Here is a 72,089-nt window from a genome sequence, read left to right on the forward strand (position 1 = left end):
CCGGTATGCCCACAACACGAGGGGCAGGAGGTGATCCCAATCACGCTGGTGTTAGCTGATGAGGACAGCAAGCTGTGTAGCCGCAAGCTGGTTAAACGCTCCACCAGCCCAACACTGTGCCAGTGAAGGGGGCGGTCTGCATTTTGGTGATTCCCAGCCACCTGTAGGCCTCGCCAAACACCTGCACCTCAAAGTTAAACCCATGGTCACTGTGGAATTCCGCAGAGATGCCCAAATGGCAGAAGAACTCCTCCACGAGGCTGTCAGTGGTAGTGTTAGTGCTCTGGTCTGGGACTGCGTGTGCTTCTGGCCACTTTGTGAAGCAGTCCATGGCCACAAGAACATAACGGTTCCTGGAGTCAGTGCGAGAAATCCATCTCTGTGCGCTCCATTGGGGCCCCCACCTGGTACTGCTGCACTGGTGCCCTTGACTGGCAGCCCGGCCCCTTCGAGGACATGCGAGGGTCACAGCAGTGCGCGAACAGCTCCACATCCTGCCTGCACACAAGCCAGCAGAAGTATTTGTGCAGCTTGCCTGCACCAGCCCGTACACCGACGGCAGCACTGAGGCACGTGGCCAGCTGCAGGAGATGTCTGTCTCCTCCAGTGGAACAGCAACCCGTCGCACACCTCCAGCACGCTCCACTGAGGGTGTAGGGCTGAAGTCTCCGGATCCAGGGTGGAGGACTCCCCCACCCTGGCTGCTGTTGCATGCTCAGGGCAGCTGAGGATGCGGCTGAAGTAAACCACAACACGATCTCCTTGGCCCCCTCGCGGTGAGAGCATTGCTCGGAGCCCCCATTGCTGGCGTCTGTGTCAGCAATGAACGGGGCGTGCTGGATCGTGATACTGTGCTCTGTGCTAGCACAGCTTGGAGCTGATCCCAGCGCGGTTGTTAGTCTAGGCAATGGGCCTCCCCTTTTTGGTGAGCTGGAATAGGGAACTGGCGATGGTGGCAAGGTCTTTAATAAACCAGTTGTAGTAAGATGCCAGCTCCTGGAAGCTGTGAATCTCAGAGACATCCCTGACCACCACCACTCTTCGGGGTCTGTTACCACTCCTTCCGCACTCACCACGTGCCCCAGGAATTTTGTCTGGCGGCACAGCGGGTAGCATTTTGCAGGGCTGAGATGCAGGTTTGTTTGGCAGATAGTGGCAAAGACATCTTGCATTGGGCACCATCAAAAACAGAAGATTGTCCAAACAGATGACACAGCGACTCCACGGAATGTGAGCCAACACCCTCTCCATCAGTCTCTCGCATGTGGCAAGGACATTACATACGCAAACGACATTTCCTGGATGTGTCACAGCCCTTGACCAATAGTGAAGGCAGTTCGACCTGCCAGTAGTCGCTGTGGAAACCCAGAGAGCTGAACCAGGTCAAACCTGCAATACTGTACTGGGTATCATCAATTCAGGGCAGCAGGAAGGAGTCCTACTAGGTCATGACACTGAGACAGCGGTAGTCTACACAGAACCACCACAACCCGTCTTTCTTCCTGACCAACGCCGCTGGGACTGCCCATGGTCTGTCAGATGGGTTGATAATGCCAGCCGTTGCCACCGCTTTGATCTACTGCTCCTCTCCCTGGCGTTTGGCAAGGGACAGGCGATGGGGCCACAGGTAGAAGGGCTGGGTGTCCCCAGTGCTAACATGCTGTTGGACCAGCCCTCTGCATCTGCACTCCTCGTCTCTGGCTGCAGAGGTGTTGAGGAGCTGGTCCAAGAGGTCTTTTAGCGGCCGTCACTGGTCCTGATCTGAGCCCTGGCAGCTCCACCACCACAGCCCTCGCACTGCCTGGACAGTATCACTAAAGGACGGCGAGGTCGTGCTGGCGATGTCAGCACGTTGCGAAGATGTGATTGCTGATAACAGGGACGCGGTGAGCTGCACTTGGCTGGCCAGTTGTAGTTGTAGCCACACCAGCCTGGTCTGCTCCCTGGAGATGCCCGGCCAGGGAGCCACGGCTTCAGCGCCACGGTAGAGTGCTGCCCCCGGCACATCCTCAAGGGACCCCAACGGGACAGCAGGTCAAGGCCAACGATGCAGGACTCCCAGATGTCGGTTTGCCACACCTAATGCTCCACTGTGCTTATCCTCACTGTGATGCACAGTCTTCACTTCCTTCACATCGCCGGTGACTGTAGCCTGCTGGACCACCATCGCTGACCATCCAGGTGGAGGTGGCTGTCCGTGTTGGGGAGGACACCTGGACAGAGGATGGTGATGGTGTCCACCAACACACGCCATCTGATGCCCTCCGCCACTCAGTCCGTGTATTACCCTTGCTCTTCACCCAAACGGGTAGGCGACTACAGAGAGATTCCACTGGTGGTCTCAAGCAGCACCGCCCATTCAGCATCTCCTAATGGCTGTGGCATGGCACTGGTGCAGAGCAGTGCTGGGGCACATGGCCTGCCTCACCATACCAGTGGCAGTAATCGCTCCTTGGCTCACGGCGGGGTCAGCGTGACACTGGCCTTACGGGTCTCAAGGGGTCCTACTCGTCAGTTTCCTCCTCCGCCTCAATGACACAAACCCGGGCTCGCAGCTTGCGGGGCGACGCTGGAGTGCCTTGGGGGGCTAAAATTACTTCTGCCCTCTCCGCCTCAGCCAGCAAGGATGATACAAGCTTTTCCTGGGCAGCGGGAAGGAACTGGGGTAGCTATGCCAAGCACAGTGGCAGAGATCTGCTGCGACCGCCCATTATTCCTTCATGTCCTGACCAATCAAGAATCTATCAACCTTGGTCTTAAATATACGTAAAGACGCGGCCTCCACAGCAACGTGTGGCAAAGACTTCCACAGATTCACCACTCTCCGGCTAAAGAAATTCCTCCACATATCTATTTTAAAGGATGCCCCTCGATTCTGAGGCTCTGTACTCTGGTCTTAGACTCCCCCACCATTGGAAACGTTCTCTCCGCATGCACTGTTCCAAGGCCCTTCAACATTCTGTAGGTCTCAATGAGGTCGAGGTGCTGGATTCTTCTGAATCCTAGTGAATAAAAACCCACAGCCATCAAATGCTCTTCATACGACATGTCATTTAATCCTGGAGTCATTTTTGTGAATCTACTTTGAACCCTGTCCAGTTTCAGCATACCCTTTCTATGAAAAGGGGCCCAAACTGTTCACAGTTCTCCACGTAAGGCCTCACCACTGCTTTACAAAGCCTCAACATTACATCCTTGTTTTTATACTCTAGTCCTCTTGAAATGAATGCCAACATTGAATTTGCCTTCCTCACCACAGGCTCAACCTGCAAATTACCCTTTAGGGAATCCTGCACAAGGACTCCCAAGTCCCTTTGTGTTTGTCTTTTATGGTTTTTCTCAATTTAAGAAACAGTCAACCTTTTCATTTCTTCAACCAAAGTACACGACCATACTCTTCCTAACATTGTATTCCATCTGCCATTTCTTTGCCCATTGTCTTAATCTGCCTAAGTCTTTCTGAAGCAATTCTACTTCTTCAAAACTACCTGCACCTCCACTAAACTTCATGTTGTTTGCAAACTTTTCAACAAAGCCATCAATTCCATCCTTCGTATCATTGACATATAACATAAAAGAATCAGTCCCAACACAGAACCCTGTGGAACACCACTAGTCACTAGCAGCCAATTAGAAAAGTCTGCCTTTATTCCCTCTCTTTGCCTCCTGCCAATCAGCCATTGCTTTTTCCATGCTAGAATCTTTTATGTAATACCATGGGCTCGTAGCTTGTTAAGCAGTCTTATGTGTGGCGCCTTGTCAAAGGACTTCTGAAACTCCAAGTACTCAGCATCAACTGATTCTCATTTGTCTATCCTGCTTTTTATTTCTTCAATAAATTGCAATGTGTTTGTCAGGCAAGATTTTTCCTTGAAGAAACCATGCTGACTATGGTTTATTTTATCACGTTGTCCAAGCACCCCGCAATCCTAAATAATCAACTCCAACATCTTCCCAACCACTAAGGTTAGACTAACTGGCTTATGATTTCCTTTTTCTGCCTCTGTCCCTTCTTGAAGAGTAGAGTGACATTTGAAAATTTCAAGTCTTGCAGAACCATTCCAGATTCTTGAACAATCATTATTAATGCTTCCATAATCTCTTCATCCACCTCTTTCAGAACTCTGGGGTGTGCACCATCTGGCCCAGGTGACTTATCCACCTTCAGACCTTTCAGTTTCCCAAGAAACTTTTCTTTAGTTATGGTAGCTTCACACACTCCATGACCTTGAAACGTGGAACTTCCACAATACTGTCAGTGTCTTCCACAGCAAAATACTTATTTAGTTCATCTGCCTTTTTGTTGTTCCCATTACTACCTCTCCAGCATTATTTTCCAGTGGTCCAATATTCACTCTCTTTTACACTTTCAATGTCTTCTTTAATATTATTGGCTTGCTTCCTTTTGTATTCCATCTTTGCCTTCTTTAGTAACTTTTTAGTTGCCTTCTGTTAGTTTTTAAAAACTTCCCATTCCTCCAGCTTCCCACTAATTTTTGCTGTATTATATAAATATATAAATTGCATAGGTTATCGCTCCACTATGAGCGTGCCTCGCTTAAAGTAAACACCAAGTTAGGCTCACATTTCAGACTCCCGTGTCTTCCTTTGAATTAGTTTTGAAGTTACAGAACATAACAATGGAAATGAAGTATTTTTAAAAACTAATCCGAGATGGCTACCAACTTGATGAAGCGCAGCAAGAAATGGCGAGTGAAAAAGCAACTCAGCATGTGCAGAGTTAAAAAAAGGCAGTAAATGGAAGAATTCGGGGTTCATAAACAGTGAGTACCAGGTAATAATAATCACAAATAAAAGCGGAAATGGCTGGCTACAATGGAAAGACTGATATATCTGATCAACTACTGCACGGAGTCTTGTCATCTTCAGAAGTTTTCGGATGACTCTGCCATAGTTGGATGCATCAGCAAGGGAGATGAGGCTGAGTACTGGGCTATGGTAGGAAACTTTGTCACATGGTGTGAGCAGAATTATCTGCAGCTTAATGTGAAAAAGACTAAGGAGCTGGTGGTAGACCTGAGGAGAGCTAAGGCACCAGTGACCCCTGTTTCCATCCAGGGGGTCAGTGCAGACATGGTGGAGGATTACAAATACCTGGGGATACGAATTGATAATAAACTGGACTGGTCAAAGAACACTGAGGCTGTCTACAAGAAGGGTCAGAGCCGTCTCTATTTCCTGAGGAGACTGAGGTCCTTTAACATCTGTCGGATGATGCTAAGGATGTTCTATGAGTCTGTGGTGGCCAGTGTTATCATGCTTGCTGTTGTGTGCTGGGGCAGCAGGCTGAGGGTGGCAGACACCAACAGAATCAACAAACTCATTCGTAAGGACAGTGATGTTGTAGGGATGGAACTGAACTCTCTGACGGTGGTGTCTGAAAAGAGGATGCTGTCCAAGTTGCATGCCATCTTGGACAATGTCTGCCATCCACTACATAATGGACTGGTTGGGCACAGGAGTACATTCAGCCAGAGACTCATTCCACCGAGATGCAACATCGAGTGTCATAGGAAGTCATTCCTGCCTGTGGCCATCAAACTTCAACTCCTCCCTTGGAGGGTCAGACACCCTGAGCAAATAGGCAGGTCCTGGACTTATTTCCTGGCATAATTTACATATTACTACTTAATTATTTATGGTTTTATTACTATTTAATTATTTATGGTACAACTGTAACAAAAACCAATTTCCCTTGGGATCAATAAGGTATGACTATGACTATGACTACACAACAGATAGCTGGATTTTAGAAACTGAGCTAATGGAACAAATTGTGTTACTGTTGTGGCAGGGACTCACATAACCCAAACAAATGCAGGTTTAAACATGAAATTTGCAGAAAATGCAGCAAAGTAGGACACATGCAAAGAGCATGTCAGGCATACAAAAATAAATGGACTACTCAGGGAAGAGAAAAAACTAATAAGTCAAGTTGCAGTTTCAAAACAGTGCAATAATTTGCATGCTGCTGATGAAAAATCTGATAATGATGAGCGTGACACAGGAAAGGGTAGTTTTGAGATTTACAATGAGAAAACAAACAATAGACAAACAATCTAGCTTACACCAGAAGTGAATGGAAATTTAATCAAAATGGAATTGGGCACTTGCTTGGCTGTTTCAGTCATTCCACAAAATGAGCTACGGGTCTCCAATGCTCATTGTGATGGAGGTTGAGATTCACCACTCTCTGGCTAAAGAAATTCCTCCTTATTTCCATTCTAAAAGGATGCCCTTCTATTCTGAAGCTGTATCCTCTGGTTTCAGACCCATCCACAACAAGAAATCCTCTCCACATCCACTCTATCAGTACGTCTCGACATTCGATAGGTTTCAATGATGTCACCCCTATTTCTTTGAATTCGAGTGAGTACGGTCCCAGAGCCATCAAATGCTCCTCATATGACAAGCCTTTCAAACCCAGAATCATTTTTGTGAACCTCCTTTAAATCCCCCCCAATATCATCACATCCTTTCGAAAATAAGGGGCCCAAAACTGCTCACAATACTCCAAGTGAGGCCTCACCAATGCTTTACAATGCCTCAACACTACATCCTTGCTTTTATACTCTAGTCCTCTTGAAATAAATGTTAACCTCACATTTGCTTTCATCTCCACTGACTCAACTTGCAAATTAACCTTTAGGGAATTCAACACGAGGACTCCCAAGTCCCTCTGCTTCTCTCTATTTAGAAACTTCTATTTCTTTGATCAAAGTGCATGACCATACTATTCCTGAAATTATATTCCATCTGCCAATTCTTTGCCCATCTCCTAATCTGTCTAAATCTTTCTGTGGTCTCTCTTCTTCCTCAAATCTACCTACCCCTCCAACTATCTTCATATTTTATGCAAACTTAGCCAGAAAGCCATCAATTCCATATTCCAAATCTTTGACATGTAACGTTAAAAGAATCGGTCCCACACAGACTCCTGTGGAACACCACTAGTTATGGACAGCCAATGAGAAAAGACTCCTGTTATTCCTACTCTTTGCCTCCTGCCAATCAGCCAATACTCTATTCATGAAGTATCTTTCTTGTAACACCATTGGCTCTTAAATTGTTAAGCAGCCTCAAGGGTGGCACCTTGTCAAGAGACTTCTGAAAATCCAAGTAAGCAACATCCACGGATTCTACTTTGTCTATCTTGCCTGTTATTTCCTCAAAGCATTCCTAAAGATTTGTCAGCCAAGATATTCCCCTCAGGAAACAATATTGTCTACAGCCTATTTTATCATGTGCCTCCAAGTACACTGAAGCCACATTCTTAACAAATCAACTCCAACAGCTTCCCAACTGCTGAGGTCAGACTAATTCTTCTATATTTCCTTTCTTCTGCCCCTCTCCCATCTTGAAGAGTGAAGTGACGTTTGCAATTCCCCATTCTCTGGAACCATACCAGAATCAATTGATTCTTGAAAGCTCATACCAACGCCTCCAGAATCTCTTCAGCCACTTCTTTCAGAACCCTGGGACAGAGACACTCTAGAAACTCCCCTATTAGGATCTAACACCAACCTAACTGCATATTGAAGTCCCCCATACTATTGAAACATTGCCCTTTTGGCATGTATTTTCTATATCCTGTTGCGATTTGTAGACCACATCCTTACTACTGTTTGAGTCTGTATACAATTCCCATCAGGGTCTTTTTATCCTTGCAGTTCCTTAGCTCTATCCAAAACAATTCAACACCTTCCGATCCTATGTCACTTTTTTCTCATGATTTGATTTCATTTTTTATCAACAGAGCCATGCCACACCCTCTGCCTCCCTGCCTGTCTTGTTGATACAATGTGTCTGCTTGGATGTTAGGCTCCAGCTATAATCTTCTTTCACCCACGATTCAGTGATGCCCACGACGTCATAAATGTCAATCTGTAACTGTGCTACAAGTTCGTCTAACTTTTTCTGTCTACTGCGTGCAGTCAAATATAATACCTTCAGTCCTGTATTCACCTTTTTCAATTTTGTCCGGCTTTTGTGTTGCAACTCATCCTGTTGACTGTAATTTTGCCCTATCATCAGCCTCTCCTTGCTCGGAGTTTCAGTACACACTGCTTTTATTTGTAAACCAACAACCTCATACTCAGCATTATCACTCTGGTTCCCATCCCGCTGCCAAATTAGTTTAAACCTTCCCAAGCAACTCTAGCAAACCTGCCCGTAAGGATATTGGACCCCCTTTAATTCAGGTGCAATCCGTCCCTTGTATACAGTTCATACCTTCCTCAGAGAGATCCCAGTGATCCATAAATCTGAAACCCTGCTGCCCTGCACTAGTTCCTCATCTGCCAAATCATCCTATTCTTGCCCTCACTGGTGCGTGGCACAGGCAGCAATCCAGCAATTACTACCCTGAAGCTCCTGATTTTCACCTTTCTACCTAGCTCCCTAACATCTCTCTTCAGGACCTCCTCACCTTTCCTACCATGTCATTGGTGCCAATATGTACCAAGACTTCTGGCTGCTCATCCTCACACTTTAGACTGCTGCGGACCCAATCTGAGACATTCCTGACCCTGGCACCAGGGAGGCAACATACCATCCGAGTATCTCTGTCGCATCCACAGAACCTTGTCTCTGTTCCTCTGACTGTGGAATCTCCAATGAACACCGTAGTCCTCTTCACCACTCTTCATTTCTCAGTGACAACACCAGATTTAGTGCTGGAGGTCTGGTCACTGTAGCTATCCCCTGGTAGATTGTTCCCCCCCCCCCAATAGTATCTGAAATGGCATACTTATTATTGAGAAGAACGGCCACAGGGGTACTCACACTGCCTGTCCATTTCCCTTCCTTATTCTGACTGTCACCCAGTTATCTGCCTCCTGCAGCCTAGGGGTACCTCCCTGTCGCTCCTATAATCACCTCCTCATTCTCCCATATGAGTCGAAGGTCATTGAGTTGCAGCTCCAGATCCTTAACACATTCTCTGAGGAGCTGCAGCTCAGTGCACCTGGTACAGGTGTGGTTATCCGGGAGGCTGGAGGTTTCTCAGAATCCCCACATCTCACACACAGAACAAAACACTGCCCCTGCAGCCATTCTCACTGCACTAACTGTGCCCTTACAGGTAGGGAATGAAGAATAAAGAAGAGAAAAAGAAATTTACCAAATGCTGTACGTACCTCACCTAAGCCTGGTCTCACCTGAAGCCTGATGAGCCAAATCCACTTTAACACTGGCCACTCACACAATGGCCACTCCACTTGCACTTGCCTTAATTTTATTTGTCCTTTCTAATGAATCCCACTCGGTGATTCTTTGCATTACAACTCTGAATAACTGAATCAGAATCAGAATCAGGTTTATTATCACCAGCATGTGTCGTGAAATTTGTTAACTTAGCAGCAGCAGTTCAATGCAGTACATGGTAATATGGAAAGAAAAAATAAATAAATCAATTACAGTAAGTATATGTATGTATACTGAATAGATTAAAAATGGAAATAATATATATATATTTAAAACAGCGCTGTAGTGTTCATGGGTTCAATGACCATTTAGGAATCAGATGGCAGAGGGGAAGAAGCTGTTCCTGAATCGCTGAGTGTGTGCCTTCATGCTCCTGTACCTCCTACCTGATGGTGATAGTGAGAAAAGGGCATGCCCTGGGTGCTGGGGTGTTCCTAATACAATAAAGGATGTCGCCTTTCTGAGGCACCGCTCCTTGAAGATGTTTTGGATACTACAGAGGCTAGTATCAAAAATGGAGCTGACTGCAGCTTCTTTCAGTGCTGTCCAGTAGCCCCCACCCGCTTCCAGACAGTGATGCAGCCTGTCAGAATGCTCTCCATGGTACATCTATAGAAGTTTTCAAATGTTTTAGTTAACAAACCAATTTCTTCTTTATAGCTGCTTCGATATGTTGGGACCAGCTTAGATCCTCAGAGAACATGACACCCAGGAACTTGAAATCACTCTCTATCTCCACTTCTGATCCCTCTGTGAGGATTGGTTTGTGTTCCCTCATCTTACCCTTCCTGAAGTCCACAATCAGCTCTTTTGTCTTACTGACATTGAGTGCCAGGTTGTTGCTGCGACACCACTCTACTAGTTGGTATATCTCACTCCAACAATATTCTACCAATATTCTACCAACAATGGTTGTATCATCAGCAATTTTATAGATGGTATTTGAGCTATGCCTAGTCACACAGTCATGTGTATACAGAGAGTAGAGCAGTGGGCTAAGCACACACCCTAAGTTGCACCAGTGTTGATCGTCAGCGAGGAGGAGAGAATTAGGTGTAAAACTCTGAGCTATAGTCAATGAACAGCATGCCGACATAAGTGTTTGTATTGTCCAGGTGCCCTAAGGCCATGTGTGTAAATGCCCAAACAATAAAGACATGCTTTACTTTTGGTTAAACAACTTTCTTTCAATGTCTCAGTTCACCTTTTCATCCCACAAACCCCCCCCACCCCCAGTGCGCACTTGCATAACGGGGAAAGTGTACGTGCCTACTAAATGCTTACATAGTCCAAATGAAAAGAACTCAACAGTCTCCCATCCTTTTTTATGTATATATTTAAACATTTTTTTAAATTAAAGACAATTCAGATGCCCATTAGGACATGTGAATTAATTCTAACCCTTGATGTTAATGCATCCTTGAGGTACCAAATGCCTTTGCTAAACTGGTGCTCCCTTTGTGAGACAGTCAGCCAGGTGGTCCTTTCTAGTTGACCTAGTAGGTGATGGATTTTCTGTGCTTGGACAAGTGCTTTGATGCTGCTCATCTCTCTCTTTTCTGTAACTGACTTGGTGGATTGGATGCACCAACCAAAGAGTAGCTGGCTGTGACGCACGTTATATGCAGACTGTTCTTCTTTGGGTCCCATTGGAAAAGCACAGAATAGAGTGTGGCCAGAAAAACAGCATTGCCAATACCTTCAGACATTGCAAGGGTTTCTCCTGTCTGCGTACTCTGTACACCTCTTCGGATCTTTTTTTGATTGTCAATAGAGAGGTGAAAATCTTCCCTCTTCTCCCATCAGTACAATAAAATGTCCCCTTTGAGTCCTCCCCATCGGGGAGATTTCCAAGTGAGATTATTAGATTATTAGATTATGAGGACACGCAGTCCTCTTTTATTGTCATTTAGTAATGCATGCATTAAGAAATGATACAATATTCCTCTGGTGTGATATCACAGAAACACAGGACAGACCAAGACTGAAAAACTAACAAAAACCACATAATTATAACATATAGTTACAACAGTGCAACAATACCATAACTTGATGAAGAACAGGCTATGGCACAGTAAAGAAGTTCAAGGTGTCCTGAAAGTCCCACATCTCATGCAGACGGGAGAAGGAAGAAAACTCTCCCTGCCATGCCCGACCACAGTCCAACCCTGAGTCATCTGAAAACTTCGAGCTCTGATCAGCCCTCCGACACCAAGTACCTAGCACCATCTCTATCCGAAAGCTTCGACCTCAGCCTCGGTCACCAGCAGCAGGCAAAGCCAGGGATTTTGGGGCCTTCCCTCCGGGGATTCTCGACCACACAGTAGCAGCGGCAGCAAACAGGCATTTCAGAAATTTCTCCAGATATTCCTCTGTGCTTTCACGTCTGTCTTCATCAAATCAGAATTGTCCACGGCCCCTATTTGACAGAGGCATCACTGAAGACAACTAACCTCACCGAGCAGTCTTTCTCTTTCTGTTGAAACTTCAAGACTTCTTCTTCAGATTGAATTTTGCGCACCATCTTGTTTGTCTCATGTAAAGTTTATACTATTGGCATTTTTTGTGCTGGATGCCAAGTTGCAGGTCTGCTCGGCCTTGTCATCCATAGAATTTGACCTGTCTCTTACCCAAGTTTCTCAGCTTCAGCTTCACTGAGGGGTGCATGCCGTTGTGTGGCACGTGAATACATGCGTATTGTCTGAAGTTTCCTGATGCAGGTTTCTGGGTGCAGTTGTGCTGTTCCAGTTGTACTGAATCTGTCATATTCCCTGCACCCAGCCTGAACGGCTGACTTTAGCTGTTGTGGCAAAGTTTTGTAAGCATCCCCATATGAAGCCAAGCACTCCAATCACATGATATCCTGAATCTTGCCAGTAAAAAAAAACAGTTGGATCCACTTATGATATCTTTCCATCTGTTATCAACATTATTTCCTTGACCTTTTTATACCAGTAGTGTGATGCATCTGCTATCCCATACACACACTTCTGAGTTTCCACATTGTTCCTTCACTTCTGGCTTCAGGCAGGGGTTGAATGTCAATGTCCATTCCCTGTAAGAATGTCCATGCAATGGGGTTGCCAATGCCTTTGACCTATCACTGAGAGAAGTAGTTGTAGAGACTCTGATGCACATGTTGGTGAGGTTCTTTTTGGAGTTCTTTTATGTTCAGTTCCTCAAAACCTCTAGCCACAAGATGTGCTTTTGGTATAATTCCTTTCAGGGTGCACACCCATCTTGTAGACACTGTCTTTTGGCCAATGTCTCTGGCTTCCTCAAACACTCCATTATTTCTCCAACTTCTGATTTCATCCTGTTTTGCAGATTCAAATGACACCTCTTTAGTTACTAGGTCATCTTCATCTTGACATTTTCTCAGATGGTCCAGACTGGTCTATACTTGATTCAATATGAAGTCTGCCTACACATGACATAGCGACTGACCCTGCAGTGCCGGCGACCATGACTAGTTCTATGTAATTCAAGTTGTAACAACTTTTGTTCCTCCCAGTGGCTTTGCCTGCTCATCTTAAGACTTCAGCTTTGTGTGAGATACCTGTGTTTTGTCTACAAATCTCACAGTTTGTCCTCTTAAGACTGAAACTTCCATGTTATCTTTGCACTTGTGATCATTTCTGTTCAAGGAAGTCCGTTGAGTCTGCATCTGCACTCTCTTCCACATGTTCTGTGGCACTGTTGAACGACTCTGTTGGGCCCTTAGCTGCACTCCCCTCATCCCTGTCTGTGCTATGTGACAGTGTGCCAGGTAAATGCTTTCCAATTTTTGTATCATTCTCCATGGAGTTCCGGTGGTCTTCAATTTGTGCTCTACGTAGTCTGGAATGATGCTCTTTCACATATGTACCTCCATGTCTCATGAATACCACAACTCCATCCTGACCAATGGTGACTCCAGGACCCTTCCATTCTGTACAGTCCGCTCTTTTGTGATGCACTTTGTCCCCTGTGTCATATTTGTCATTTGGAGGATAGACCTGTGCTCTCAGTGCTCTTTGAATTCTCTCTGAACATTCTGCTTCAGTGACAGCCTTCCTTGATGCATGCAGTGCTGAAATATGTTTCCCTACCCACTCACTCCTTGTAGGGCCCTCTACAGCAGGTGGTCTGTCAACCAGTTCAGAGGGAAGGTTTGGATTCTGGCGGAACACCAATTGTTATGGGCTATAGCCATATACATTGTGCATGGTATTCCTCACCATAAAGGCCCAGTCCAGGGCTGTGTTCCAATCATAGCCATTGCTTTTCTTCACCTTCAGCATTATTTTAGAAAGCATTTGATTGTGTCACTCCAGAAGCCCATTACTCCGAGGACTACCTACCACTGTTGATTTTGTTCCAATGTTAAAGTTCTGCGCCATATCTCTAAATTCATCATTGTTAAATTCACCACCATTATCTCTGAATACTTTCAGAGGTGGGCCATGCACACAAATCCAGGAATGGGTGAAGTTTTTTTTGCTATCTCTTGGGGTCTCTGTATTTGTGCTGGTACCAGCACTGAAACGTGTGAACTTATCCAAGATGTGGAGATACCACACTCTTTGCTCCAGTTCAAGTAGGTCTATGGCTACTGTTTCATTGTATTCAGATGCTAGTGGCAGACCAACTGGAGGCTTGGGCTTGGACTTTCCAAATTTTTGTCATTTCTCACAGCTGTCAATTATCTGCTTTAGAATGGGAAAATAATCTGCATCTTCGTTTCCTCAAATCCTGAGCAGTTTCTGAAGTCTATCAACTGGAGTGTGTCCAAACTACTTTTAAAGTTTGAGCAACACTTTTTACTTTTTATCTATGGTCATGTTTCATGTGACAGCTAGTACTTCATTCTCACATTGGTTCTCGCTAATGTCTTTATCTAGGATGTTCACACAGCAGTGTCCAGAGCTGGTGAGCTCAAGAGAGATCATTGCTTGGTCATTCTCCATATCCAGTACTGCTCCTGCTTTCTTTAGGGAGGTTTTACTCAAGAGTAATGGAACGTTCACTGGTACCATCTCCACTTCAAGGTAACATTTTGTCTGCCCTATTTCTGCAGGAATTTTCACTCTTTTCGATGAAACGTACAATCTTTCCATCACCAAATTTGAATGCTTTGTTACTAGGCTTATCTGTGTTCACAGTTTCTACTCTTCATTTCGGTTTAGTTCACTTTTCATCACACACTGTGTGTGTGCGTGCTGTATCAATAGCAGCAGATCCCAGAGATTCTATCATCAAAACCTCTGCCTCAGATGTCTCGGCAATAGTAAGTGATTCCTTCGCAAACAATGTGATATGGCACTCTTCTACATCTGCAGATCTGTTATTTTCTTCAGTTCGTCTAACTTGTTCGGTTTAGTTCGGACAGTTTCTTGCCCAGTGGTAAATACTTCGACATAACACACACTTTGATCTCCTACTGTACTTGTTTATTGGATTTGTGCCTGATAATGTTACCCTTGTCTGGTCCTTCGTGGATCTACACTTGTTAAACTCTTTTTTCTGTTCAGTGAGGTATAAGAACATAAGAAATAGGAGCAGGAGTAGGCTATCCGGCCCATTGAGCCTGCTCTGCAATTCAATAAGATCATGCTGTTTCCTGACTCAAACTAATTCTGACATAGCAGTCTTCTCTCCAATAAGTCTCTTCAGTGTTGATTTCCTGGATGCAAACGTAAATTCTGTACATGCAGTCATTGCACGTGTCTGTCCTTTATGTCTAGACATGCAGTATCCAACAATTTAAAAGCTAATACAGCATCAGGAAGTTCCATTTAGTATTAACGCATGTGAGTGTACATTTGTTCAAAATCAATAACATAATCAACCATATTTTTAGAATTGTCTCTATAAATTTTGGCAAAGTCTGAATATGCCTCATTCATCCAATCATTTCCTTCCGTCAAAAACAACAAAGTCAAGTGTACAAGCAACGCACATAAAAGTTGCTGGTGAACACAGCAGGCCAGGCACCATCTCTAGGAAGAGATACGGTCGACGTTTCGGGCCGAGACCCTTCGTCAAGTGTTTTTATTAGCATATTCGTGCATTCATTTTTGTTCAAGACTTCCACCGAAATTCCCGTCGCGGTCTCTGTCGTTCTTCCTGAAAGTGACGCCACATCAGCCAAGGCTCGTTGCTTCCTCTCCAGTTGCGTAACATGAGTCTATATTCCAATTTCATTTTTCCAGCTTTCGTAAGGCTTGCTCCCATCAAGTGCCAGCAGGAACCTATAATTTGGACCTATCCTCTGCTTCCACTGTTAACGCCCAAACATTAGACACGGTTTTTTTTTGTTCAAACAACTTTTTTTTCAACGTCTCAGTTCAATACATGAGGTCCGCCACCTTTTGACCCCACAATTCCCCCTTTCCCCCTGGTGTGCACCTGCATTACAGGGAAAGTGGGCGTGCCCACTAAATACTTATACAGTCCAAATGAACAGAACTCAACAATGGGAAGAGCCATTGAGTTTGTGTCTGCCATAGACCTATTGTGGCGACAGGCAAATTGCAGTGGGATATTCCAGTGGTGCCGCCACAGAAAACTAGTGTGTCGTGGGAATACACGGAAGATCGAAAGCGGCGAGCTGGCTGCTGGCTGTGTGAACAGAGACCCAAGATCTTTAGCAACAGAGCTTGGAAAAAACAACACAACAGACTTTTAATACCATAAATCGGCGAGTTGTTTTGTTATGTCTCCCCTCTCGCTGTGAAATGGGGATACCTTTTTTGCCCTTATTAGGGAGAGAGCGAGCCTGTGGTATGTTGAATACCGGGTGAACAAGTAGTTTTTGGGGTACTGCAAGTCTTTGTCTTTATTGATGCTTTGCTGCACGCTTGAGTGCTCGGTGGAGGGTGTAGATGCTTTTTTGCTGGTGGGGGATGGGGGCCGTTGCTTTGCTGTTGCTTATGTGTGAAGGGGGAGTTGGGGGGCTTTGGGGTTCTAACATTTAACTGTCATTCATTCTAGATGTAAATTGTATACATTTCTCTGACATTAATTGTACCTATTGAAGCATCCTGGTTCATCCACGGCTTTTGGTTTGAGAATGTACAGCAAGTTTTTGTAGGCACACGCTCGTCCACACAGGTTTTGATGAAGTTGGTAACAACTGTAGTATACTCATCCAGATTTGAAGATGAATCCCTGAATACAGTCCAGTCCACCATAGAAACAAAGCTGTCCTAGAAACCATAGAAAACCTACAGCTCAATACAGGCCCATTGGCCCACAATGCTGTGCCAAACATGTACTGATCTTAGAAATTACCTAGGGTTACCCATAGCCCTCTATTTTTCTAAGCTCCATGTCCTGTAAGCACTCCTGTGCTTCCCTTGTCCATACCTTCTTGGTCCTCACTGCTGGGGCTGCTGTCTTTCAGTCTCTGGGAGTAGAAATACAGCCAGGTGATCAGACTTCCCGAAGTGAAGGTGTGGACTAGCACGGTAGGCATTCTTGATGGTGGTGTCACTCTAGTCCAGTGTGTTGTTTCCTCTGATACTGGAAGTGATTTGTTGTTGGCAATTATTTAGTGACTTTTTCCAGCTGGCCTGGTTAAAATCCCCCAAAACGATGATGAAGGCATCAGGGCGTGCTGTGTCATGCATGTGGATCCCGTTGCTTAGATCATCCAGAGCTTGTTTGACATTGGCCCGAAGTGGAATATACACCCCTACCAAAATGAGCGCAGAACTCCTCACAGCAGGTAAAATGGCTGGCACTTAATTGCGAGATATTCCTGGTCTGGTAAACAGAATTGGGACAACACTGATACATTTGCACACCAGGAGGTGTTGATCATGAATAAACACCTCCACCTCTGCTTTTGAGAGACTCAGCAGTCCTATCCTGACGGTGTATAGTGAACCCGTCAATCCGAATTGCTGTGTCCGGTACGGAAGGTGTTAAGACCATAGACCATAAGACATAGGAGCAGAATTAGGCCATTTGGCCCATCGAGACTGCTTCACCATTTAATCATGGCTGATCCTTTTTTCCTCTCCTCAGCTCCACTCCTGGGCCTTCTGGCCATAACCTTCAATGCCATGTCCAATCAAGAAGCTATTAATCTCTGCCTTAAGTACACCCAACGAGCTGACCTCCACAGTTTCCTGTGGCAACAAATTCCAGAAATTCACTACCCTCTAGCTGAAGAAATTTCTCCACATCTCTTTTTTAAATGGACACACCCTCTATTCTGAGGCTGTGCCCTCTTGTCCTAAACTCTTCCACAATGGGAAACATCTTTCTACATCTATTCTGTCTAGGCCTTTCAACATTCCAAAGTTTTCAATGAGATCCCCCCTTCATCCTTCTGAATTCCAGTGAGTACAGACCCAGAGCCATCAAACATTCCTCGTATGATAACCCTTTCATTCCTGGAATTATCTTTGTGAACCTGCTCTAGACCCTCTCCAATGCCAGCACATCTTTTCTCAGATGAAACGAAGCACGTTCACAGTCCTAATGTCCCTCAGGTACAGCTCCCTAGCTCTGAGATCTTTGATTTTATTTACTGGAGCCTGTATACTTACCAGCAAGGTAGTTGGTATTAGGGGTCTAACATTCTGTTTTCTTAAACACATGTATTCCTGACCTGCAGCCACGTTTCCTGCGAGGAATCTGGCAAGATGTATGGCCACATTCGGCATTGTTTCCATTGTTTTTAAGCAGTGATAGTTTATTCAATCACATTTAGTCATCTTTATTAACTGTACAGACCTTGGAAGTAGTTGTGATTCTAAGTTGCATGAGGCTGAAATGGGAATATTTAATCGTATCCATTGAGCTGTACTGTACAAGATCACCATTCCAAGTGCTGCCTTTTAACCTTGAGTACAAACCTAAGTGAAAAGGTAGCTCTCTTCTCGTGTCGCTGCTAGTGATTGGGCGCAGATTAACTCACAAATGCTCTGCCAGATTCCGCTCAAACCGTATCATCAAGTTCGCTGATGACACCACAGTGGTTGGCCTCATCAACAATGATGAGTCAGCGTGCGGAGAGGAGGTAGAGAGACTTGTCAAATGGTGTGAAAATAACAACCCGGGTCTCAACATGGACAAGACAGTAGAGATGATTATGGGCTTCAGGAGGGCGCAGGCTGACCACTCTCCAATGGCTCAGCCACTGGGCTCAGAGTGAAGAGCACAAAGCTCCTTGGTGTGAACGTAACAGACAATCTAACCTGGACCCACAATACCTCCTCACCAGTCAAGATGGCACAGCAGCATTTTCACTTTCTGAGGAGATTTGAACATGCAAGGCTCCCTGTCCCCGTTCTAATAGCTTTCTACAAATTGAGTTCCTTTTCCCAATCCTGTTTAATCTTAGATAAAGGACGCTTATCCCATTGTAATAATAAATTATAAATTCTTCCAATAGAACCCTTGATCGAAGGATTCATACTCATAATAGTATCTAACAGGTCAGCCTCCAATACGTAAGGAAAATTACTTAAATTTATTTTATATCCTGAAAAATCTCCAAATTCATTAAATAATTTTAGCAAGGCAGGAATAGATTCATCAGGATTAGATATATAAACCAATAAATCGTCAGCGTAAAGAGAGATCTTATGTGTGGTCTCATTCACAAAAATCCCATGGATCTTTTTAGTCTCACGAAGAGCAATAGCAACTCAATTTGACTTTTATGATGGAGGATTGGATGCGGATTTTAAAGTTGGTGAACTCTTCTTCAATTTGTGCTAGCCATTTGTACAATTTGAAATTGTGCATCGTTATCATTTGACAAAGGAGAGACTTTCTAAAATCTTTTCTAAGGTTGGTAGTTATTGTGATAGGTGTAAAACTGAGATAGCTACACTGACACATATGTTTTGGTCTTGTTCTGTATTGGAACAGTTCTAGAAGTCAGTTTTTTCAACGATTTCTAAAGCACGTAAAATTAATCTACAACCTAATAAATTAACTGTGCTTTTTGGAATAATTCCTCAAAATATTCATGGTATTTCTGTGTCTCACCAACATGTTATTGCATTTGTTACATTGATAGCCAGGAGGGTCATTTTGTTGAAGTGGAAGGATACATCAGCTCCCACTTTGTCACAACGGTTCTCTCAAATGATGCTATGTCTTAGTTTGGAGAAAATTAGAAGTCGAGCCTTTGAACCTTTATTTGATTTTGAGAAAAGATGGGGCTCATTTGCAGGTTATTATCATTTGAGCTAATTGATAGATTTTTTCCACGATCTAATTGTAAATTTTTTGGTATATTTTCTTTTCTTGCTGGCAGTTTGATGTTTATTTTTAGAAGATTTTTGTATGATGCACGGCTCTGGGGTTGTACACCTAACGGGTTTTTTTTCTTACTTTTTCTGCTTAGTAGGTTTTTTTTGTTATCACAAATTTTTTTTCAATCTTTAAGATAATGTCTTTTCTGAGAAATTGTAAGTGTTGTTACTTCAATGTACTCATTATTTCTTTTGTATAATATAACAATAAAAAGATTTGAAAAGAAAGCTTTCTACAACAGCACCTTCGAGAGTGTCCTCAAACACAAGAAAATCTGCAGATACTGGAAATTCAAGCAACACACACAAAATACTGCTGGAACGCAGCAGGCCAGGCAGCATCTATAGAAAGAAGTACAGTCACATTTCAGGTAGAGACCCTTCGTCAGGACTAACGGAGAAAAGAGATAGTAAGAGATTTGAAAGTGGGAGGGGAAGTGAGAGACCTGAAATGGTAGGAGAAGACAGGAGGGGGAGGGATGATGCTAAGAGCTGGGAAGTTGATTGGCATAAGGGATGCAAGGCTGGAGAAGGGGGAGTATCACAGGACAGAAGGCCTTGGAAGAAAGAAAGGGGGAGGGGAGCACCAGAGGAAGATGGAGAACAGGCAAGGAGTTATTGTGAGAGGGAAAGAGAGAAAAAAAATTAGGGATGGGGTAAGAAGGGGAGGAGGGGCATTAACAGAAGTTAGAGAAATCAATGTTCATGCCATCAGTTTGGAGGCTACTCAGATGGAATATAAGGTGTTGTTCCTCCAACCTGAGTGTGGCTTCATCTTTACAGTAGAGGAGGCCATGGATTGACATATCAGAATGGGAATAGGACGTGGAATTAAAATGTGTTCCAACCAGTTCCCCTCTACCACCACTCTCCTCCATCTAGTGGAATTGGTCCTTACTCTTAATAATTTCTCCTTTGGCTCCTCCTACTTTCTCCAAACTAAAGGTGTAGCCATGGGCATCCGTATGCGTCCCAGCTATGCCTGTCTTTTTGCTGGCTGTGTTCCAAACCTATTCTGGTATCTGTCCCCCACTTTTCCTTTGCTACATCGACGACTGCATTGGCGCTGCTTCCTGCACGTATGCTGAGCTTGTTGACTTAATTAACTTTGCCTCCAACTTCCACCCTGCCCTCAAATTTACCTGGTCCATTTCCGACACCTCCCTCCCCTTCCTTGATCTCTCTGTCTCGATCTCTGGAGACAGCTTATCTACTGATGTCTACTATAAACCCACGGACACTCACAGCTACCTGGACTATTCTTCTCCCCATTCTGTTACTTGTAAAAATGCTATACCCTTCTCTCAATTCCTCCGTCTCCACCGCATCTGCTCTCAGAATGAAGCTTTTCATTCCAGGATGAAGGAGATGTCTTCCTTTTTTAAAGAAAGGGGCTTCCCTTCCTCCACCATCAACTCTGCTCTCAGATGCATCTCTCCCATTTCACGCATATCTGCTCTCACCCCATCCTCCCGCCACCCCACTAGGAATAGGGTTCCCTTTGTCCTCACCTACCACCCCACCAGCCTCTGGGTCCAACATATAATTCTCCATAACTTCCGACATCTCCAACGGGATCCCACCAACAAGCACATCTTTCCCTCCTCCCCTCTTTCTGCAGGGATCGCTCCCTATGCGACTCCCTTGTCCATTTGTCCCCCCCCATCCCTTCCCACCGATCTCCCTCCCGGCACTTATCCTTGTAAGCAGAACAAATGCTACACATGCCCTTACACTTCCTCCCTTACCACCATTCAGGGCCCCAGACAGTCCTTCCAGGTGAGGCGACACTTCACCTGCGAGTCGGCTGGGGTGATATACTGCGTCCGTTGCTTCCGATGTGGCCTTCTATATATCGGTGAGACCCGACGCAGACTGGGAGACCGCTTTACTGAACACCTATGCTCTGTCCGCCAGAGAAAGCAGGATCTCCCAGTGGCCACACATTTTAATTCCATGTCCTATTCCCATTCCGATATGTCTATCCACGGCCTCCACTACTGTCAAGATGAAGGCACACTCAGGTTAGAGGAACAACACCTTATATTCCGTCTGGGTAGCCTCCAACCTGATGGCATGAACATTGATTTCTCTAACTTCCGTTAATGCCCCTCCTTCCCTTCTTACCCCATCCCTAATTTTTTTTCTCTCTGTCCCTCTCACAATAACTCCTTGCCTCTTCTCCATCTTCCTCTGGTGCTCCCCACCCTCTTTCTTTCTTCCAAGGCCTGCTGTCCTGTGATACTCCCCCTTCTCCAGCCTTGTATCCCCTTTGCCAATCAACTTCCCAGCTCTTGGCTTCATCCCTCCCCCTCCTGTCTTCTCCTATCATTTCGGGTCTCCCACTTTCAAATCTCTTACTATCTCTTTTTTCCGTTAGTCCTAACGAAGGGTCTTGACCCGAAACATCGACTGTACTTCTTCCTATAGATGCTGCCTGACCTGCTGTGTTCACCAGCAACTTTGACGTGTGTTGACTGAGAGTGTCCTGTCTGGCTGCATCATTGCGTGATAAGGAAGCTGCATGGCATCAGACTGCAAGATCCTACAGAGGACAGTAAAAACCGCTGAGAGGATCACCGGGGTCTCCCACCCCCACTATTTGTGACATTTACCAGGATATTTACAGACAAACAGCCCAAAGCATTGCTGAGGATCCCTACCACTTTGACTCACTACCATCAGGCGGGGGGTACAGGAGTATCAGGACTAGGACTGCCAGACTGGGTAACAGCTTCTTCTCTCAGACTGTGAGACTAATGAATCCCCTGTCAGCACTGAGGTCTTGTCACCAGGACAGCAAGCTGTTTGCTGTTTACCTAACCCTGATGTGCATTACATGCATTTTGAATTATATTTTAATAACTTACTTGTTGAGGTATTTTGTTTTATATGCTGTGTGTGATATATGTTTTGTGGGAGCACAGTGGTCTGGAGGAATGCTCTTTTGTTTGGTTGTATATACGTACAGTTAGATGACAATAAAGTTGACCTTGATATCCCTCCTTGTTACCCCAGTCAATGAAATCCTTCATGGAATTCTCTCCTGTAAGTAACACAACATCACACCAGCTCGGTGCAGATTAAGAGCCAGACGATGCTGAGGATGTTTTACGAGTCTGTGGTGGCCAGTGCTATCATGTTTGCTGTTGTGTGCTGGGGCAGCAGGCTGAGGGTAGCAGACACCAACAGAATCAACAAACTCATTCGTAAGGCCAGTGATGTTGTGGGGATGGAACTGGACTCTCTGACGGTGGTGTCTGAAAAGAGGATGCTGTCTAAGTTGCATGCCATCTTGGTCAATGTCTCCCATCCACTACACAATGTACTGGGTGGGCACAGGAGTACATTCAGCCAGGGACTCATTCCTCCAAGATGCAGCACAGAGCGTCATAGGAAGTCATTCCTGCCTGTGGCCATCAAACTTTACAACTCCTCCCTTGGAGGGTCAGACACCCTGAGCCGATAGGCTGGTCCTGGACTTATTTCATAATTTACTGGCATAATTTACATATTACTATTTAACTATTTATGGTTCTATTACTATTTATTATTTATGGTGCAACTGTAACGAAAACCAATTTCCCTCGGGATCAATAAAGTATGACTATGACTATGATGTTTTTCCCAGCAAACAAACACATGAACCCTCTTTAGCCTGTGAAGATCATACATAAGACACAGGAGCAGAATTAGGCCATTCGACCCATCGAGTCTGCTCTGCTATTCCATTAGCACTAATTCATTATCCTCTCAACCTCATTCTCCTGCCTTTTCCCCATAGCCTCTGATTCCCTGATAATCAAAAACCCATCACCTTTTGCTTTAAATATACCCAATGACTTGGACGCCACAGCCGTCCATAGCAATGACTTCCACAGATTCACTATCCTCTGGCTAAAGAAGTTCGTCCTCATCTCTGTTCCAAATGGACGTCCCCCTATTCTGAGGCCGTGCCCCCTGGTCCTGTGTGACAAGATGCAAAGCTTGTATCCCATCAGGATGCATCCAGTCATCCACACGTTGCCTCCAGTTTGAAGTTACTATTTATTATTCATACTTATGTCTGGTACTTTGATCAGATGGGAAAGATTCTGCCAGTGTTTATTTTATTGAGCACCAGTAAAGTGCAGTCCCAGAAAATATGAAGAGTTTAGAGTACTCTCATGTCCAAGAGAGTTGATAACATTCGACAGCATTGAAAATTATTTAATTAGGCTATGGCTGGATGGAAGTATTTATTGATTCCACTGAAGAAGAAGCAAATTCAACATCTTTTGGTCAATTATAATGATTAAATATTCATGTTAAACTCATTAAGTTTTCTCTCCCATCAAATGCAAAGGAGTTGCAGCAATAAAAGTTTGCTAGCATATTGCAGCCGATGTTATATTGCAGCAGTTAAGGGCATAAATGATCAATATTCCGCCTTACATAAATGAGAATTCAAACTGGAAGTAACATGTGGAAGAGTTAGTGCCTTCTGGTGTGTCAGTAACTTCTGACCTTGTCACTCTAGTATACTTACATAGAACATAAAACATCAAAACACAACATAAGTTCAAAGGACAGTTATTATCAAGGTATGTATACTCTATACAACCTTGAGATTCGTCTCCTTACAGGCAGCCAGAAAACAAAAAAAAACCAAAAGAAATTTTGAGAAAAGACCATCAAACACATGTTGCCCAAAGAGGGAAAAAAATTGTGCAAAGAATAAAAGTAAGCAAGTAACATTCAGAGCTGAAGTTTTATGAAAGGTGCGAAGCCAGAGTAAGCCATAGCCTCAGTTCAGCGCAGAGCCGAACTGAACCTCCAGTCCTGACATTCTAACCTTTTCAACCTGGCCTCGCGCTTACATCATCCAAACATCGAGTCGATCCTCGCCTCTCGCACCTCTCCGGGGTGGGGACCCCACTGTCACAATTCAGCCCATACCTGATCTTTCCAATTTAGCCCAGTGCTTACGTCGATCAGACATCAGGACTTTCCTCGTTCCCGTCTCCACTTGCCTCCACAATGCCTGGCCTTTCCTTGCTCTCGAACCCGGCATCAATTCAGCCCATTGCTGATTTTCCCAATCTCATAGTCATAGTCATACTTTATTGATCCCGAGGGAAATTGGTTTTCGTTACAGTTGCACCATAAATAATAAATAGTAATAAAACCATAAATAGTTAAATAGGAATATGTAAATTATGCCAGTAAATTATGAAATAAGTCCAGGGCCAGCCTATTGGCTCAGGATTTCTGACCCTCCAAGGGAGGAGTTGTAAAGTTTGATGGCCACAGGCAGGAATGACTTCCTATGACGCTCTGTGCTGCATCTCGGAGGAATGAGTCTCTGGCTGAATGTACTCTTGTGCCCACCCAGTACATTATGCAGTGGATGGCAGACATTGTCCAAGACGGCATGTAACTTGGACAGCATCCTCTTTTCAGACACCACTGTCAGAGAGTCCAGTTCCATCTCCACAACATCACTGGCCTTACGAATGAGTTTGCTGATTCTGTTGGTGTCTGCTACCCTCAGCCTGCTGCCCCAGCACACAACAGCAAACATGGCCCAGTGCTTAAACTGGCCAAGCTTCGGCTAGTTCCTCACTCCCGGACCCTGGCCCTGCTGCTTCGATTCAGCCCCAGGCTTTCTCCAGCAATGGCCAAATATCAGTTTGTTCCTCCCTCTCATGCCCAAGCCCCGCTGCCTTGATTCGGCCCTTACCCACTGCTCCGCTGCACTGCGCCTTCGAGATTCCGGTCACCGAATCCTCTGAACACCACAAAAATGCCAAGTCATACAGGTGGCTCAAAAGTACAACTTCAAAAAGGGAATTTACAGGCTGTTGATTGCAGTGATCATTGGCCAAAAATATATGATTAATAGCGTAGTCAGTAGATTTGTTTGTTGCCAGGAAAGTTTCACTGTGTCTCACCAGCACCATCTTAAACTGGAAGATTCTGCCATTTCACATCTTAACCCCCATTTTCCTGTCTTTTCTCCATAACATTTGATGCCCTTTGAAAACCAATAATGAATCCCCAATTATTGAAAAACAAAATACCAAGTCAAGTCAAGTCAAGTTTATTCGTCATTTTGATCATAAGCTGCTGGTACAGTACACAGTAAAAATGAAACAACGTTCCTCCAGGACCATGGTGCTACATGAAACACAAAATTACACTAGACTGTGTGAGACAGCACAAGGCTGCACTAGGCTACGTAAAACAACATAAAAACTGCACTAGACTACAGACCTGCACAGGATTGCTACCAGTGCCACGTGCAGGTGGGTTTAGAAATAGTAAGGTAGCGCAGATCAACACGTGGCTGAAGACATGGGGCAGGAGGGAGGGCTTCAGGTTTATAGATAATTGGGCAGTTTCCCAGGGAAGGTGGGACATGTTCCAGTGGGATGGTTTACATCTGAACTGGAGGGGGACAAATATTCTTGCAGGTAGGTTTGCGAGAGAGGCTCCAGTGGATTTAAACTAGATATAAGGGGGGAGGTGAACCAGAGTGTAAGAACAGATGTACGGGAGAAGGAAGAAAACAGAGATAGTAAAGTTGTTTGCACCGCTAGTGATAAACAGAGAGTAAGGTGGAAAATTTCTTAAATGCATTTATTTTAATGCTAGGAGCATTGTAAGAAAGGTGGATGAGCTTAGAGCATGGATTGATACCTGGAAGAATGATGTGGCAGCTATTAGTGAAACATGGTTGCAGGAGGGGTGTGATTGGCAACTAAATATTCCTGGATTTCATTGCTTCAGGTGTGATAGAATTGGAGGGACAAGTGTTGCATTGCTTGTTAGAGAAAATATTACAGTGGTCCTCTGACAGGATATATTAGAGGGCTCATCTAAGGAGGCTATGTGTGTGGAATTGAGAAATGGGAAAGGTGTGGTAACACCTATAGGGGTGTATTATAGACCAACTAATGGGGAGCGAAAATTGGAGGAGCAAATTTGTAAGGAGATAACAGATATTTGTAGTAAGCACAAGGTTGTGATTGTGGGAGATTTTAATTTTCCACACATAGATTGGGAAGGCCATACTGTAAAAGGGATGGATGGTTTGGAGTTTGTAAAATGTGTTCAGGATAGTTTTTTGCAGCAATATATAGAGGTACCAACTAGAGAAGGGACAGTGTTGGATCTCCTGTTAGGGAATGAGATAGGTCAGGTGACTGAGGTTTGTGTTGGGGAGCACTTCAGGTCCAGTGATCACTAATGATCACCATTAGTTCCAGTATAATTATGGAGAAGGATAGGATTGGACCCAGGGTTGAGATTTTTGATTGGAGAAAGGCTAACTTTAAGAAGATGCGAAAGGATTTAGAAGGAGTGGATTGGGACAATTTGTTTTATGGGAAGGATGTAATAGAGAAATGGAGGTCATTTAAAGGTGAAGTTTTGAGGGTACAGAATCTTCATGTTCCCGTTAGGTTGAAAGGAAAGGTTAAAAGTTTGAGAGAGCCATGGTTTTCAAGGGATATTGGAAACTTGGTTCGGAAAAAGAGAGATAGCTACAATAAATATAGGAAGCATGGAGTAAATGAGGTGCTCGAGGAATATAAAGAATGTAAAAAGAATCTTAAGAAAGAAATTAGAAAAGCTAAAAAAAGATACGAGGTTGCTTTGGCGAGTAAGGTGAAAATAAATCCAAAGGATTTCTACAGTTATATTAACATCAAAAGGATAGTGAGGGATAAAATTGGTCCCTTAGAGAATCAGAGTGGACAGCTATGTGTGGAGCCAAAAGAGATGAGGGAGATTTTGATCAATTTCTTTTCTTTGCAATTCACTAAGGAGAAGGATATTGAATTGTGTAAGGTAAGGGAAACAGGTAGGGAAGTTATGGAAACTATGATGATTAAAGAAGAGAAAGTACTGGTACTTTTAAGGAATATAAAGTGGATAAGTCTCCGGGTCCAGACAGGATATTCCCTAGGACCTTGAGGGAAGTTAGTGTGGAAATAGCAGGGGCTCTGACAGAAATATTTCAAATGTCATTAGAAATGGGGATGGTGCTGGAAGGTTGGTGTATTGCTTATGTTGTTCCATTGTTTTAAAAAGGTTCTAAGAGTAAACCTAGCAATTATCGGCCTGTGAGTTTGACGTCAGTGGTGGGTAAATTAATGAAAAGTATTCTTAGAGATGGTATATACAATTATATGGATAGACAGGGTCTGATTAGGAACAGTAACATGGATTTGTGCGTGGAAGGTCATGCTTGACAAATCTTATTGAATTTTTTGAAGAGGTTACTAGGAAAGTTGACGAGGGTAAAGCGGTGGATTTTGTCTATATGGACTTCAGTAAGGCCTTTGACAAGGTTCCACATGGAAGGTTAGTTAGGAAGGTTCAATCGTTAGGTATTAATATCAAAGTAGTAAAATGGATTCAGCAGTGCTGGATGGGAGACGCCAGAGAGTAGTGGTGGATAACTGCTTGTCAGATTGGAGGCCAGTGTCTAGTGGTGTGCCTCAGGGATCTATACTGGGTCCAATGTTGATTGTCATATACATTAATGATCTGACTGATGGGGAGGTGAATTGGATGAGTAAGTATGCAGATGATACTAAGATAGGTGGAGTTGTGGATAATGAAGTAGGTTTTCAAAGTTTGCAGAGAGATTTAGGCCAGTTAGAAGAGTGGGCTGAAAGATGGCAGATAGAGTTTAATGCTGATAAATATAAGGTGCTACATTTTGGTAGGACTGATCAAAATAGGACATACATGGTAAATGGTTGGACATTGAGGAATGCAGTAGAACAGAGGGATCTAGGAATAATGGTGCATAGTTCCCTGAAGGAGGAATCTCATGTGGATAGGGTGGTGAAGAAAGCTTTTGGTATGCTAGCCTTTATAAATCAGAGCATTTAGTATAGGAGTTGGGATGTAATGTTAAAATTGTACAAGGCATTGCTAAGGCCAAATTTGGAGTATTGTGTACAGTTCTGGTCACTGAATTACAGGAAAGATGTCAACAAAATTGAGAGAGTACAGAGAAGATTTACTAGAATGTTACCTGGGTTTCATCACCTAAGTTACAGAGAAAGGTTGAACAAGTTGGGTCTTTATTCTTTGGAGAGTAGAAGGTTTAGGGGGGACTTGATAGAGGTATTTAAAATTATGAGGCGATAGAAAGAGTTAACATGGATAGACTTTTTCCATTGAGAGTGGGGGAGATTCAAACAAGAGGACATGAGTTGAGAGATAAAGGGCAAAAGTTTAGGGGTAACATGAGGGGGAACTTCTTTACTCAGAGAGTGGTGGCTGTGTGGAATGAGCTTCCAGCAGAAGTGGTTGAGGCAGGTTCGATGTTGTCATTTAAAGTTAAATTGGATAGCTATATGGACAGGAAAGGAATGGAGGGTTATGGGCTGAGTGCAGGTCGGTGGGACTAGATGAGAGTAAGCGTTCGGCATAGACTAGAAGGGCCGAGATGGTCTGTTTCCGTGCTGTCATTGTTATATGGTTATATGGACTACATAAAGTGCACAAAACAGTGCAGGGCAGTACAATGATTAATAAACAAGACAATAGGCACAGTAGAGGACGGTAGAGGACACAATAGTGGTAATATCAGAATGTAGAGGTTTGTAATTTAACAGCAGCAAAAGTGGTAAAAACAACTGTCTGCCAAATTATTGCTGGCCAGATTATTAGTGTGTGGAGTTTTGAGCTCTCTACTTTTGAATTTCTTTCACAGGGATATGGTTTTATGAACCTGTCACACTCTTGGCTACCCAAACAAAAGTATAATTGATGAGTCATCTGCTGCCAACAATATCAGTGTATGTTAGTGCGTGTAGTATGATGTCACCCATCTCGAGATTCCCTGAACCATGAGATTTATGACCCCGTCACATGGTTGTTGCCCAGATATATGTGCTTGTCAAACAGCAGCAGATAGAATGAAGCAGGAGCTCTTTCACTGCTCTAATTTCACTGCAGTAAGTTTTTGTTAGGTGTATTCAGACTCCCACACCAGACCTGTCTGATGTACCTCGAATGAATTTTCCATAAGACCATAAGACATAGAGTCATAGCAAAATACCGCACAGAAACGGGCCCTTCGGCCCTTCAAGTCTGTGATGCATCATTTAAGCTGCCTACTCCCATCGATCTGAACCAGGACCATAGCCCTCCATACCCCTACATCCATGCACCTATCCAAATTTCTCTTAAAAGTTGAAATTGATCTTGCATGCACTATTTGTGTTGGCAGCTCATTCCACACTCTCACCACCCTCTGAGTGAATGAGTTTCCCCTCTTGTTCCCCTTATGCTTTTCACTTTTCACCCTTAACCCATGACCTCTGGTTGTAGGCCCACCCAACTTCAGTGGAAAAGCTTGCTTGCCATTACCCTATCTATACCCCTCATCATTTTGTATAATTCTATCAAATCTCTTCTCACTGTTCTACACTCCAAGGAATTAAGTCCTAACCTATTCAATCTTTTCTTATAACTCAGGTCCTGCAGACCCAGCAACATCCTTGTAAATTTTCTCTGTACTCTTCCAACTGACCAAAACTGCAGACAATCCTCCTTACTACACCTCACCAATGTCTTACAAAACTTCAACATTAGAACTCATCTCCTGTATTTGATACTTTGATTTATGAAGGCCATTGTGCCAAAAGCTTTGTTTATGACCCTATCAACCAGTGACACCACTTTCAATGAATTATAGACCTATATTCCTAGATCCCTTTGTTCTACCACACTCCTCAATGCCCTGCCATTCATTGTGTAAAACCTACCCTGATTGGTGCAACACCTAACGCTGGTCTGTATTAAATTCCATCTGCCATTTTTCAGCCCATTTTTCCAGCTGATGCAGATCCCTCTGCAAGCCATGATAACCCTCTTCACTGTCCATTACACCCTCAATCTTGGTGTCACCCACAAATTAACTGATCCATTTAACTACATTATCAACCAGATCATTGATATAAATGACAAATAACAAAGGACACAGCTCTGATCCCTGCGGTACTCCAGTCAGAGGGGCAACCATCTACAACCACTCTCTGACTTCTCCCACAAAGCCAATGTCTTATCCAACTTATTACCTCCCTCAAATGCTGAGCAACTTGAAAAACCTCCCATGTAGGACCTTGTCAAAATTTTACTGAAGTCCATGTAGGCAACATCCACTGCCTTGCCTTCATCAAACTTCCTGGTAAATTCCTCGAATAACTATATAAGCTGGCCATCAGAAAATTGTCTCCAACACCACCACTGACCTCATCAACTCTGGAGAATCCCATCCACTGCCACCAAACTCATAGGTTCCATGCCCCACACTTCTCGTCTGTACCTCCTGCCCAAGATCCACATGCCTGACTGACCAGGTAGGCCCATTGTCTCTGCCTGCTCCTACCCTCATAACTTGATTCTATTCTACCCCCTTGGTCCAGTCCCTTCTCACCTACATCCATAACACTTCTCATGCTCTTGATCATCTCAGTAACATTCAGTTCCATAGCCCTCATTGTCACCTGGATGTGCAGTTCCTATACACTTCAATCCCTCAAAGCTTTCTGCTTCTTTCTGAACAAACAAACCAGCCAATCTCCCACCACCCTCTCTGTCTGACAGAACTGATCCTCACCCTCCACAGTTTTCCCTTTGCCACATGGAATATTGAGCTGCCAGTCCTGCTCCTCCTGCAACCACATCTTACTAATGGCCACAATATTATAATTCCATGTGTTGATCCTTGGCCTGAGCCCAACTGCCTTTCTTACAATACCTCTTGTATTGAAATTATATGCAGCTCAGGACAGGAGTTGACCATGCTCAACCTTTAGGTTCCTAACTTTGAGTTCTGAACAACATCTGTCTGCATGACCTCTCCACTATCTGTTCTGGCACTGTGGTTCCCATTCCCCCAATCTAGTTTAGACACCACCTTCCTCCCCACCCCCACCACCCCATGCCACACTAGCAAACCTTCCTACGAGGATATTAGTCCCCCTCCAGTCCATGTGCAAACTGTTTCTTCTGTACAGGTCCCACCTTCTCTGGAAGGGAGCCCAATGATCCAAACATCTGCCACCCTTCCTCCTACACCAACTCCTTAACCACATGATACACTTCAACACACACAAAATGCTGGAGGAAGCGACCAGGTCAGGCAGCATCTATATTGCTGTGGAGTAGAAGGAATTACAGAGGCATGAGAGAGGAGTTGGCCAGAATTGAATGGAAAAGAACACTGGCAGGGATGACAGCAGAGCAGCAATGGCTGGAATTTCTGGAAGCAACTCGGAAGGCACAGGATATATATATCCCAAAGAGGAAGAAGTATTCTAAAGTCAAGATGATGCAGTCGTGGATGAGAGAAGTCAAAGCCAACATAAGAGCCAAAGAGAGGGCATAAAACAGGGCAAAAATTAGTGGGAAGTTAGAGGATTGGGAAGCTTTTAAAAACCAACAGAAGGCAACTAAAAAAGTCATTAAGAAGGAAAAGGTGGAATATAACAGTAAGCTATGTGGACCAGTAACTAGGAAGTGTAGATACAAGACAGAAAGGGAGATTCTGGGAAGAGTTCCCGGCTGAAGGAGTGGACACCAAGAGGACTCCAAAACTGATCAAGAATAACCAGGAGACGAGATGTGGAGGAGCAGAAAGGTCTTGATAGGGCATTGTTCCATTGGGGTCAGGTAGGAAACTCTTTGGGAGATGGAGAGTTAATCTCCTTTGGTGTCTATTTTTCATTGATTTTATTGTGTTTCTCTGTACCATTGTGAATACCTACAAGAAAATGAGTCACCATGTAGTATATAATGCGCTCCTTCCCTCTCCTAGCCTGCAGGTCACCCTTGGGCAAGGTGTAGCACCTGCTTAGCTCCCTCCCCCAATCAGGGTCACATGAAGCCATGGGAGCAGGTGGTGGATGGTCGTATGAGCAGCTAGTGTACATCACAAGTGCTGGTTATGCAACCACTCACACGAGGCAGACAAGTTCTGAAGAGTATTAATAACGGCTGGGGTCACCCATCTTGTAAAGACACTGTCCAGAAAAAGGCAATGGCAAACCACTTCGGTAGAAAAATTTGCCAAGAACAATCATGGTCATGGAAAGACCATATTAATGCATGTCATATGACATGGCACTTAATGATGATGTTGATGATGATATGTACTTCCATAATAAATTAACTATCAAGATCAGGAGTAAAATGATCCCAGACTTCTCACGAAGGATTAACCATTTCCTGCCAACTTCCTGTCAATTCCACGCCAAATCTGTTCCCTGAGTTGCCTGAAAGCTCAGTGTCCACCCCTGAGAAAACCATCCCACAGCTGAACAGAACTTTTATTCTGTATAAGAACCATAAAAAATGGTAAGATTCCAGAGACTGGTAATTCCAGGGTTTACCCTGAGCTATTTGACTAGACATTAGAGATTAACTTTCTTTGTCACATCTACATTGAAACAGTGAAAAGTATTGTTTGCGTCATCGATGAACACTGTCCGAGGGTACGTTGGGGCAGCCTGCAAGCGTTGCCAAGGTTCCGGCACCAAAAGAGCACATTTACAATTTACTAATCCTAACCCGTACATGTGGGAGGAAACTGGAGCTCGTGAAGAAAATCCATACAGTCACGGGGAGAACGGAAAACTCCTTACAGACAGTGGTGGGAATTGGTCCTGGGAGGCTGAAACTATAACAGGGTTTCAGCAACTGCTGCACTATTGTGCTGCAAAGCCTATCCAACCCAGCATTTAGCAACAATAATCCACAGTGCTGGAAACCACGTTAAGCTTCTGCTGTGGACTTCTGGCCCTGCTCAGTCTCCATATCAGGTTGTTACACAGAGCTAACCTGTACGGTTTTGGAATGTGGAAGGAATTCAGGGCACCTGGAGGAAACCCACATGGTCACATGCAAACACCCTACAGGCAGAGAAGGGAATTGATGGGCATTGTAAAGACCTACGCTAACCACAACACTACTGTGCCTATGTTCAGATCAGAATAGAATTATCAATTGTTGCAGAAGTAGGTCGTTCAGCCCATCAGGACTGTGCTAGCTGTCTCATTCCCCACAGACCGTAGACTATTATCTCACTGCCTTGACTGATTCTGCTCCCAGTCTGCAATCAAAAACCTGGAAAATTAAAATCAAGTATAAGCTGTTACAAATACGCATAAAGTTTCTGGCCTGTGGAAAATCGGGGAGAGTGTGTGTTACAACCAAGTGTCTGCAGCTGGTGGGTATGAACAACAAGTGATCTATGATCTCAACAAGTGAGCAGTTCGCTCCATGGTACAGAACAGGGCTGGCAACCAGCTGCCTGGCACTCTCACCTCTCAGTCACACTCAGGGGAATCAAGGCCTCAGAGGGACTGAATTGGTGCATGAGATTAACCCCTTCCTTACGCTCCAACATATGATCTTAAGACCAAAAGGCATAGAAGCAGAATAGGCCATTTGGCCTATTGAGTCTGCTCTGACATTTCATCATGGCTGATACAATTTTTCCTCTCAGCCCCAATCTCCTGCCTTCTCCCCATATCCCTTCATGTGGAGGGAATGTTTCCTATCATGGGGGAATCTAGGACCGTTGAGTATATCTAAAGTGGAGATTGATAGGTTCTTTATCAGTAAGAGTCAAAGATTTCAGGAAGAAGGCAGGAGAATGGGGTTGAGAGAGAAAATAAATCAGCCATGCTAGATTGACAGACAAGACTCAAGGTGTAATGGCCTGGTTCTGTTCCTACGTCTTATGATTTATGTTTACTGCTGGAGTGAGTAAATATGGACATCCATCTCCTTTGCAATAGAATCCACTAATAACATCACTGACATTACATCACTTACATCAGTGACATCATTATATTACAGAATTACATCACTGGCATTACTGAACAGTAGAGACAGGTCTGAGCAATGGAGAAGGTAATACAAACAGGGGATTGGAGTGGAAGGGTGGTGATGGGGAAGCCAGCTCACTTCCATTACACCATCAGGATCACAAGCTTATCACCTGTTTCGCTCAAACCATGAGACACCGCACTGCAAAACAGGTTTTGGAATGTTTCAGCTATAGGAACAGCAGGACATTCATAGTTCAAAGTAAGTTTATTATCAAAGTACGTAAATATTACCATATACTACCCTGAGATTTGTTTTCTTGCAGGCATTTACAGGAAAATAAAGAAAAAGAATAGAATTTATGAAAAATTATACATAAATAAATACTGAAAACATGAGTTGTAAAGAGTTCTTAAAAGTGAGGCCATAAGTTGAGAAATTAATTCAGTGTTGAGATGCGTGAAGTTATCTACTCTGGTTCAAGAGCCTGTCTGTTCTGAACCTGGTGCTGTCACACCAAAGGCTCCTGTATTTTCTTCCTGATGGCAACAGTGAGAAGAGAGCGTGGCCTGGACGGTGGGGATCTTTGATGAAGGACGCTGCTTCCCTGTGGCAGCGCTCCTTGTGTGTTCAGTGATGGGGAGGGCTTTGCCTGTGATGGAATTGATCCTATGATCTGTTAATACCATCAGTTAGCCCCTCAAGCCTATTGCACTGGAACAGGAGGAGGCCAATCAGCCCCTTGAGGCTATCCCATCATTAAACATGATCCAGGAATATCAGCTGAGGCTTTGTGCTGCGTAACACACACAAGATGCTGGAGGAACTCAGCATGTCAGATAGCATCTATGGAGAGAAATAACCAGTCGATATTTCAGGCCAAGACCCTTCATCAGGACTGGAAAATAAGGGTAAAATTGCCAGAATAAGAAGATGGGGGAGGGGAAGGGGGACAAGCTAGAAGATGATAGGTGAAGCCAGGTGGGTGGGAAAGGGGAATGAAGTAGGAAACTGGGAGGTGATAGGTGGGAAAAGTGAAGGGCTGGAGAAGAAGGAATCTGATAGGAGAGAAGAGTGGGCCATGGGAGAAAAGGAAGGAAGAGGGGCACCGGGAGGAGGAGATGGGAAGGTGAGGAGAAAGGTAAAAGGCCAGAATGAGGGAAGGGGAAGGGAGAAAAACATTTACCAGAAGTTGGTGAAATTGATGTTCATACCATCAGGTTGGAGGCCACCTGGACGGAATATACTGTAAGAAGTTGCTCCTCCAATCTGAGAGTGGCTTCATCATGGAAAAAGAGGAGGCCATAGACCAACATGTCGGAAGGGGAATGGGGTGGACTTACAGTGGTTGGCCACCTGGAAATCCTGTCTTTTGAGTAAACTACAAAGGTGCTCAACAAGACAGTCCTCCAATTTATGTCGGGTTTTGTACCGGGTCTCTGAGTTCAGGTCAAAGTACACAGCCTTCTGACAGGCAGGTCAGGCAGGAAAAGAAAGAACTTCTGCTGTGATTGCACCATAACAAGAATATAATAGACAAGAGAAAGTGTAAAGTATTATACGGTGAGCGGTCAAGCTTTGCAGAGTGTTGTAGAACAGAGGGATCGAGGAGTACAGGTACGCTGTTCACTGAAAGTGTTGTCATAGGTAGAACATAGAACATTACAACACAATACAGGCCCTTCAGCCCACAGTGTTGTGCAGACCTTTTAATCTACTCCAAGATCAATCTAACTCTTCCCTCCCTGCATGTATTCCTCCATTTTTCTTTTATCCGTGTGTCTAGCTAAGAGTTTCTTAAATGCCCCTTATGTGTCTGCCTCTACCACCACTCCTGATAGTGTATTCTACGCACCCACCACTCTCTGTAGAAAAAACCATCTCTGATATCCCCCTATACTTTCCAAGTTCAAGTCCAAGCTCAATTTATTGTCATTCAACCTTACCACTAAATTAAGCAACGTTCCTTCCTTCAACCATAAAATTATGCCTCATTGTATTTGCCATTTCCACCCTGGGTAAAAGGCGCTGGCTGCCCACTCCATCTTAGTATCTCATAGGCAGGGCAGTGAAGAGGCATTTGATATTCAGGTCTTCATCGGGACAATGAGTATGCGAGTTGGGGATGTTTGGTTGCAATTGTACAAGACATTGGTGAGGCTGCACTGTGTTCAGTTATAGCAAAATAGACAATTACATTGGAGAAAGTGCAGAGATTTACAAGGTGTTTCCTGCACCTTCAGGGCCTGAGTTGCAGGGAGATGTGGGGCAGGAAAGGACTTTATTCCTGGAACACAGGAGACTGAGGAGTGATTTCAAAGTGGAGTTTTAAATCATGACACATACTCCATATTTTTTTCAGGAAAAAGAAACCAAAAACTAGAGGGAATAGAGTTAAGATGAGGGGAGAAAGATTTAAAATGAACCAGAAGAACAATTCTTCACGCTGAGGGTGGTACGTATATGGTGTGTGCTGCCAGAGGAAGTGGTTGAGGCAGGGACAATTGCAACATTTAAAAGACATTTGGATATGTCTATGGATAAGCAGGGGTTCCCAATCTCTATTATGCCACGGACCCTTACCATTAACTGAGGGGTCCTTGGTAAACCCGGACCAAACGTGGGCTGGTGGACATCTTGGTGAGATGGGCCAGTGGGACCAAAGGGCCTGTTTCTGTGTTGTGTGACTGTCTAACTTAATGGATTTATTTAAAAAGAATATTGGAAGGTATGGAGACAGCTCAGGAAACAGGATTAGATTATAAAGACACAGAGTCCTCTTTTATTGTCATTTAGTAATGCATGCATTAAGAAATTATACAATATTTCCTCCGATGTGATATCACAAAACACAGACCAAGACTGAAAAAACTGACGAAACCACATAATTATAACATATAGTTACAACAGTGCAACAATACCATAACTTGATGAAGTCCATGAGCACAGTAAAATTCAAAGTCTCTCAAATGTCCCACATCTCACGCAGACGGGAGAAGGAAGAACTCTCCCTGCCATGCCGACCACAGTCTGACTCTGAGTCATCCGAAAACTTCGAGCTTTGATCAGCTCTCCGACACAGAGTACTGAGCGCCATCTCTGTCCGAACGATTCGACCTCCTTCTCGGTCGCCAAAAGCAGACAAGGCCGGGGATTTTGAGGCCTACCCTCCAAAAGAGTCCCGACCACGCAGTAACGACAGCAGCAAACGAACTTTTTAGAAATTTCTCCAGGTGTTCCTCTGTGCTTTCACGTCCATTCTCCATCAAATCAGAATTGCCCACGGCCCCTATTTAACAGATACGATATCATTTTTCACCGGAGGGCTGCGCACACGCAGGCGCGCCGCCATCTTCTCCTCAGTGATATCCCGAGGGAAATAGTATCGAACAGTATGTAGAACAGTACAGCACAGGAACAGGCCCCTTGGTCCACAAAGTCGTGTCAAAGCAATAAAATTATTAATCAAATGGCCAACTAAAGTAATACCTCTGTGTCCATATCCTTCCATTTTCCTCACATTCATGTGCCTATCTAAACATTTCTTAAAAGTCTCTAATGTATCTGCCTCTATCACCAACCCCGGCAGCGCATTGCCCCTCACATCTCCATCTCATCTTAAATGCTTGCCCTCTGGTATTAGATATTTAATCTTTGGGAAAAAGATATTGTCTGTCTGCTCTATCAATGCCTCTAGTAATCTTATAAACCTCTATCAGATCTCCTCTCAGCCTCTGCCGCTCCAGCGAAAACAAGCTAAGTTTGTCCAAACTCTTGTTATAGCACATGCCCTCTAATCGAGGCAACATCCTGGTAGACCTCCTCTGCATCCTCTCTAATTCCTCCATATCCTTCTTACAATGGAGTAACCATAACTTTTTGAACTACTTATTTAATTTTTATTTATATTCCTTCCTATAAGTTATAGTTTTTTATTATGTATTGCAATGTACTACTGCCACAAACAACAAATTTCACGGCAGATGCCAGTGATATTACACCTGATTCTGATTCTGATCTGAGAACCGTATGCAATACTGATATGGGAAGGATGGGCTGAATGCTTTCTGGCAGTAAATTCAGTGCTTTAAATGTTAAAGAAGAATAAACAAGAAGGTAACAGAAAGTAACTCGGGACAATTGACTTCAGGAAGGCAGTTCCTGAACAAACCCCATTATTCATAAGTGGGGAGGTAGTGGGAAGGGGCTTCAGTTTTACTGAAGTCTATGTGTGGGAATATGCAGAGGGATGATGTTACACGGTCATGTGCTATCAGTTCGGGCAAGCAGCTAACAGCATGGGTAGGAGCTTCCAAAATATAAACTCCTGGAAGGAGTGTTGTGACCATCATAAGCTTCAAAGAAGGGCAAAGGAATGAGCTCCACATTGCTGGCCTCACAAGGGGAGGATGTATTTCACTGAACGTTTGCAGAAAGGGCATTTATTCAATATATCTTACAAAGATCAGAGGTAATTCAGCCCAGAAAATAAGAACATGGTGTGACATCAGTGACCTATAGTGACCTCAGGGTCATGAGACATCATAGAAATCACTATTTGGTTTCAAAAAGAGACTGGCAGAAATTCGGTTTGTTAGCAAAGGGCAGTGAGAGATGTTGTCAACATCCTTGAAAATGTGCTTTAAGAGCTCAGCTAAAATTATGTGCATTCTGGCTAGACTTTTGCCAGTGACTAATGACAGAGAAGTTGGATACAACAGAAGAAATCTGCTCACAAGACACAGATCTGTTCCTGTCGTGGTCCACTTTGAGGACTCTGTAGTACACACTATATGCTGGAGGAACTCAGCAGCTCAGGCTGAATCTATGGAAATGAATGAACGGTTGATGCTCCAGGCTGAGATCCTTCATCAGGACTGGAAAGGAAGGAGGCAGAAGCCAGAATTTTTTTTTGGGGGGTGAGGGGTGGAAGAGTACAGACTGGCAGATAATAGGTGAAACTAGGTGAAAATGGTGAAGTTGGGTGGGTGGGGGAGGCGGATGGTGAGATGCTGGGAGGTGATAGGTGGAAAAGCAAAAGTGCTGAAGAAGAAAGGAATCTGATCGGAAAAGTGAGTGGACCATAGGAGACAGGGAAGGATAAGGGGCACCAGAGGGAGGAGATGGGCAGCTGAGGAGAAGAGAAGGGATAAGAGGGGTGCCAGATTGGGACAATGGTGGCAGTATTGCTGGGTTCACTTACTGCTTGCTGTAGACAGAATGAGAAAGCACAGTGAGAGATGACTTCAAGGTCAGACCAGGGAACATCAAACACAGAACACTACAGCACAGGCTCTCAGCCCACGATTCTGGCTGACCATCATGCCAAATTAAGCTTATCTCATCTGCCTGCCCATGATCCATTTCCTCCCTTCTGTGAGCTAAGTATAGGGTTGTCCATACAGATCGATTCATTATTTGTTTATTTAGCGATACGGTATGAACTGGCCCTTTGGGCCCTTTAAGCCACACCACCAGTAACCTTCAATTTAACCCCAGCCTTATCACAGGACAACTTACAATGACCAATTAACTTACCCATCAGTACATCCTTGGAGTGTGACAGGAAACCAGAGCACCCGGAGGAATCTCATGCATTCTATAGGGAGAACATACAAACTCCTTACAGAGAACCCCAGGATTGAAATCCAAACTCCAACAGCCTGGGTTGTAATAGTGTCGTGCTAACCGCTAAACTTGCAAGGCGCCTTACATTGATCAGTGCTCAGTGCATTGAGGTAGTTCAAGGTAAAACAGTAGCAGAATGCAGAATAAGGTGTTGCAGGTACAGAGGAAGGACAATGCAGGTAACCAATAAGGTGCAAGGTTGTAACGAGATAGATTGTGAGGTGAATTATTGTATTAGGGGACTGTTCAATGTTCAATGGTCTTATAGCAATGGGATAGAAGCTGGCCCTGAGCCCAATGGTATGTGCCTTCAGACTTTTGTATCTCCTGCCTGATGGGAGGGGAAAGGATTATGCTGGCTGCTTCACTGAGATACAAGAAGTGTAGACAGAGTCCCTGGAGGGGAGGCTGGCCTCCATGATGTGGTGAGCTGTGTCCACAACTCTCACAGTTTCTTGCATTTTTGGACAATGTAGTTGCTGTACCAAGCCGTGATGGATCTCGATAAAAATTGGTGAAGGTCAGAGGGGACCCGCTAGATTTCTCTTCGGAGTTAGTGTGGTACCATCTCCACTCTCAAGGTGCTCAATATTGGTACAAAGTGCAAGTTGAAAGTCTAAATGGTGTTTTCAAGAAGCAAGACCATGGTAGGAGGACACAGGTACCACCTGGATGCAACAATTATGTTACTGAGAGCTATTGGACAACCTGGGAACGGTGAAGTAGGGGTGTGGTTAGAAGAGGGCCTGCATTAGATCAAGGACAGGGGGAGAGCACTGTTGGCCGAGGACATGATGGCTTGGCCAGACCAGAGCTCAGTCAGGAATGAAAACAGGCACTATGGTAGGGTAGTGGTTAGCATATCGCTGTTATACTTCCGGGAATCAGAGTTCAATTCTGACAACATCCTGTAAGGAGTCTGCACGTTCCTCCCTGTGAAGCATCTGGGCTCCCTCCAGGTGCTCCAATTTCCTCCCACAGTCCAAAGACAAACCAGTCACTAGGTTAACTGGTCGTTGTAATTGTCCTGTGACTAGGCTGGGGTTCAGACGGTGGTGGTCTAGGCAGTGTGGCTCAGTGGACTGGAAGAGCTTGTTCCACACTGTTTCACAAAATAAAAGTAAATAAATAAATAAAGATAAGTGAAGGTAGGGGTGGGTTATAGTACAAGTCCTGAGATGAGACTAGGTGGGAAAGGGAGTAAGAATGTGATTAGTAAACGTAAATCATAGAGCATACCATGAGATCATAAGGCTATAAGATACAGGAGCAGAATTAGGCCATTTGGCCCATCGAGTCTGCTCCACCATTTCATCATGGTTGATCCAATTTTCCCCTCAGCCCCAATCTCCAGCCTTCTCCCCATATCCCTTCATGCCCTGACCAATCAAGAATCTAGCAACCCCTGCCTTAAATATACACAAAGAATTCCACAGATTCACCACTCTCTGGCCAAAGAAATTCCTCCTCATCTCTGTTGTTAATGGTCACCCCTCTATTCTCAGGCTGTTATCTCTGGTCCTAGACTCCTCCACCATAGGAAACATCCTCTGCACATCCACTCTATCAAGACCTTTCACTATTCGATAGGTTTCAACCAGGTCACCCCTCACCCTTCTGAGTTCTAGTGAATACAGGCCCAGAGCAATCAAGCACTCTTCGTATGTCAAGCCATTCAATTCTGGAATCATTTTTGTGAACCTGCTTTGAACCCTCTCCAGTTTCAGCACAACCTTTCTAAGATAAGGGACCCAAAACTGCTCACAGTACTCCAAGTGAGGCCTCACCAGTGCTTTATAAAGTCTCAACATTACATTCTTGCTTTTAAATTCTGGTCCTCTTGAAATGAATGCTAACATCACATTTGCCTTCCACACAATATAGAACATAGAACAGAGAACGTTACAGCACAGTACAGGCCCTTCAGCCCACAATGTTGTAACGACCTTCAAATCTGCTCTAAAATCAATCTAATCCTTCCCTCCTACATAGCCGTCCATTGTTCTATCATCCATGGGCCAATCTAAGAGTATTTTAAGTATCCCTTTAGGGGTTGCGGTAACAAGTAACGAGAGTGAGCAGTGTGATAAGAATTTACAATGGGCTGCATATGTTACTCTGTAATTTAAACTACAGATGTTAAATTACCACGGAAGTATTATTTACTTGCCTGACAGTAATTATTACCAAGTGTTCAGGAAAACAAACACTTTGCAATGAGTTGAAATGTGCTAATTAATGAATTAAAAACCGAAGTAGTAATCTCAATAACGTACAAAACACAAACAGAACTGTGCTTAAACTGGCAGTGATTGTGACACTATCCATGAACCACTCCAAACACCTGTATGTTCCGAGAATGAGTCAGTATTGTAGGTCACTCAGCCCCTTCGTGACTGTCCTGTCTCACAAATGAATCCCACACTCTGCTCTTCCCCTGGGCAGCCCTGTGAACAGGCCCTTTTCCCAAATCAGTCCAATGCTCCTTTGAAAGAACGGAAAGGTGCTGAGGGAACTCAGTCTGCTGCCGGGGCTGATGGTAGACAGACACATGAACAGACAAGGAAAGGAGCAGTACAGATCAGGGGTCTCAACCTGAAATATGGAAAATTCCTTTCCCTCCACAGACCTGCTGAGTTCTTCCAGCTTCTTGCTTTGTAGTTCCAGATTCCAACAGTAGCAATCTCTTGTTTCTCCCATCCCATTTTAATGCACTTAACGTATTTGTTCATACTCCCAATCAAAGCAACTCCTGCGATAACAGAATTCTCCCGAACTCTAGCTGGGGTTCTTCCTCATCTCCTTCCTCCCCCAGTTAGGAAACAGTCTCCACAATCTACTAAATCAAAACTCTTCCTAATATTTCACACTCTAAGTAAATCCTCCCTCAACCCTCTTGTCAGAAATCGAAGCCATTTCTTCTTCTGATCAAGATAGCACTGAGCAGTGGCTTCTATCAAGATTGGAAGGATGGTTTTTAGGGGTGTTAGGAGTCGGGTTGTGGTCTAGGGACAGAGATGTGGGGGGATCTGAGGTCAGATTCGGGTTTAGGATCAGGGATGTTGAGGAGTTAGAGGTTACTGAAGTCGTGGCCTGTGCTCCACTTCCTGTGTGATGTGGATAGATAATGAAGGGCATCCAGAGTCAAGGCCTCCATTCCAGCAACGTGGATGGATGATGTGTCACGTCCTAGGGTGGACTGTGTGTGTGTGTGTGTGTGTTTCACTGCATGTTTTGATGAATCGCACACCGCAAGGTAGAGAAGTAGAGTACGATCTATAAGAGTGTGTGTCTAAAGTGGACGAAGAGGCACAGAAGTGACTGACAGTGGGGATGCAGGGGAAAGATGAGGCTTCAGTACAGATCCTCTAATGGTGGCATCACTGGCTCACATCCCCGCTGGATGTTTTCAGCAGGTCCCTCCTGCTCAAGCACCAACCCCTAACAAGAGAAGGTTCAGTATGGTGCATCCAGTGTCCTGTGTTGCATAAATGTCGATGCAAGAAGCATTGTTGGAAAGTCGGGCTGAAAGGTCAACTGTACCTTTTCTCCATAGACACTGCAAGGCCTGCTGAGTTCTTCCAGCACCTTGTGTGTGATGTTACAATATTCATGGCGGATTTCATTATGCGGGTCAGTTGGGAAAATTAGGTTAGTGCTGGATTCCAGGAGGGGGAGTTTCTAAAATGCCTATGAGATGGCTTTTTAGAGCAGCTCGTGGTTGAGCCCACTGGAGGATCAGTTATTCAGGATTGGATGTTGTGCAATGAACCAAAGTTGATTAGAGAGCTTAAGGTAAAAGAACCTTTAGGGCTAAGTGATCATAATAAGACCAAACTCACCATGAAATTTGAGAAGGAGAAGCTAAAGTAATATGTATCCATATTATAGCAAGTAAAGGGAATTACAGGGGCATGAGAGAGGAGTTGGCCACAATTGATTGGAAAAGAACACTGGCAGGTATGACAGCAGAGCAGCAATGGTTGGAATTGCTGGAAGCAATTCGGAAGTCACAGGATATATATACATCCCAAGGAGGATGAAGTATTCTAAAATACTGGTGACACAACTGTGGCTAACAAGAGAAGTCAAAGCCAACATAAAAGCCAAAGAGAGGGCATATAACAGAGCAAAAATCAGTGGGAAGTTAGAGGATTGGGAAGCTTTTAAAAACCAACAGAAGGCAACTAAGAAGTCATTAAGAAAGTAAAAATGGAAACAAAAGTAAGCTAGCCAATAATATGAAAGAGGATACCAAAAGTTTCTTCAGATGCATAAAGTGTAAAAGGGAGGCAAGAGTGGATATTGGACTGCTGGAAAACAATGTTAGAGAGGTAGCAATGGGAGACAAGGAATAGCAGACAAACTGAATAAGTATTTTGTGCCATTCTTCACTGTGGAAGACACTAGCAGCATGGTGGAAGTTCCAGGTTTCAGGAGGCATGAAGTGTGTGAAGCTATCATTACCAGAGAGAAGGTTCTTGGGAAACTGAAAGGTCTTCAGTCACCTGGACCAGATGGTATACACCCCAGGGTTCTGAACGAGGTGGCTGAAGAGATCATGGAGACATTGATAATGATCTTTCAAGAACCACTAGATTCAGGAATGGTTCCATAGGACTGGAAAATTGCAAATGTCACTCCACTCTTCAAGAAGGAGAGAGAAGCAGAAGAAAGGAAACTATACATAATTTAGTCTGATCTCTGTGGTTGGGCAGATGTTGGAATTGATTACTAAGGATGAGGTCTCAGGGTACTTGGAGGCACATGATAAAATAAACTAAAGTCAGCATGGTTTCCTGAAGGGAAAATCTTGCCTGACAAATCTGTTGGAATTCTTTGAAGAAATAACAAGCAGGGTAGTCAAAGGTGAATAGATTGGTGTTGTGTATTCAGATTTTCAGAAGGCCTTTGATAAAGTGCAACATATGAGGCTACTTAACATATTATGAGCCCATGCTATTACAGAAAGTATTCTAGCATGGATAAATCAGTGGCTAATTGGCAGAAGGCAAAGAATGGGAATAAAGGGAACCTTTTTGGTTTAGCTGCCAGTGACTAGTGGTGTTGCACAGGGATCTGTGTTGGGCTGATCCTTTTTACGTTATATGTCAATGATTTGGATGAGAGAATTGATGGCTTTGTTGCAGAGTTTGCAGATGATATAAAGATAGGTGGAGGGGCAGGTAATTTTATGGAGGTAGAGAGGCTACAGAAGGACTTAGACTTAGGAGAATGAGCTAAGAAGTGGCAGATGGAACACAGTATGGGAATTGTAAGGTCATACACTTTGGTAGAAAAGATGAAAGTGTAGACTACTTTCTAAATTGAGAGAAAATACTGAAAAACAGATGTGCAAAGGGACATGTGTAACCTTGTGCTGGATTCCCTAAAGGTTCATTTGTAGGTTGAGTCCATTATGAGGAAGGCAAATGCAATGTGGGCATTTATTCCAAGAGGACTAGAATACAAAAGCAAGGATGTAGTGTTGAGGCTTTATAAAGCACTGGTGAGGCCTCACTTGGAGTATTGCGAGCAGTTTTGGGCCCCTTATCTTAGAAATACTACTACTACTACTACTACTATGTCGACTCAGGCCTAGGGGGCCGGTTAACCGAAGTGCACCAGGGGGTTTGCCGGTTGAGTCTCACCCAATCTTAGAAATGATGTGCTGTAACTGGAGAGATTTCAAAGAAGGTTCATGAAAATGATTCCAGGACTGAACGGCTTGTCATATGAAGAGAAAGGGAAATGACAGTGCGATAGTGGACAGTATGATACCCTGAAGAAATATGCCTCCTCTCTTCCTCAAGAGTTCTGTGAGAGCCTCTCTCCAAGTACCCCCTTTGTCTTCAACCATGTACTCCCGCAGTCTTGTTGCCACAGGCATATGTTCTTCCTGGTCACTTGTCACTAGCACCACCTATTGTCCCATCACCACCAGCTCGTCCTCCTGCTCCTCCCCTTGCCTTTCATTCTGGTTTCTTCCCACTTCGTTCCAGTGGTGATTAAGGGCCTCAGCCCAAAATGTTGACTTTTCATTCAGCCCGTCACCTCATTCAGTTATCTCCTCCCAGCTTCTTACTGCTCACGTGGTCTCACTGATCACCTGCCAACTTACACTCCTTCCCTTCCCCCAACCTTCTTATTCTGGAATCTTCCCATTTCCTTTCCACTCCTGATGAAGAGTCTTGGCCTGAAACATCAACTGTTTAACTATTTCCATAGATGCGGCCTGACCTGCTGAGTTCCTCCAGTGTTTCGCGTGTGTAGGCCAATGTTTTCAGTGTATACTTGCACACATGACAGCAATAAACATTTTACCAGTTCAGAGCATCAACCCAGATTTGTGCTCCAGTATTTATTGGAGGAGTCGAGTATACATCCTTCTGAAATATAAGTGGGAATATCTCCCTTGACCCTTGACCATCCCATCATTTGACGGGGTCACTGGAGGAATTGTAAGGTGCTATGTGCTAATTTTGTCTTTATCCAATAATCTGAGTATAACAATAGCTGTCTCTCTGTCCCCAGTTTCATGTCCTGGTCTTGACTGTATGGAGCAGAACAAGGTAAAATATCAGCATTGTCCCTGATATACAGGGTCGATATGAATCAACTTATCCCTACATGTGGGACAAGTGCTACACCTACCCCTACACCTCCTCTCTCACCACCTTTCAGGGTTCCAAACAGTCCTTCCAGGTGAGGCTATATTTCACAAGTCTGTTGGGGTTCTCGACTACATCCCAGTATAGGTTCCTCTACATTGGCGAGACCCAACATAGATTGGAAGACTGATCCACTGTCCGGATCCAACCAGTAGATGCCACAGTTAAGAAAGTTCACCAGTGCAAAGAGCCATACCCTCTTTGACCCTCATCAATTTTTATTGATACAGCACAGAAAGTATCCTACACAAGATGCATTATGCTTTGGTATGGCAAATACTCTACCCTTGACCACAAGAACTTGTAGAGAGTTGTGGACACAGCTCAGCACATCATGGAAACCAGCCTCCCCTTTGTGGACCTTGTCTATATTTCTCACTGCCTCAGTAAAGCAGCCAGCATAATCAAAGACATTCTGTCTCCTCCTCTCTTCCATTGGGCAGAAGATACAAAAGCCTGAAGCACATATCACCAGCTCAGGGAGGCTTCGTTCCAACTATTATAAATCTATTGAACAAAACTACATGTATGAGATGGACTGTACACCTCACAATCTGACTTGTTATCTTACAATTAATCTACAATGTACCATCTTGCACTTTATTGTCTACCCACACTGTACTTTCTCTGTAATGGTAACACTTTATTCTGCATCCTGTTGTTGTTTTCCATGTACTCCCCAACGCACTACAGCCTGAAAGATCGACTGATTATTCATTTCCACAGATGTTGCCTGACCTGCTGAGATTCACCAGCATTTTGTTTGTGTTGTAATGAAGTGGAGTACAAAACAAACGTACGTACGTATAAGTGACAATAATAAAACAATTTATGAACTTACATAGACTAAAGAATTCAATCATTTTCAAAAGCCTGCAATAACTGTCTCTAATATCATCATCATCATTGTGTGCCGTGTTGTATGACGTGGGCAATCACAATCTACATGACCATGACTGTTCTTGACTAACTTTTCTACAGAAGTGGTTTGCCAATGCCTTTTTCTGGACAGTGTCTTTACAAGTCGGGTGACCCCAGGCGTTATCAATACTCTTCAGAGATTGTCTGCCTGGCATTACTGCTCACATAACCAGGACCTGATATGTACCAGTTGCTCATACCACCATCCACCACCTGCTCCCATGGCTTCATGTGACCCAAATCGGGTGGGTGGGGGGCAGGTGCTAGTGCCTTACCTCCTAACACCCCCCCAACTTTGGTATGATGTTTCTCCACTATGCCGCGTGTGAAGCTAATGATCAGAATGTTTTAACAGGTTAATATCCAATGTCAAAATATATCAAAATATATCTTAAATTAACTAAATTTGATTATTGGTTCAGTAAAAGGGATTCTTCTTTGTAAGACCATAAGATACAGGAGCAGAAGTAGGCCATTCGGCCCATCGAGTCTGCTTCGCCATTCAATCATGGGCTGATCCAATTATTCCAGTCATCACCACTCCCCTGACTTCTCTCCATACTCTTTGATACCTTGGCTAAGCAAGAACCTATCTACCTCTGCCTTAAATGAACCCAATGACTTCGCCTCCACAGCCGCTTTTGGCAACAAATTCCACAGAATTACCACCCTCTGACTAAAGTAATTTCTCCACATCTCTGTTCTAAATGGACGTCCTTCAATCCTGAAGACATACCTTCTTATCTTAGACTCCCTTACTATGGGAAATAACTTTGCCATATCTAATCTGTTCAGGCCTTTTAACATTCGGAATGTTTCTATGAAATCTCCCCTCATTCTCCTGAACTCCAGGGAATACAGCCCAAGAGCTGCCAGACGTTCCTCATACAGTAACTCTTTCATTCCTGGAATCATTCTCGTGAATCTTCTCTGAACCCTCTCCAATGTCAGTATATCCTTTTTAAAATAAAGAGCCCAAAACTGCACACAATACTCCAAGTGTTGTCTCACGAGTGCCTTATAGAGCCTCAACATCACATCCCTGCTCTTATATTCCATATCTCTAGAAATAAATGCCAACATTGCATTCACCTTCTGCATCACTGACTCAACCTGGAGGTTAACCTTTAGGGTATCCTGCACAAGGACTCCCAAGTCCCTTTGCATCTCTGCAATTTGAATTCTCTCCTCATCTAAATAATAGTCTGCCCATTTATTTCTTTCACCAAAGTTCATGACCATACACTTTTCAATACAGTGGGAGGAGAAGATGGCGGTGCGACGCAGCGTGCGCAGCTCTCCAGTGAAAGGATATCATATTTGTAAGTAGGATGCCGTGCACAATTCTGATTTGATGGAGACAGACGTGAGAAGCACGGAGGAACATCTGGAGAAACTTCTGAAATGCCCAGTTCACTCCTGCTGCTACTGTGCGATTGAGAATCTCCGGAGGGAAGGCCCCAAAATCCTTGGTTTTACCTGCTGCTGGCGACTGAGGCTGAGGTCGAAGCACTCAGCAGAGATGGTGCTCGGTACTCGGTGTCGGAAGGCTGATCAGAGCTCGAAGTTTTCGGACGACTGAGTCGGACTGTGGTCGGGCATGGCAGGGAGAGTTTTCTTCCTTCTCCCATTTGCGTGAGATGTGGGACTTTCGAGAGATTTTGAGACTTTTTTTACCGTGCCCATGGCCTGTTCTTCATCAAGTTACGGTATTGCTTGCACTGTTGTAACTATATGTAATAATTATGTGGTTTTTGTCAGTTTTTCAGTCTTGGTCTGTCCTGAGTTTCTGTGATATCACACCGGAGGAATATTGTATCATTTCTTAATGCATGCAAATGACAATAAAAGAGGACTGCGTGTCCTCATAATCTAATCTAATCTAATATTGTATTTCATTTACCACTTTTTTGCCCATTCCCCTAAACTATAAGTCTCTCTGTAGGTTCTCTGGTTCCTCAAAACTACCCGCTCCGCCACTTACCTTTGTATCATCGGCAAATTTAGTCACAAATTCATTAATCCCATAGTCCAAATCATTGACGTACATCGTAAAAAGCAGCAGTCCCAACACTGACCCCTGTGGAATTCCACTGGTAACCGGCAGCCAGCCAGAATAGGATCCCTTTATTCCCAGTCTGTTCTCTTTTCTTTTTCAATATTTTTATTGATTTCTTACATAAAAGAATACAGAGGCAGTGATCATAATATGATTAAGTTCGACCTGCATTTTTATGAGAAAGTAAAGTCTGACACAGCTATATTTCAGTGGAGTAAAGGAAATGACAGTGGATGAGAGAGGAGTTGGTTAAAGTAAATTGGAAGGAGATGCTGGCGGGGATGACAGCAGAGCAGCAATGGCGTGAGTTTCTGGGAAAAATTATGAAGGTACAGGATAGGTGTATTCCAGAAACAAAGCATTACTCAAATGGCAAAATATTACAACTGTGGCTGACAAGGAAAGTCAGAGCTCATGTAAAAGCAAAAAACAGGGCATACAACAATGCAAAAATTAGTGGGAAGACAGAAACTTTTAAAAACCGACAGAAAGCAACTAAAAGAATCATCAGGAGGGAAAAGATGAAATATGAAAGCAAGCTAGCAAACAATATGGATAGAAAAAGCTTCTTCAAGTATATAAAACATAAAAGAGAAATGAGAGTGGATATAGGATCACTAGAAAATAAGGACAGAGAAATAATAATGGGGGACAAGGAGATGGCAGATGAACTGAATGAGTATTTTGCATCAATCTTCACTGTGGAAGAGACTAGCAGTGTGCCAGATGTTGAAGGGTGTGAGGGAAGAGAAGTGAGTGCAGTTACTATTACAAGAAGGTGCTCAAAAGCTGAAAGACCTAAGGATGCATAAGTCACCCAGCCCAGATGAACTGCACCCTAGGTTTCTGAAAGGCGTGGTGGTAGAGACTGTGGAACAGGAGCAGACACTGTGAGGAAGTTCACTTGTGCAGGAAAGTTTCTACGTATAGTATTCTGCTTCAGCAGTTTGCTTTCATTGTTAGTTACGTCACCGTATCTGACACTTCCTTGAAAGTTGCATCACGGATAGATGTGATTGTAAAGAGGGAGCTTAAGTTCAAGTTTATTGTCATCTGATTGTACAATCAAATGAAACAACGTTCCTCCAGACCATGGTTACCCACAAAACATATATCACAACATGTAAAACAAAATATTATACTATAAGTTAATAAAATATTAATTCAAAATGCAGCAAAGGTAAACAGTAAACAGCTTGCTGTCCTAGTGAGAGGCCTCATTGGTGACAGGGTATTCATTAGTCTCACAGCCTGAGGGAAGAAGCTGTTACCCAGTCTGACAGGCCTAGTCCTGATGCTCTTGTACCTCCTTAGTGGTCAAAGAGACTGTGGGATGGGTCATAGGGATATTCACCAGTGATTTGGGCTCTTTATCTGCAATGCTCCCTGTAAATGTCACAAATAGGGTGGACTTCAAAATTCAAAGTATTGAGTTGAGGAGTTGAGTTTTTTTTAAATCGTCATCATCATCATTATGTGCTGTGTCGTATAACCTGGGCAATCATGCTTTCATGATGATTATTCTCGGCAAACTTTTCTACAGAAGTGTGGTTTGCCATTGCCTTCTCCTGGGCAGTGTCTTTACAAGATGGGTGACCCCAGCCATTATCAATACTCTTCAGAGATTGTCTGCCTGGTGTCAGTGATCACATAATCAGGACTTGTGATCTGCACCAGTTGCTCCTATGACCATCCACTACCTGCTCCCATGGCTTCACATGACCCTGATCGTTGTTGGGGGGGGGGGGGGGCTAACCTTGCCCAAGGGTGACCTGCAGGCTACCAGATGGAAGGAGTGCCTTACACTTCCTTTCCTTTGGTAGAGACATATCTCCATCCCACCACCCATGTTTTTAATCACTGAACATATGATGTAAAATTTGTTGGTTTTCAGCAGCAATACAGAGCAAAGACACAAAATTACGATGAATTATAAAATAAATAACTAGTGCAATGAGGTTGTGCTGAGAAATCTGATGGCGGAGGGAATTAAGCTGTTGCTGAATGACTGAGTGTGGTCTTTAAGCTCCAGTACCTCCTGCGCAGAGGTAGCAAACTGAAGGTCAAGGTCAGCGCGGTTCTGCCACAGCAGGGCAGAGGAAGGTGTCCAGTGTCCCGGGTACGGACAGAGCTGCAGAAACTCCACTCTTTGATCCGCTCCACTCATGCCAGTGTTGGCATCGACACAATGAGGCAGACTTACAGGAGGGGACCGGGCTGCCCACAGGCAAAGCTGCTTGTCCAAGCCCTCCCACAATCTCACCGTTTTGCCCTGGATTATCTGGGAGAAACACTTTGAAGATCAAAGGATCATGAGGAATCAAATAACAGAAGCAGATGGAGTCCCATCTCTCTCTCTCCCCCCTCTCTCCCTTCCTCTCTCTCTCTCTCCTCTGACCTCAGAGAACCATAAAAAACATACAGCAGCTCTTCGGCCCATCAGGTCTGTACTAGTGGAGAAACATGCTCCCGCCTCACCCTATTGGAAACTTCAGAGAGTTGTGGACACAGCGTAGAAAGCAGCTGCATCTCCGTGGACTCGGTTGCCACTTGTCACTGCCTCAATATCGCAGCCAGAACAATCAGAGCCCCCACCCGCCCTGCACGTTCTCTGTTCCGCCCCCTTCGTCCAGAAAAAGATACAAAAGCTGGAAAGCTCACACCACCAGGATCATGGGCAGAGTCCGCCCCGCTGTTATCAGATGACTACATGGATCCCTCTTATGGTAACATGGTCTCTCGGCCTCACAAACTATCTCATTATAATCTTGCACCTTAATGTTTACCTGCACTGCGCTTTCTCTATAAATGTGACAGTTTATTCTGCATTCTGTTATTGTTTTAACTTGAAAAACCTACAGCACAATACAGGCCCTTCAGCCCACAAAGCTGTGCCAAACATGTCCCTACTATAGAAATTACCTAGGGTTACCCATAGCCCTCTATTTCTAAGCTCCATGTACCTATGTTATCCTATCCTTAGTGGGTGGTGGCTCCATATGTCACTACTACAGGGGGTGACGACCCTGCCTTACATGAGTCCCGGGCTCAGCTGGCTCCGGCTGACAGTACCCGGTATGGGCCCCTAACCAGGGTTACAGATCCCACTGCCTTGTGGGTATCTTCGGGAGAAGAGAAGGCTGAGGAGTAAACCCCACACAAATCCGGAGTGGAGCCCCTAAGGTGGTTGGATGATGTATCACGTCACCTCCCGGCAGCTCCTGCAGTCAAGCTGATGCCAAATGTACAGCTTCACATTCTTTCGGACCACATCCGCGAGGCTGAGAGGGGGATCTTGATGCCTGGGCAGCCCAGGCTCTTCATATTCATCGCCCAGGTCTGTGCCCCGGAAAATCGGGTGCATCCGTTGCCTACTTAGACAGACGGAGCCATTAGATTAGATTATTTGTGGTATAATTGTGTGAGTTCTATGTACTGTGTTGTGCACCTTTGTCAGGATGAACATTGTTTTGTTTGGTGGTGTACATGTGTACAGTTGAATGACAATAAACTGAACTTGCACTTCAACTTGAACATGGAAGAAACAGTTTAGTGAAAAAATGTCAGTGTTCTAACAAATGTTTGGACGTTTTGGTTGCCCCCTTGTACTGATCTCTGAGATGGGTCAGAACATTACAGCAGTGAATACACTTCAAAAAAATCGACTGTAAATCATGTTGGGACCTCCAGCACATTCTCTTTCTTAATATCTATATGCTCAAGCTTTTCAGTCTGCTGTAAGTCATCCCTACAATTGCCAAGATCCTTTTGCATAGTGAATACTGAAGCAAAGTATTCATTAAATACTTCTGCTACCCGCTCTGGTTTCATACACACTTTTCCACTGTCACACTTGTTTGGTCCTATTCTCTCACGTTGTATCCTCTTGCTCTTCACATACTTGTAGAATGCCTTGGGGTTTTCCTTAATCCTGCTCGCCAAGGCCTTCTCATGGCCCCTTCTGGCTCTCGTAATTTCATTCTTAAACTCCTTCCTGCTAGCCTTATAATCTTCTAGATCTCTATCAGTACCTAGTTTATTGAACCTTTCGTAAGATTTTCTTCTTGACTAGTTTTTCAACAGCCTTTGTACACCACAGTTCCTGTACCTTACCATCCTTTCCCTGTCTCATTGGAACGTACCTATGCAGAACTCCACGTAAATATCACCTGAACATTTGCCACATTTCTGCCGTACATTTTCCTGAGAACATCTGTTCCCAATTTACGGTCCCAAGTTCCTGCCTGATAGCTCCATATTTCCCCTTACTCCAATTAAATACTTTCCTAACTTGTCTGTTCCTATCCCTCTCCAATGCTACGGTAAAGGAGGTAGAATTGTGATCACTGTCTCTGAGATGTTCTCCCACTAAGAGATCTGACACCTGACCAGGTTCATTTTCCAATACAAGATCATGTACAGCGTCTCTTCTTGTAGGCTTTGCTACATGTTGTGCCAGGAAACCTTCCTGGATACACCTAACAAACCCCACCCCATCTAAACCCCTTGCTCTAGGGAGATGCCAATCAACCTTGGAGTTTAGAAGAATGAGGGGAGACCTCATAGAAACATTTTGAGTGTTGAAAGGCATGGACAGAGTGGATGTGGCAAAGTTGTTTCCCATGATGGGGGAGTCTAGTACGAGAGGGCATGACTTAAGGATTGAAGGATGCCCATTCAGAACAGAGATGCGAAGAAATTTTTTCAGCCAGAGGGTGGTGAATCTGTGGAATTTGTTTCCACGGGCAGCAGTGGAGGCCAAGTCATTGGGTGTATTTAAGGCAGAGATTGATAGGTATCCGAGTAACCAGGGCATCAAAGGTTATGGTGAGAAGGCGGGGGAGTGGGACCAAATAGGAGAATGGATCAGCTCATGATAAAATGGCGGAGCAGACTCGATGGGCCGAATGGCCAACTTCTGCTCCTTTGTCTTATGGTCTTCTGGTCTTTCTGAAACATCTATAGCCTAGCACTCTAAGTAACCGTTCCTGCCCCCAAGCCATCCAATTCTCTGTAATGGCCACAACATCATAGCTCCATGCTCTAAGCTCATCCGCTTTATTCATTAAAATAGACGCATCTGAAACCATCAGTCTGAGCACGTTCCTTCTCTATCACCTGCCTATCCTCCCTCTCACACTGTCGACAAGCTTTCTCTATTTGTGAGCCAACCGCCTCTTCTTCCGTCACTTCAGTTCGGTTCCCACCCCCCAGAAATGCTAGTTTAAAGTCTCCCCAATAGCTGTAGCAAACCTCACTGCCAGGTTATCGGTCTCCTCGGATTCAAGTGCAACCCGTCCTTTTTGTACAGGTCACATCTGCCCCAAAAGAGGTCCCAATGATCTAGAAATCTGAATTCCTGCCCCCTGCTCCAATTCCTCGGCCATGCATTTATCCTCCACCTCATTCTATTCCTACACTCACTGTCACGTGGCACAGGCAGTAATCCCAAGATTACTACCTTTGCGGTCCTGCTTCTCAACTTCCTTCCTAACTCCCTGTAGTCTGTTTTCAGGACCTCCTCCCTTTTCCTACCTACGTCATTGGTACCAATATGTACCACGACCTCTGGCTGTTCTCCTTCCCACTTCAGGATATTGTGGACGTGATCAGAAACATCCCGGACCCTGGCACCTGGGAGGCAAACTACCATCTGTGTTTCTTTCCTGCAACCACAGAATCACCTGTCTGACTCCCTAACTATAGAGTCCTCTATCACTGCTGCCTTCCTCTTCCTTTCCCTACCCTTCTGAGCCACTGGACCAGACTCTGTGGCACGGCCACTGTTGCTTCCCCCAGGTAGGCTGTCCCTCTAACAGTACTCAAACAGGAGTACTTATTGTTAAGCGGGACAGCCAAAGTGGTGCTCTCTGGTATTTGACTCTTGCCCTTTCCTCTCCTGACTGTTACCCACTTCTCTGTCTCCTGTGGTCCCCGGGTGACTACCTGCCTATAGCTCCTCTCTAATCACCTCCTCACTTTCCCTGACCAGACGAATGTCATTGAGCTGCATCTCCAGTTCCCTAGCCCAGTCCCTTAGGAGCTGCAGCTCGACACACCTGGCGCAGATTTGGCCGTCCGGGAGGCTGGGAGTCTCCAGGACTTCCCACATCTGACACCGAGCGCAGAGCACTGACCTCACACATGTACTTCCTGTCTGCATTCTACACAGGCAACCTACCTAACTTGTTCTATCTCAGTACACTATGTAATGATCTGAACAGTAGACAAGAAAAGTCTTTCACTGTATCTTGGTACATATGACAATAACAACCAATTCCGATTTCAGCAGCACTGCCTGTTGTGCTACTGTGCTGCCCTCTCCGAGCACAGACACAAGATATCACTGCAGGGTTCTTGATACCAATGGAATTCAGTCAATCTCCAGCACGGTGGGTGATCTAGTGCTTCCCAGGGCTGTTGCCTTCAGGACAAAGGCCAGGAGAGATAGAAGGAATTAATCATTTTAAAACAACAGTTGTCTTTGTGATAGATGCAAATCGGGGTAAAGTTTCAAACACTGACTTAAAAGTTCCGAGTAAATTTATTCTCACAGTACAGATACACTTTGTGGCTACTTGATTAAATACACTCAGTACCCAATAAAGTGGCCTCTGAGTGTATTTCGTGATCATCTGCTGCTGTCACCCATACACTCAAAGTTCGACATATTGTGCATTCAGAGATGCTGTACTGCACACCGCTGTTGTAATGCATGGTTATTTGAGTTACTGCCGTCTTCCTGTCAGCCTTTACCAGTCTGGCCATTCTCCTCCGACTTCTCTCTTTCACAGGGCACTTTTGTCTGCAGAATTTGACTGCAGTGGTGGAGGCAGATCCACTCGTGAAGTTTAAGAGACTACTAGACAGGTATATGGAGGAATTTAAGGTGGGGGGTTATATGGGAGGCAAGGTTTGAGGGTCGGCACAACATTGTGGGAACAAAATTATATGTTCTATAATTGCTGCTCAACTGATGTTTTTTGTTTTTTGATTTTTGCACTGTTCTCTGTAAACTCTAAAGACTGTTGTGTGTGAAAATCCCAGGGGACTAGCAGTTTCTGAGATACGCAAACCACCTTGGCTGACACCAACAATAATTCCACGGTCAAAGTCACTTAGATCACATTTTCCCCCATTCTGATGTTTGGCCTGAACAGCACTGAATCTTTTGACAATGTCTGCGTGCTTTTATGTACAGAGTTATTCAGGTGTACCTAATAAAGTGGCCCTGAGGATATGTCACCATACTCACCATAGGTCACCTGAGATTCATCTTCTTGGTAGAACAAATAATTACAACATAATCAGTGAAAAGCTATGCCACAAACACTGACAAACAACTAATGTGCGGAGGCACATGAACTGTGCACATAATAACAATAAAAGGAAGTAAATGATACTGAGTTGTAAGGTCCTTGAAAGTGAGTCTGTAGGTTGTGGAGTCAGTTTGGTGTTGAGTGAGGTGAGTGAAGTTAATCACACAAGGTTCAGGAGCCTGATGGTTTGAACACCACCATGGCCACAATGCAATTTAAATTCTGTTAATTAAATTTGGAAGCAATAAGCTTGTAGTAATAGTTTTGTAATTTATTAATGACTTAGAATTATCTGGAGCAGAATAATCGTGGATCCAGTGTTTGAGTGTGTGGGTGATGGTGAGAAGGGAGGTTCCACATGGCAGGGAATTAGAGACAGAGTAATCAGCTGGCCAGAAAAATGGGAAACACACTTTAATCCAGAGATAGCTGAGGTGTGACCACAGACAATGTACAATAAGTAGGTGGATTTTGAGTGGGAGAGAGTTACAGATTGTCCACAAATCCTTAAAGACCAAGTGCCAGTATAGTGGTTACAAAGGGCATGAAATACTTCCATTCATTAGCTAAAGAGGTGGTTTTCTTGAATATTAAATCAAACATTAATATTTCTTGAACTTCTAGTAATGCCCCCCTCTCCTTCGCTATCACCCATCTCCTTTTCCCTCTCTCACCTTATCTCAGTGCCCCACCTCATCGCCTCCCTCTGGTGCTCCTCCCCCCTTTTCTTTCTTCCATGGCCTTCTGTCCTCTTCTATTAGTCTCTCCCTTCTCCAGCCCTGTATCTCCTTCACCAATCCACTTCCTAGCTCTTTACTTCATCCCTCCCCTTTCAGGTTTCACCTACCACCTTGTGTTTCTCTCCCCCACTCCCCCCACTTTTAAATCTACTCCTCAGCTTTTTAATATCAACTGTACTCTTTTCCATAGATGCTGCCTGGCCTGCTGAGTTCCTCCAGCATTTTGTGTGTGTTGCTTGGATTTCCAGCATCTGCAGATTTTCTCTTGTTTGTGATTAATATTAATGTTAATGTTACATTAAGTAATGTACATTAATAACATTACAATTATTTAATGTACAACAACAGTAAACTTCGGAATCGCTCAATGCTTTGGTCATCGCATTACAGAGAAGATGGAACATCACATAAAGGGAAGCCTGGGGCCAGGCCCAAGAGCATAAAGCAACTGATGTTTAGTTGATTTAAGCACTGAAATTAAGATGATTGGGCGAAGGACAAACCGGTGTTCAGCTGACTGCTCCAAGGTGTACTCATCTCAGCACTGAACTGACTCTGCACCTGTGGCCTGCACTCATCAGGCTCCTGGACTGGCTGCAGCACCGAACCGGCTCCGTGGCTGTGGACTCACCTCTTAGGACTATGGTTCATGTTCCTCAGATTCTTTGATTGCTTTTTTTTATTGTTTGCATAATTTGTTCTTTCTTTTCACACATTTGATATTTGACAGTCTTTGTGGTGTGAGGCTTTCTGATGAATTCAATTATGTTTCTTTGTTTTGTGGTTGCCAGCAAGAAGACGAATCTCAAGGTTGTATATAGATAGACAGATATTTTGATAATAAATGTGCTTAGGACTTCTAAACTTCTCTTGAAATGGGAAATGGGATAAACTGGGGGCTACACCGTAAAATAGCGGCTAGTCTAACACTATAGCAGCGGCAGCTTTCCGGGTTCAACCCCCACACTGTTTGAGAGGAGTTGATACATATTCCCCGTGACCGCAAGGGCTTTTCTCCAGCTGCCCCAGTTTCCAAAGACAGACCAGCTACACGGTCACATGAGTGTAATTTGCCAGTGTGGGCTCATTGGGTCGGGAGGGCCTGTTAATTAAACAAAGAGATGCTGACAAGGTGACTAAGGTAAGGAGTTAAATACCTGGGGATAGTTCAACTTTAGAAGAAAAAGGCAAAATGGGAAATCTAAGCAACACACACAAAATGCTGGAGGAGCTCAGCAGGCCAGGCAGCATCTATGGGAAAGAGTACAGTCGAAGTTTCGGGCCGAGACCCCTCATCGGGACTGGAGGAAAAAGTATGAGGGGTCAAAGTTAGAAGGTGGGGAGAGGGAAGGAAGAAACACAAGGTGATAGGAGAAACCAGGGGCGGGGGGGGGTGGAAGGGATGAAATAAAGAGCTGGGAAATTGTTTGTTGAAAGAGATACAGATCTGGAGAAGGGGAAATCTGATAGGAGGGGATTGAAGGCCATGGAAGAAAGAAAAGGGGGAGGAGCATGAAAGGAAGGTGCTGGACAGACAAGGAGATAAGGTGAGAGAGGGAAAAGGGAATGGGGGATGGTGAAAGAGGGGGTGGGGCATTACCAGAAGTTCAAGAAATCAACTTTCTTGCCATTAGGTTGGAGGCTACAGAGACGGACTATAAGGTGTTGCTCCTCCAACCTGAGTGTGGCCTCATCATGTCAGTGGAGGAGGCCGTGGATGGACATGTCAGAATGGGAATGGGAAGTGGAATTAAAATGGGAGTCACTGGGCCACTGGGAGATCCCACTTATTCTGTTGTCGCCATTTGACATAACAATAATGCCCCCCCTTTTAACCATTCCCCATTCCCTTTTCCATCTCTCACCTTATCTCCTTACCTGCCAATCACCTCCCGCTAGTGCTCCTCCTTCTTTTCTTTCTTCCATGGCCTTCTCTCCTCTCTTATCAGATTCCCCCTTCTCCAGCCCTGTACCTTTTTCACCAGTCAACTTCCCAGCTCTTTACTTCATCCCTCCCTCTGCCCGGTTTCTCCTATCTCCTTGTGCTTCTTCCTCCCCTCCCCACATCCTCTAGCTCTGACTCATCATTTTTTTGCCAGTTCTGATGAATGGTCTCAGCCCAAAACTTCGACTGTACTCTTTTCCTAAATGCTGCCTGGCCTGCTGAGTTCCTCCAGCATTTTGTGTGCGTTGCTTGCATTTCCGGCACCTGCAGACTTTTCTTGTTTATGGTGGTAAAGGAGAGATGTTAATAAAGGAGGGGGGGAAAAAGTGAAGGGGAAAATAATTTAGCTCGGAAAACTTAATTTGATGAGCTTTAAAGAACCAATGACTGCAGATGTTACTGAACCTCTTCACAGGGCAACATTATTGGAGGAGCAACTTCTAACAGTCCGACTGGGTAGCGTTCAGCCTGACTGCATGAACATTGAATTCTCTAAATTCTGGTAATTTCTTCCTATTCCCCCTTCTCCTTTTTTCCATTGCCCATTCTGACTCCCCTCTCATCCTGTTTCTTCTCCTCACCTGCCCTGCGCCTTCCCCTGGTTCTCCTCCTCTTTCCCTTTCTCCCATGGTCCACTCTCCTCTCCTATTAGATTCATTTTTCTTTAGCCTTTAACCTTTTCCACCTATACCCTCCCAGCTTCTTATGTCATTTCTCTTTCCTCACCCACCCACTTTCCCCCTCACCTGGTCTCACCTATTACCTGTTTTCCCTCCTTTCCCTCCCCAACTCTTTTATTCCGGCTTCTTCTCCCTTCCTTTCTAGTCCTGATGAAGGGCGTCAACTGTTTATTCCTCTCCGTAGACGCCACCTCATCTGCTGAGTCCCTCCAGCGTGTTGTGTGTGTTGCCATGATGGGAATGTTACGACCAGTAAAAATCCAGAAATTAGGACAAAATGTCTCAATAATCATGTGGGATTTGATTGACACTGAGATAGGACAAATAACTAGCAGTAACAAAGTTCAAATTTTAAAGTAAATTTATTGTCAAAGTACACATATGTCACCATATAGGCATCCATTAGTCTTGTGAGACCATGGATTTGCGCCTTGGAAGGTTTCCAGGGCGCAGGCCTGGGCAAGGTTGTATGGAAGACTGGCAGTTGCCCATGCTACAAGTCTCCCCTCTCCATGCCACCGATGTTGTCCAAGGGAAGGGCATTAGGACCCATACATCTTGGCACCGGTGTCGTCGCAGAGCAATGTGTGGTTAAGTGCCTTGCTCAAGGACACAACACGTTGCCTCAGCCAAGGCTCGAACTAGCGACCTTCAAATCACTAGACAAACGCCTTAATCACTTGGCCACGCGCCAACTGAAGGTTGTATATGTCACCATATACAATCCTGAGATGTATTTTCTTGCTGGTATACGCAGTAAAAACAAAAAAACGTAATAAAATCAATGAAAAACCTCGCAAAAAGGCAAGTGAGCCGAAGAAGATAAACTGTGCAATTAAAGATAAGAATAATAAACAATATTGAGAACTTGAGATGAAGAGTTTTTGAAAATGAGTCCATTGGTTGTGAGAACAGTTCAGTAATGGGGTGAGTGAAGTTATCCCCTCTGGTTCAAGAGCCTGATGGTTGTATGGTAATAACTATTCCTGAACCTGGTGGTGTGGGTCCTGAGGCTCCTGTATCTCCCTTCCGATGGCAGCAGCAAAAGGGAGCACGACCTGGATTGTGGGGTGCTAGATGATGGATGTTGCTTCCTTGTGGCAGAACTCCTTGTAGATGTGTTCAATGATGAGGAGGGCCCTTCCTCCTTCTTGATATCTCATGGTCCACTGTCCTCTCCTCTCAGATTCCTTTTTCTCTAACAGGCAGACATCAAAGTCATATAGTACATGAGAGATGGTTTTCTAGAACAGTCTGCAGAGAGACAATGAGGGACAGGGTATTTTGAGTATGGTTTTCGAGATCAGTCTGCAGGATAGATAATGAGGGACAGGGTATTTTGAGTATGGTCAGACAGGCGATTCTGTGGATGCAGAAAAGAAACATGGATGGTAGTTTGCCTCCCAGGTGCCAGGGTCGAGGTTGTTTCTGATCGGATCCATGATATCCTGAAGTGGGAAGGTGAACAGTCAGAGGTTGTGGTACATATTGGTAGCAATGACATAGGTAGAAAAAGGAGGAGGTCCTGAAAACAGACTACAGGGAGTTAGGAAGGTAGTTGAAAAGCAGGACCTCAAAGGTAGTAATCTTGGGATTACTGCCTGTGCCACGTGACAGTGAGCATAGGTATAGAGTGAGGTGGAGGATAAATGCATGGCTGAGGGATTGGGGCAGGGGGCAAGGATTCAGATTTCTGGATCATTGGGACCTCTTTTGGGGCAGGTGTGACCTGTACAAAAAGGACAGGTTGCACTTGAATCCCAGGAGGACCAATATCCTGGCAGGGAGGCTTGCTAAGGCTATTGGGGAGAGTTTAAACTTGGATTGCTGGGGGGTGGGAATCGAACTGAAGAGACTGGGGAAGGGACAGTTGGCTCACAAATCGAGAAAGCTTGTAGACAGTGTGAGAGGGAGGATAGGCAGGTGATGGAGAAGGGATGCGCTCAGACCAATGGTTTGAGGTGTGTCTATTTTAATGCAAGGAGTATCATGAACAAAACGGATGAGCTTAGAGCGTGGATCAGTACTTGGAGCTATGACGCTGTGGCCATTACAGAGACTTGGATGGCTCAGGGGCAAGAATGGTTACTTAGAGTGCCAGGCTTTAGATGTTTCAGAAAGGACAGGAAGGGAGGTGAAAGAGGTGGGGGCGTGGCACTGTTGATCAGAGATAGTGTCACGGCTGTAGAAACGGTGGACACCATGGAGGGATTGTCTATGGAGCCTCTGTGGGTGGAAGTTAGGAACAGGATGGGGTCAATAACTCTACTGGGTGTTTTTTATACACCTCCCAATAGTAACAGGGACATCAAGGAGCAGATAAGGAGACAGATTCTAGAAAGGTGTAATAATAACAGGGTCATCGTGGTGGGAGATTTAATTTCCCAAATACTGATTGGCATCTCCCTACAGCAAGGGGTTTAGATGGGGTGGAGTTTGTTAGGTGTGTTCAGGAAGGTATCCTGACACAATATGTAGATAAGCCTACAAGAGGAAAGGCTGTGCTTGATCTGGTATTGGGAAATGAACCTGGTCAGGTGCCAGATCTCTTAGTGGGAGAGCATCTTAGAGATAGTGATCACAATTCTATCTCCTTTTTTGGACAACAGACAAGTTTGGAAAGCGTTTACTTGGAGTAAGGGGAAATACAAAGCTATCAGGCAGGAACTTGGAAGCATAAATTGGGAACAGATGTTCTCAGTGAAATGTACGGCAGAAATGTGGTAAATGTTCAGGGGATATTTGCCTGACGTTCTGCATAGGTATGTTCCAATGAGACAGGGAAAGGATGGTAGGGTACAGGAACTGTGGTGTACAAAGGCTGTTGAAAATCTACTCAAGGAGAAAAGAAAAGCTTACAAAAGGTTGAAAAAACTAGGTAACGATAGAGATCTTGAAGATCATAAGGCTAGCAGAAAGGAGTTTAAGATTGAAATTAGGAGAGCCAGAAGGGCCAAGAGAAGGCGTTGGCAGACAGGATTAAGGAAAACCCCAAGGCATTCTACAACCATGTGAAGAGCAAAAGGATAAGACATGAGAGAATAGGACCAATCAAGTGTGACAGTGGAAAAGTGTGTATGGAACCGGAAGAGATAGCGGAGGTACTTAATGAATATTTGCTTCAGTACTCACTACAGAAAAGCATCTTAGTGGTTGTAGGGATGACTTACAGCGGACTGAAAAGCTTGAGCAAATAGACATTAAGAATGAGGATGTGCTGCAGTTTTTGGAAAGCATCAAGTTGGATAAGTCTCCAGGACTGGACAAGATAATACGCCAGGCTACTGTGGAAGGCATCATCAATGACGACGGAGAGGTTCCAGAGGATTGGAGGGTTGCGGATGTCGTTCCCTTATTCCAGAAAGGGAGTAGGGGCAGCCCAGGAAACATGGCCTTTTCTCCTTTGAGCGACGGAGGATGAGAGGTGACCTGATAGAGGTGTATAAAATGATGAGAGGCATTGATCATGTGGATAGTCAGAGGCTTTTTCCCAGGGCTGAAATGATTACCACAAAAGGACACAGGTTTAAGGTGCTGGGGAGTAGGTACAGAGGAGATGTCAGGGGTAAGTTTTTTTACACAGAGTGGTGAGTGCGTGGAATGGGCTGCTGGCAATGGTGGTGGAGGCAGATACGATAAGGTCTTTTAAGAGACTTTTGGATAGGTACATGGAGCTTAGAAAAATAGAGGGCTATGGGTAACTCTAATTTCTAAGGTAGGCACATGTTCAGCACAGCATTGTGAGCCGAAGGGCCTGTATTGTGCTGCAGGTTTTCTATGTTCCCATGTCTCTATGAAATTATAGACCAGAGAGTCTTACTTCAGTGGTTGGTAAGTTGATGGAGAAGATCCTGAGAGGCAGGATTTATGACCATTTGGAGAGGCATCATATGATTAGGAACAGGTAGCATGGTTTTGTCAAAGGCAGATCATGCCTTACGAGCCTGATTGGATTTTCTGAGGATGTGACTAAACACATTGATGGAGATAGAGCAGTAGATGTAGTGTATATGAATATCAGCAAGATATTTGATAAGGTACCCCGCGCAAGGGTTTATTGAGGAAGTAAGGAGGCATTGGATCCAAGGGGACCTTGCTTTGTGGATCCAGAACTGGCTTGCTTACAGAAGGGAAAGAGTGGTTTAGATGAGTCAAATTCTTCATGGAGGTCAGTGACCAGTGGTGTGCCTCAGGGATCTGTTCCGGATTCCCTTCTCTTTGTGATTTTTATAAATGACCTGGATGAGGAAGTGGAGGGATTTTGCTGATGACACAAAGGTTGGGGGTGTTGTGGATAGTGTGGAGGGCTGTTAGAGATTACAGCGGGTCATCGATAGGATGCAAAACTGGGCTAAGAAGTGGCAGGTGGAGTTCAATCCAGATAAGTGTGAGGCGGTTCATTTTGGTAGGTCAAATATGATGGAGGAGTACAGTATTACTGGTAAGACTCTTGGCAGTGTGGAGGATCAGAGGGATCTTGGGGTCTGAATCCATAGGACACTCAAAGCTGCTGCGCAGGTTGACTGTGTGGTTAAGAAGGCATACGGTGCATTGGCCTTCATCAACTGTGGGTTTGAGTTTAAGAGCAGAGAGGTAATGTTACAGCTTTATAGCACCTTGGTCAGATCTCACTTGGAGTACTGTGCTCAGTTCTGGTCACCTCACTACAGGAAGAATGTGGAAACCATAGAAAGGGTGCAGAGGAGATTTACAAGGATGTTGACTGGATTGGGGAGCATGCCCTGTGAGAATAGGTTGAGTGAACTTGGCCTTTTCTCCTTGGAGCGACAGAGGATGAGAGGTGACCTGATAGAGATGTATAAGATGATGAGAGGTATTGATCATGTGGATGGTCAGAGGCTTTTTCCCAGGGCTGAAAAGGCTAACACGAGAGCGCACAGTTTTAAGATACTTGGAAGTAGGTACAGAGGAGATATCAGGGGTTAAGTTTTTACGCATAGAGAGGTGGGTGTGTTGAATACACTGCCGGCGAAGGTGGTGGAGGCGGGTGCGATAGAGTCTTGTAAGAGACTCTTGGACAGGTACATTGAGCTTAGAAAAATAGAGGGGTATGTGTAACCCCAGGATTTCTAAAATAAGCATGTGTTCGGCATGGCATCCTCGGCCGAAGGGCCTGTATTGTTCTGTAGGTTTTCTATGTTTCTATCTTTCTATGGTTTTTGAGATCAGTCTGTCAGAGAGATAATGAGGGACAGGGCATTTTGAGTATGGTTTTCGAGATCAGTCTGGTGGAGAAACTGAGGGTGCTTCAGATCCAAAAGCAGTAGCTGTAGGTAATAAAATCTGAAGCTAAACAGAAAATGTTGGAAATACTCATCAGATCATGCAGCATCCATGGTGAGAGAAACTGAGTTAGAACTTCAGGCCTTCATCAGTTCTACTCTACTAACACATCCCAGCATTGGGAGTGACAGGAGAGACGGCAAATGCTGGAAATCTGGAGCAACGCACAAATGGCTGGAGGAACTCAGCAGGTCAGGCAGCATTTGTGGGCAGAAATGGACAGTCAGTCTTGCATTTCAAATTCAAGTTTAATTGCCATTCAGCCATACACATGCATACAGCAGAACGATACAGCATTCCTCTGAGGCCAGGATGGAAAACACATTACATACCGTCCCCACAGTGCACACATGATAGCACATATAGTTACAAAAATAATGTTAGCAATATCAGGTCAGGCACTTAATCAGGGCTGGAGTCCTGATCTAGTCCTGATAAGACCATAAGATATAGGAGCAGAATTAGGCCATTTGGCCCATCAAGTTTGCTCTGCCATTTGATATTGGGTGATCCAATTTTCCTCTCAGCCCCGGTCTATTGCCTTCTCCCCATATCTCTTCATGCCCTGACCAATCACGTATTTATCAACCTCTGCCTTAAATACACATATAGACTTAGTCTCCACAGCTGCCTATGGCAATGAATTCCACAGTTTCACAAATTCCTCCTCATTACCATTCTAAAAGAATGCCTCTCTATTCTCTGGCTGTCTCCTCTAGACTCTCCCACCCTAGGAAGTGTCCTCTCCACACCCACTTTATCCAAGACCTTTCACCATTTGATAGGTTTCAATGAGGTCACCCCTCATTCTTCTGAATTCTAGTGCATACGGGCCCAGAGCCATCAAACATCCTCATATAACAAGCCGTTCATTCCTGGAATCATTTTCATGAACCTCCTTTGAACCATCTCCAGTTTCAGCACATTCTTTCTAAGATAAGGAGCCCAACACTGCTCACAATACTCCTCGTGAGGCTTTATGAAGTTTCAACATTTCATCCTTGCTTTTATATTCTAGTCCTCATGAAATGAAAGCTAACATTCAACCTGCCTTCCTCACTGCCGACTCAATCTGCAAATTAACCTTTAGGGAATCCCAAGCCCCTTTGCATCTCAGTCTTTTTTGTATTTTCTCTCCATTTCGAAAATAGATAACCCTTTCATTTCTTCTCCCAAAGTGCATGACCATACACTTCCCAACACCATATTCTGATATTTCTAAATCCTGTATTCTGTCTAAATCCTTCTTTAGCTTCTCGACTTCCTCAAATCTACCTGCCCCTCCAGCTATTTTCATATTGTCTGCAAACTTTGCAACAAAACCATCAATTCCATCATCAAAATCATTGACATGTAAAAAGAATCGGTTCAACACAGACACCTAATGAACACCTTTAACTACTGGCAGCCTGTCAGAAACGGCTCCTTTTACTCCCACTCTTTACCTCCTGTCGATCAGCCACAGCTTTATCAATGCTAGAATCCTTCCCATAACTCCATGGGCTCACAGCTTGTTAAGCAGCCTCATGTGTGGCACCTTGTCAAAGGCCTTTGAAATTCCAAGTACTTAGAAACATAGAAACATTGAAAGCCTACAGCACAATACAGGCCCTTCGGCCCACAATGCTGTGCTGAACCTGTACTTACTTTAGAAATTACCTAGGGTTACCCATAGCCCTCTGTTTTTCCGAGCTCCATGTACCCATCCAGGAGCCTCTTAAAAGACTCTATTGTATCCACCTCCACCAGCGTCGCTGGCAGCCCATTCCACACACTCACTACTCTCTGCGTAAAAAACTTATCCCTGACATCTCCTCTGTAACGTCAATCGATTCTCCTTTATCTTCCCTGCTTATTATTTCTTCAAAGAATTGGAATAAATGTGCCAGGCAGTATTTTCCCTTGAGGAAACCGTGCTGACTGGGGATGGTGGCTGGCTCTTTGCGTGCAGAGAGCTGGAGAGAAAGAGAGTCCTCCGGAGCGCCGGCACAATCGTTGGTGACTGTAAAGAATTGCCAATTCTGGATCCGCAGACACGGCAACAGCTGGAACGTGGGTGCTTGGGAAGTTGGATCCGTCCTCTATCTCCCCTTCCCTTCAGCAGTCGCTCTTTGGGATTCCTCAGAATTCCTGGCTGCTCCGTGGATCAGCGTTCTCCAGCAGTCTCCGTCACAAGCCAGCTGCTGCCGCTCAGTGACCTCAATATCCGCCTGAGAGAGCTGCTGCTTAAGTTGGTCTTGGTCCCTCTTGTGCAGGGCACCAGGATCTCTCCTGCCCTGAGAGAGCTCTCTGTAGAGTACTGTTTGTCAGTAACCTGGCATTGTCCATGTGAGACACGTGGCCTGACCAGCAGAGCTGCTTGAGCAGCAAAATGGCTTCACTGCCTGGAAGTTAAACCTTCTCTGGGACCTCATTGTTGGACACACGATCCTGCAAGCCCATACCTACGATGGAGCAGCGGCAGTGCTGATGGAAGCATTCGGACAATTGGATTTGCTTGTGGTACGAGACCCAGGCTTCGGAGCCGTATCGCGGTGTTGTAATAACGGTAGTTCTGCATACCTGGATTTTTGTGGGTGGGTGCAGCAGGTGGCTCTTCCACACAGGTTTCTCAAGCCTACTCAGGGAAAGGCTATCTTAGACTGGGTGTTGTGTAATAACCCAGATCTTATGGGGGAGCTTAACCTAAATGAACCCTTAGAGGCCAGTGATCATAATATGATTGAATTCATACTGCAATTTGAGAGGGAGAAACATAAGTCCCATGTATCAGTATCACAATGGAATAGAGGGAATTACAGAGGCATGAGAGAGGAGCTTGCCCAGGTGGATTGGAGGAGGATACTGGTGGGGATGACGGCAGAGCGGATATAACTAAACTTTCTGGGAATAGTCCACAAGGTGCAGGATAGAAATGTTCTTCCCCTCTGCCACCGATTCCTAAATGGACATTGAAACTTTGGACACTACCTCACTTTTTTTACTATCTAGTACTTCTGTTTTTGCACATTTTTAAAAATCTACTCAATATACGTAATTGATTTACGAGTTTATTTATTATTGTTTTATTTTATTTATTTATTTTTCCCTCTCTTTTCTATATTATGTATTGGATTGAACTGCTGCTGCTAAGTTAACAAATTTCAGGTCACATGCCAGTGATAATAAACCTGATTCTGATTCAGATCCTGAAGTTCTCAAATGGCAGGGGTAGGCAACCGTGGCTGACAGGGAAATTAAGGACTGCATAAAGCCAAGGAAAGGGCATATATGGTAGCAAAAGTGAGAAGCTGGATGATTGGGAAGCTTTTAAAATCCAGTAAAGGTCAACTTGAAAAGCTATAAGAAGGGAAAAGATGAAATATCAGGGCAAACAAGCCAATAATATAGAGCAGGATACCAAAAGTTTTTTTTCAGTTGTATAAAGAGTAAAAGGGAGATGAGACTTGATATTGAACCACTAGAAAATGGTGCTGGTGAGGAAGTAATGGGGGAGAAAGAAACAGCAGTTGAACTTAATGCGTACTTTGCATCAGTCTTCACTGTGGAAGAAACTAACAGTGTGCCAGAGCTCCGTGAGTGTCAGAGAGCAGGAGTGAGTGTCATTACTATTTCAAAGGGAAAAGTGCCAGGCAAACTCGAAGATCTTATGGTGGATAAGTCACCTGGACCATATAGACGACATCCCAGAGTCCTGAAAGAGGTTGCTGAAGAGATAACATATGCATTGGTCATGATCTTTCAAGAATCACTTGGTTCTGGCATAGTCCCGGAGGACTGGAAGATTGCAAATGTCACTCCACTCTTTAAAAAGAAAGGAAGACAAAGGAAAGGAAATTATAGGCCGGTTAGCCTAACCTCAGTGATTGGGAAAGTGTTGGAGTCTACTATTAAGGATGAGATTTCGGGGTACTTGATGACTAAAGATAGAATTTGTCAAAGTCGGCATGGTTTCTGTGAAGGAAATCTTGTCTGACAAATCTGTTAGAGTTCTTTAAGGAACTAACAAGCAGGGTAAACAAAGGAGAGACAGTGGATGTCATTTACTTGGATTTTCAGAAAGTGTTTGATAAAGTGTCACTCTTGAGGCCGCTTAACAAGATAAAATCCTGTGGCGTTACAGTAAAGATACTGGCATGGATAGCGGATGGCTGACAGGCAGGAGGCAACAAGTGGGAATAAAAGGTTGGCTGCCGGTGACTAGTGGTGTTCCTCAGGGGTCAGTATTGGGACCGCTACTTTTCACATTGTTTGACAATGATTTAGATAATGGAATTCATGGTTTTGTGGCAAAGTTTGCAGATGATATGAAGATAGGTGGAGGGGTAGGTAGTGCTGAGGAAGCAATGCGATTGCAGCAGGACTTGGGCAAACTGGAAGAATGGGCAAAAAAGTGGCAAATGGAATACAGTGTTGGGAAATGTATGATAATGGATTTTGGTAAAAGGAACAATACTGCAGACTATTATCTAAATGGAGAGAAAATTCAGACTCAGAGGTGCAGAGGGACTTAGGACTCCTTGTGCAAGACTTCCAGAGGGTTAATTTATAGTTTGAGTCTGCGGTAAAGAAGGCAAATGCAATGTTGCTATTTATTTCAAGGGGAATTGAATATAAAAACAAGGAGATAATGATGAGCCTTTAGAAGACACTAGTCAGGCCGCTCTTGGAGTATTGTCAACAGTTTTGGGCTCCATATCTCAGAAAGAATGTATAGTCATTGGAGAGAGTCCAGGGGAGATTCACAAGGATAATTCTGGGGATGAAGGGGTTAATATATGAGGAGCACTTGGCAGCTTTGTGCCTGTACTCACTGGAATTTAAAAGAATGGGGGGGGCAGATCTCATTGAAACCTACTGAACGTTGAAAGGATAAGGTGGATGTAGAGAGGATGCTTCCTGTGGTGGGGGTATCCAGAACTAGAGGGCACAGCCTCATAATTGAGGGGAGACCTTTTAGAACAGAGGTAAAGAAGATCCTTCTAGCCAGAGAATAGTGAATCTGCAGAGACCCTCCTGTCCATTCCCCTAACTAATGGATCCCCTATCACCACAGCATGCCTCCTGCCTCTTCTCCCCCCTTCCCCTCTGAGTCACAAAGGTAGACTCAGTGCCTGAGACCCAACCACTGTGACTTTCCTCTGTTAGGTCATCCTCCCTGACAGTATCCAAAGTGGTATATCTGTTGTTGAGGGGGATGGCCACAGGAGTACTCTGCCCTGGCTCCCTAACCCCTTTCCCCTTCCCTTGGGTGTAACTACCTCTCTATATGTCCTGCCTATCACCCCCTTCCGCCTCCCAAACAATCTGGAGTTCATCCAGTTCCAGCGCCAACTCCTTAACGCGATTTGTTAGAAGCTGCAGCTGGATGCACTTCTCACAGTTATAGTGGTCAGATATACTGGAGGTCTCCCTGCCTTCCCACATCCCGCAAGAGGAGTATTGCATTATCCTGCCTGGCATCACTAACTAGCCAAGCAGATATAAAGAAGAGAAGGAAAAAACTTGAGTTTTTCTTTCCTTTATTTTCTTTCAGTGAAGCCTCTCTTCAGAGAAGCCTTGAAGAGCTAAAGCCTTAAGACCACCACTCTGACGACGGCCGCTAAGCTTGCCCCTGCCTTCCTTCAATTTGCTGTTACTAATTAATCCCAAACGCCGAATGACCGCTGGTCAAATTTCTATTATGCTGCTGGGACCTGCTCCTGCCTTTTATCCCCGGGCAGTGGACCTGATTGAAGACCCTCCTCTCCAAACTTCTGATGTCCAGGTTGACCACCGGTCAAGGCTGATGAAAGGCCTCAGCTCCGTGGATGCTGCCTGACCTGCTGAGTTCCTTCAGTATTTTGTTTCTGTATTTATTTATTTAGAGATACAGCACAGAACAGGCCCTTCCTGCCCACCAAACCGCGCTGCCCGACAACACGTCAATGTAACTCCAGCTTAGTCACAGGACAATTTACAACCACCAATTAAACTATTAACCAGTACATCTTTCAACTCTGGGAAAAAAACCAGAGGACCCTGAGGAAACCCACACACACACCAGAAGAACATACAAGCTTTCTGACAGAGGATGCTGGAATTGAACTGCAAAATCTGATGCCCTGTCATAATAGCATCGCACTAACCGTTATGCTGTGTGGCATTTTCTTAAAATGATACCCCTTCATATCGAGTCTGAAAAAGTCTCTGGCTGTCTACTCTATCTGTGCCTCTTATACTCAGTGGGTCGAGTAGCATCTGTGGAGGAAGTGAGATGGCGATGTTCCGGGTCAAAACCCTGAATCAGGAAAGAGGATAAAACTTAGAGAGCCACACGGGAGGGAGGAAATGTGTCAATGACAGGCTGGGGGCTCTAACCTGTGGCTGTTACAGAGCCTGACACTGGGGCCAGCTTTTCACAGTCTAACTCACTGATATGAATCTCCGGAAAGGATGGACAAACAGGAACTGTCACAAATGACCAGAAACGATGGACAAACAGGAACTGTCACAAA

Source organism: Mobula birostris, chromosome 10 (genome assembly GCF_030028105.1).
Source record: "Mobula birostris isolate sMobBir1 chromosome 10, sMobBir1.hap1, whole genome shotgun sequence".
Lineage (NCBI taxonomy): Eukaryota > Metazoa > Chordata > Chondrichthyes > Myliobatiformes > Myliobatidae > Mobula > Mobula birostris.